The 70,186-nt window shown below is 35.3% G+C and overlaps 7 protein-coding genes across 9 annotated transcripts; 3 read left to right on the forward strand and 4 right to left on the reverse strand.

The window, feature by feature from the left end:
* Positions 1 to 3,123: 3,123 nt before the first annotated feature.
* On the forward strand, positions 3,124 to 15,100 carry LOC145641530 (phosphatidylinositol 3-kinase, root isoform-like). Of its 3 annotated transcripts, none has more exons than XM_081692356.1 (18): positions 3,124 to 3,505; positions 4,003 to 4,108; positions 5,319 to 5,412; positions 6,009 to 6,167; positions 6,279 to 6,488; positions 7,617 to 7,792; positions 8,479 to 8,626; positions 8,749 to 8,844; positions 9,452 to 9,587; positions 9,670 to 9,788; positions 10,602 to 10,796; positions 10,925 to 11,095; positions 11,226 to 11,363; positions 11,932 to 12,086; positions 12,518 to 12,661; positions 12,888 to 13,035; positions 13,120 to 13,302; positions 14,839 to 15,100. In XM_081692356.1, exons 1-17 carry the CDS (start codon positions 3,394 to 3,396, stop codon positions 13,255 to 13,257), a joined length of 2,445 nt encoding a protein of 814 aa, XP_081548482.1. In that variant the 5' UTR covers positions 3,124 to 3,393; the 3' UTR covers positions 13,258 to 13,302; positions 14,839 to 15,100. The 3 variants fall into 3 exon arrangements, with proteins under 3 accessions (XP_081548482.1, XP_081548490.1, XP_081548500.1); XM_081692364.1 differs by having other exon boundaries at positions 13,120 to 13,301; positions 14,813 to 15,100; XM_081692374.1 differs by having other exon boundaries at positions 4,012 to 4,108.
* A 4,416-nt stretch (positions 15,101 to 19,516) lies between these two features.
* On the forward strand, positions 19,517 to 24,421 carry LOC145641546 (ADP-ribosylation factor 2). The gene is made up of 7 exons (XM_081692387.1): positions 19,517 to 19,649; positions 20,473 to 20,649; positions 22,909 to 22,979; positions 23,178 to 23,297; positions 23,532 to 23,650; positions 23,758 to 23,839; positions 24,062 to 24,421. Exons 2-7 carry the CDS (start codon positions 20,502 to 20,504, stop codon positions 24,065 to 24,067), a joined length of 546 nt encoding a protein of 181 aa, XP_081548513.1. The 5' UTR covers positions 19,517 to 19,649; positions 20,473 to 20,501; the 3' UTR covers positions 24,068 to 24,421.
* A 1,085-nt stretch (positions 24,422 to 25,506) lies between these two features.
* LOC145641970 (type 2 DNA topoisomerase 6 subunit B-like) lies at positions 25,507 to 29,700 on the reverse strand. Its single transcript, XM_081693045.1, has 12 exons — positions 29,668 to 29,700; positions 29,404 to 29,512; positions 28,960 to 29,037; positions 28,813 to 28,839; positions 28,155 to 28,263; positions 27,991 to 28,066; positions 27,705 to 27,725; positions 27,392 to 27,585; positions 27,068 to 27,218; positions 26,409 to 26,602; positions 26,156 to 26,285; positions 25,507 to 25,882 (listed from the first exon to the last, which is right to left on the reverse strand). The coding sequence occupies exons 1-12, from the start codon at positions 29,692 to 29,694 to the stop codon at positions 25,571 to 25,573; spliced, it is 1,428 nt and encodes a 475-aa protein (XP_081549171.1). The 5' UTR covers positions 29,695 to 29,700; the 3' UTR covers positions 25,507 to 25,570.
* A 3,830-nt stretch (positions 29,701 to 33,530) lies between these two features.
* On the forward strand, positions 33,531 to 42,237 carry LOC145641552 (pantothenate kinase 1-like). Its single transcript, XM_081692397.1, has 10 exons — positions 33,531 to 33,861; positions 35,799 to 36,005; positions 36,820 to 36,866; positions 37,706 to 37,822; positions 38,796 to 38,915; positions 39,097 to 39,191; positions 39,465 to 39,558; positions 40,342 to 40,473; positions 40,847 to 40,959; positions 41,790 to 42,237. Exons 1-10 carry the CDS (start codon positions 33,756 to 33,758, stop codon positions 41,935 to 41,937), a joined length of 1,179 nt encoding a protein of 392 aa, XP_081548523.1. The 5' UTR covers positions 33,531 to 33,755; the 3' UTR covers positions 41,938 to 42,237.
* A 363-nt stretch (positions 42,238 to 42,600) lies between these two features.
* On the reverse strand, positions 42,601 to 43,038 carry LOC145627613 (uncharacterized). Its single transcript, XM_081679982.1, has one exon. It carries the CDS (start codon positions 43,036 to 43,038, stop codon positions 42,601 to 42,603), a length of 438 nt encoding a protein of 145 aa, XP_081536108.1.
* On the reverse strand, positions 42,897 to 45,077 carry LOC145641560 (uncharacterized). The gene is made up of 6 exons (XM_081692408.1): positions 44,782 to 45,077; positions 44,207 to 44,338; positions 43,813 to 43,983; positions 43,454 to 43,575; positions 43,151 to 43,294; positions 42,897 to 43,038 (listed from the first exon to the last, which is right to left on the reverse strand). The coding sequence occupies exons 2-5, from the start codon at positions 44,330 to 44,332 to the stop codon at positions 43,270 to 43,272; spliced, it is 444 nt and encodes a 147-aa protein (XP_081548534.1). The 5' UTR covers positions 44,333 to 44,338; positions 44,782 to 45,077; the 3' UTR covers positions 42,897 to 43,038; positions 43,151 to 43,269.
* Positions 45,078 to 57,788: 12,711 nt separating this feature from the next.
* Positions 57,789 to 61,440, reverse strand: LOC145641568 (putative nucleoredoxin 1). The gene is made up of 4 exons (XM_081692418.1): positions 61,208 to 61,440; positions 59,825 to 60,304; positions 58,826 to 59,308; positions 57,789 to 58,688 (listed from the first exon to the last, which is right to left on the reverse strand). Exons 1-4 carry the CDS (start codon positions 61,283 to 61,285, stop codon positions 58,029 to 58,031), a joined length of 1,701 nt encoding a protein of 566 aa, XP_081548544.1. The 5' UTR covers positions 61,286 to 61,440; the 3' UTR covers positions 57,789 to 58,028.
* Between the last annotated feature and the right edge of the window lie 8,746 nt (positions 61,441 to 70,186).

Raw genomic sequence — 70,186 nt, forward strand, 5'->3', positions numbered from 1 at the left:
GCATGTATGTTCAAGGAATCAATGCAAATTGCTGACTTTTCTTAGTCTCGTTAAAAATTTTGCCATTTCCACACTAAATTTGAGAGTCTACGAGGATGAAAATCATGTCATTTAATTCTGATGTAATCAATCATTTCACATCGCCGGCAAGTGGTAGAAAGTTGAATTACCATGCAATAGTTTTCTGATTGTTCTCCCTATAATTCAATCAAACTCATGTGATTTTATATTTAATTTTCTGAAGATATCTATTCCTAAGTAATACGAAATACTTCTCTTGGCTGTCCTTTTTTTTTCTCTGGGTTCTTTTGCAGCCTATCATGATTCGGGATCAAAATTGTGACTTAATAATGATTAGTGATTGCCGTGTAATCAACACGAGTTTAGCACTTACAACACAGATAAATGACTGATTCATTAAATTATTCTTCTATTTCAGATAGGGGAGTCTTAACAGTAATACAATGAATCGACCACAGTAATACACTTCAATGGGTGACCATTTCCAATTTTCTATCTCATAACAATCATTACTCCTAATCCTCAGGAAGTCCACATTCGCAACAGCAAAACCACAGCAAATTTCATAATAATCAATCCTCGCTAAGAAATCCCTAATTTACCATAAAATTGGGAAAAAAAATTAACCAATCTTTTCATCAATAGCTCATCACCAAAACAATCCAACAATCACACCAACTCAATTAACAATCAACTCACTAAATACTAATTCACACAATTACCTCAATCAATCACTGGTTTTATAAACCAAAACCAAGCCCTAATTCTTAAACAAGTTCAGTGTTCGTAATTATTAACAAATCAATCAAAAAATTGAACCAAATAAATACTAAGTAACTTACTAAATCATCCAATTATCACAAAAATTCACATCAAACCCTAGACAATCCCGTTATCACGAAACATTGAATTTAGCATGATTCAGAAGCTCTTCAACAACGAAAAATTAGGGGAAAAGATTAAAGAATGAGTACCGACAGAAAATTGACGCCAATTTATCAACCTTAATCCGATTTTCCGATTTCTGAATTCGTCGAAAGTTGCTGTTGATTGATTTTCGCTGTGTTGTTCAACTTTGGAGGGAGAGTTCGATTTTCGCGCGCGTTTTTTTGAAAACATTAACATTTATATACGTTCGTTTATTTCTAAGGTTCTACTTCAACTTATGAATTTATGATTTATGAACTTGTGAGCTTATTGTGAGATCCATTAATGTAATAGGAAATATTTGGCAATCTTACAAGTTATAAATTCAACAAATTTGGGTAACATTATAAGGAATTTCTTTAGCGGACGCAGAAATAAACACACTGAAAGTATGACTTTCTAATAAAAAGAAATTGGTGGATAATATTTTTTTTGTTATTTACATTAAACGCGAATTTGTAGTGATAGGATATGATTTTAGTTGATTTCATATGTTATTTTAGATCCTTCATAGGGGTTGTTCACTTAGCTTAATTTCAATTCAGTTCAGTTCAGTTCAACTCCGAATTTCCTTCTCTAATCATTTCAGCTCTATTCAGTTCAGTTTAATTCAATTCAGTTCAGCTCAATTCAGTAAATGTGAACAGGTCCCTAGTTAACTTGGTATTAACAATCACTTGTATATTTGAACCAAGGTTTGTACCATAATTTACAATATTCTCTGTAATGTGTCGTGTTGTGTCATTCTTGTATTTGTGTTCAAAGTTAAATGGGTTGGAGAATCTCAATTCTAACCTAACTCATTTAATCAACGTGAAATGTCATGTAAACATGTGTTAACTAAACATGTAGGAAACTTTTAACACTAACCCGCTTTTTTCATGCTTAGTTCGTGTTGCGTTGATATGTCATAAGTAAAAGTGTTAGCCCCATTCAAAATATTTACTTCGTATTATAAATTTCATATAGAGTATTTTATTGTTTATTTTTCTGTGAACAGGTTGATTCATGCTAGTTTGTTGGAATTCTTAAAACTAACTTGACTTGTTTACTTAAACGTGTTGTGCTATGTTGACCTATTAAATTAATTGTGTCATAAACCTTATCACTAACCCGACTTTTTCATGTCGTGGCAGCTAGATTTTTCGAGTGTAAGGGAGGGTCGGTTAGGGTTTTCAAGGGTGAGGGGAGGGATCAACAGGGTTTTCGAGGGTGGGGGGATGTGCGGCTGGGGGTTTGAAGGTGGGGGAGGGGTTTCTAGGGATTTTTAGGGGAGGGAGGTGGGAGGCGAGGTAGGGAAGGAGGGAATGGGGCCAATGGGCTTAGTCGTCGTTGGGTGCTAATGTTGGGGGAGGAGGTGTGAGTGTCGGCAAGTAGGGATGGAAGTGGGTCGGGTCAAATGGGAGACCCGCCCCATCTCCGCCCAAGTGAGGCGGGGATGGAGGGAGGTTTGGCGGGTGATGGGGCGGGGATGGGTATAACATATGTACCTGCCATGGGTGATGGGGCGGGTATGTATTTTAGAGTAGACCCGCCACATATCCGCCCCGCCCCGTACCCATCTTATACCCACACCATTTTTCTTTTAAAACATTTTATAATTTATGAATCTTTATACCCTCTAAGACCCAATAAGCTTGAATAATGAAAGTCCCAATTTTCTTAACCTAATTTGATATAATTGTTATTAATGTAATACAATAAAGCATCATGACAATGGGTTTGGGACGATTTTGGGGCGGGTATGAGCTGGGCATGAATATCCAAGTGGGTGATGGGGTGGGGATGAATCCTATCTTGTAAAAATAGCGGATTCGGGGATCAGTTCTGGGTAGTTAGGTTCCAGTCCCCTCATAATTGTTGTTGCGGGGGATCGAACACGGGTCCTCCACTCCTCCCTACCAAATGTAGTTCCAATCACCACTACACCAACAACCAATTGGTATTATCTTTGCAATGTACCAAAGAGAAATATTTAAATTTTGTATTTTATCAGTTTGATGTTACCAAAGAAAATTTTAAAAATAAAGTTAACCTTTGACCATCAAATACCTTAATATTGACAGCATCAAAAAATACCTTAATATTGAGATTAAAATTAACCTTTTGATCTAGTTATCTAACATGGTAGTTTTAGGGTGCTTCTACTTTAGAAACATTCTAATATTGCTGGTACTCCTGACTCCTCTAAATGAACTCAATACTCAAACAAATTTCCCCAATTCTGAATAACACTCAACAAATACTCGCACCATTTTCTAATCTAATAAAATACAAACAACAGATAATCTCAGGTGACGCAATGAATTAGGGTTTCTGATTCGAAAAGATTTCCTTTAATTTAATTTCTGGGATTCAAATTGGGGAAGATCATTATTCAATCGAAGATAATATTTCCAAAATTAATTATATGCGTTGCAAATTCACTGAACAATATAGCAAAGGATGAGCGGAAACGAGTTCAGATTCTTCTTATCTTGCGATATTAATCTTCCTGTTACCTTCCGAATTGATCGTTTGGAAGGTACTTTGCCCCCTCTCAAATCTTCAACTTCAGGTACATAATTCTAAATTTGTTTATTTTTGTTTTTGTAATTTTCTTCAAATTAGATTGTTTATTTGCAGAATTCAATTGCTCAATTTCAGTCAAATTTGTTGAATTTCTATTTTTGTGTGAAATTGGAGTACCCATCTTAATCAAATTGTGTATGCGAACTAGCTTAGTTGGTTAAAGTATTTGGAGCGGAATCGAGTTCTTTGACCAAACATCAAATCCTGTCTAAATTACTGCCTTAATTCATGGAAGAAGCCTGAAAATTTTCATTCCTTTTTGAATTATGATACAATTTTAAAGCTGTGCACTTTCACAAGGCGAATTAATTAGAAACTTCAATGCAAGGCATATTTATTAATTATTATGATACAATTTAGAACTTGTATTTGCTTTTAGATTATGGATATATTTGCGGAAGCAAGTAAAAGTTGTTTGATGAGTGATTTTGGTGGGGTTTATTGTAACAATTTCGAGTATCGTCTGTGTGTTTTTGATTAAAGCTGCTGTAGACACTGGTTATGCAGCTGAGGAGAGGAGGGGAGAGCTTTTTGTCGAATGTGCCTTGTACGTCGATGGTGCTCCTTTTGGACTTCCTATGAGAACCAGGTTTGACTGTCTTAATCTCTGATACAAAATTTAAGTCTTTATAGTCATCTTCATTAGTATTACAATTTTGGTTTATGTTATAAAAATTTGCATAGGGATGTTGAAGCTCCACTTGATGTTGTGTTGAATACTATAGAATGACCTGTAATGTTGCATTGACACCGTAGAGCAACATTTGTTAGTCTATACTATATACACCCATAATTTTAACCTCCAACATTTCTAACCAATTACTACAAAAACTTTCCAGTACTCTTTGAACTAATCTTCCATAGTTACACAGAATTAATTCTGTTTACAATTATTTCTCAAATTATGTTCTTAATCTTCTTAAAGACTGCAAATAAATTATGTCAAAACTCCGCTTTTTTTTTTTTTTTTTTTTTTGGGGGGGGGGGGGAGGGGGGAAGAAGCTAATCATGTGAGACTGCTTCTGTATATGACCATGTCAATAGTCATGGCATACCTTGCTATTCTTGGATAGATGCATCATACTATGCTGGGAGCCTGGAAATTAGCTGTGTAGCTTGGCTCAGCGCACGTGAACTCTTGGGGCATGTATTGCTTTATTGCTTTGCTTCTTTGCCTTGGGATCTTGAACCGTTGATGTCACTACATGTTGAAGTCCACCTACATGTTTGGCCTGCTGTCCTGACTGACATGTCTTGTATGCTTGGTGAGAAAAGATGACGAGCCTTCTGATATGTCATTGATATGAAATTTTTGGTCATTTGGTGGATTATTCTGCAAGTTATTTAGTTGGGAGATTCAGCTAGCAATGATCTTGTTGGCATTTGCCAACTGGTTTGGACAACCTCTGATATAAGTATGATGTGATTTTGTTGCTATACTTTGTCATCGATTAGCCTTCATTTGCTTACTTTTGTGAACTGCCAGTCTCTGTGCCTTTTGTGAATAGCCTTCTCGGGTTTTGTTGATTTATGTAATGATTACTTTCATTTTATTACTACCTCCGATACATATTATGTGCAACGATTAGACATTTTTCCTCTCTACTTTATGTCAAATCGTTGCAAATAATATGTAACGGAGGTAGTATTATTTTCCAAACCTTTTTTTTAATAGCTTATTCCAAATAGATGTGAAGCAATATTGCATTCTGTTTGATGTTTATGCACATTATTCTGTTACCTTTCTCTGTGAGCTAAACTGCAAATCTGAATTACTAAGATTTTAAATGCTCTTGTAGGGTGGAATCTGGACAATCTTTTTGCTGGAGTGAGCTAATTACATTGAGTACTAAATATCGAGACCTCACTGCTCACTCGCAACTTTCTTTCACGGTAATTTAGACCTTCCAATTTGCACACTTGAGTGGTTTTAAGGAAAATTGTTATTGTGGTATGGTTGCTGTCATACTAAGTTTCTCACCTTTCTCCTCTTTAATGCATAAGTGCATGCTTTTATATTCTGTGTATGCATTGGTGTTTGAGGAACCTTAAATGAGAACCGCAGATTTATATTATCTAGTTTGTACCTTTTTGCTTTTAAGTCAAATGTAGCAAGGATTCGTGTCCTTCCAGGCTCTGCCATAGTCTTTTGTTTAGGATCAACCCCAGGCTCCCCAGCATGTTGCTTTGAATATTACACATCATTATTTGTGTAATGATGCCACTAAGTTTTAGCTCTTTTGAAGGTCAATCATTATAGTCATCGCTTGCAAGTTGGTTCATTGTTGAATTTCTAAATGCATTGCTTTCCTTTTCATTAGGTCGAATTTCCTTTGTTGCCCTTAGTCTTTTTGGTTTGGTGGTTAAATGGTTATTCTGTTTTCTCCCTTTGGTTCTTTGGAGAAGTATGCATTTCATTTTAATATGCCGTGGGTGTTCTTATCATTTACCTGAGATCTGTTTGCTGGTTGATTTTTCTCAAAATTTAGGTATGGGATGTTTCCTGTTGCAAAGAGGAAGGGCTTATTGGTGGAGCAACCATTCTTCTTTTTAACAGCAAGAAGCAACTTAGAACTGGGAAGCAAAAACTTAGGCTTTGGCTGGGGAAAGAAGCTGACGGAGCATTTCCTTCTTCCACACCTGGAAAGGTTATCGATTTTATTCTGATTTGTATAAGTTACATGCTGTATTGTTTTTTTCTGTAAGAAGTTGACAATCTACAGAATTTATATTGCTTAGTGGAAAACCTGATCTTATAGGTACCAAGGCATGAGCGGGGAGAGTTGGAGCGCCTGGAGAAACTTATGAATAAATATGAAAGGGGACAAATTCCACGTGTTGATTGGCTAGATCGGCTCACATTTAAAGCAATGGAGAAGATCAAGGATCGTGAAAGTTGCGGAAGCAAGAGTTCCCAGTTATATATTGTTGTTGATTTTTGCAGTTTTGAGCATCAGGTTGTGTTCCAGGTAAAAATCCGTAGTGCTGACTTTTGTTTTCATCCCTTTTGTTATTACTATGTCATATTGTCCGGAGTTTCGTTATTTGCTTGAAGCTCTGTAAGTCTTTTTACTGAATGATACCGTCTTCTATTGACAGAAATCTGCTATGGTGGGCTGGAATGGCAAAATAATTACATGTATATAAGCTTGCCTTTTCCAGTTTAAAACTTGTTTGGGGATATTGCATTCCTTTCTCAGTAACTTAACTAATTTGTTGGAAGATTACAATAATGGTTTGGAAATATTGTCTTGTCTTACACTCTTGTGAATTGATATATTCCTTGTTGTGCCCTAAAACTCGTCTTTCCATGTGACATATACTCCTGCCAGTTTTACATTATATATTAGGCACCCATATTTTTCAAGGTTTAATTTGGCCGGTTGATCTCTCTCAAACTACATTGACATAAATTATTAGATGTTGATATCCCTAAGTGCCAAGTACATTACATATTTTCATTTTTTTTTTTTTAATTTTTTTGTAAAAATTTAACAATATACATTCTCAATATATTATATTAAAAATGAAAAAAAAAAAATGTAAAATTACGAAATATCAGCTCTTTGCTTTTTAATTATGCTTGTTGCTTGTCATTGCTTTGTTGGATTTCTCTCAAGGGATTTTGCTATTATTATTTAAGAGCTTGAAATTTTTGTGATGTTCCTTTTAAAGCTGAATTAGTAGTCTTGTATATTACTGTTTGTTAGTTTTTGGGCTCTGAGGCAACTTAATCTTGATAGTTTCATCTCCATAATGGGCTAAAGAAGCTATTATGTCTTTTGGTTTTTAAAAATCACATTGTGGTTTCCTATAGTAAGAGTGTTGAGTTTATGAGATTTTAATTGTTTTTTTCTCTCGTAACTTTTATTTGTATATTCTTTCTGTTTATCACTTTACTTATTTGTTCCCAACTTTTATTCAATCGATTATTTTCCTATGCTTTTTTTCCTTTTTGGATGGTTCCTTATTACGATTCATGTTAGCCGACCCCAAATCATTTTGGGACAAAGAGTTTGTTATTGTTGTTATTGTACAAGGAATATGACTGTACCCTTAAATAACAGTTGGTATGGTTTCCTTTTCTTCATATGTAGGAATCTGGGCCAAATGTGTTTTTACCATCCCCAATTGGTGCAAATGAATTTGTTACTGTGTGGGATCCCGAAGTGGGAAAGATAAATCCTTCTGAACACAAGCAAATAAAACTTGCTAGGAGCTTAACTCGTGGTATTATTGATCGAGATCTGAAACCAAGCTCTATTGAAAGGAAGTAAGTTTTGATATCTGGATATTATTATCAAGTGTATGAGTCTTTTTGTTATACATGTTGCTCTGAAAAGGAAGATATTGTGATATTTCCAATGCTTCATAGCTTCCTTCCCTCCTCAAGGCAGGAAATTTTGTTTTGCACCCTCACTGCCATAACCATATACCATCTGATTCCGGCTTGCAGCTGAAGAACCTAAAGATATACTACCTCTGTTTCACATTTTTTGCAACTTTGAAGGGTGCATGGACTCCTAGGCAAAATTTGTTTGTGAGTGTAAGATAGAGAGAGAAAGATAGGAATGCATGTAAGTATGTGATGAGGAGAGAGATAGAGACTAGAGAGAAATGACAACCTAAAAAGGAAAGAAAACATTGGTTGCAAATAATGTCTAGCCTCCATTTTTGGCAAAAGTTGCAAAAAATATGAAACGGAGGTAGTGGTTGGCATTGTTGCTTGCAAAATAATTCTTCTGTATTTTCATTCTGATACTTGGCCATAATGTATACTATGCACATTTGATGTGCATTTGATAGTTTGCAGCACTGTGCTTCTATGTCTTTTTTTGTTGACACACATGGTAAAAATGTGCGTTTATATGTATTAATTATACATGTTTTTTCTTCTTATACACCTTCCATTACAAAATAAAAAAGGTTTATAACAATTTTCTGTTTCTTAACATTAAGAGCGATACAAAGGATATTAAAATACCCACCAACAAGGACTCTTAGTGGAGATGAAAAGCAGCTTCTGTGGAAATTTCGTTTCTCACTGATGTCAGAGAAGAAAGCTCTCACAAAGTTTCTTAGGTGTGTTGAATGGAGTGATTTACAGGTCAGGACGCTGGGATCTGTGGCTTGTGTTAATCTGATGTTCTATCTTGAGATTGCCACATTCTACTATAGTATAGTAAGAATTAATCAGTCTCAGTGTTGGTGTGATTGATACATATTCAGGAAGCGAAGCAGACAGTTGAACTGATGGGAAGATGGGAGATGATAGATGTCTGTGATGCACTAGAGCTGCTGTCTCCTGTATTTGAAAGTGAAGAGGTCAGTGATGCCAATAGTTGATTTGTTTAGATATATAGATTTAGTAAATACAATATCTGCCTTTTTTCAGATATACTCTAGTTCTATAGCTCTCTCTTGATGATGCATTCTTGTGGTACTACACACATAGGGTGGTTCCTTTTGTTTTTCTTTTATCATCTTATTACCTTGTCCCTCTTTCATTTGGGATAGGGTAGATTGGGTGTTTGCGGCCCATATATATATATATATATATATATATATATATATATATATATATATATATATATATATATATATATATATATATATATATATATATATATATATATTCTGTTATTATTATTGAGCATCATTAAGCGTAATTGAACGAAGAGTGGAAGAGTGGGACCATAGAGGGGTTAAACGAGGGAGAGAGAGACCGAAATTGACTTGGTTGGAAGGAGTTGGGAATATGAAATATATGGATTTGCATGAGGATGAGGCATTGGATTGTAAGGGATGAGGAGGAAATATTTTGTCGATGACTGCACGGAATAATCACTTTTGGTTCATGTCGCCGATCCCACTTATGGGATTAAGGCTTTGATTGATTGATTGATTAAGCGTAATTGATGTCTCTTAACAGGTTCGTGCTTATGCTGTGAGCGTTCTTGAAAGAGCTGATGATGATGAACTGCAGTGTTACCTTCTTCAGTTAGTCCAGGCCCTTCGTTTTGAGCGCTCAGATAGATCACACCTTTCTCAATTCCTTGTGCAGCGCTGTACTTTCTCGTCCTTCAATTTTGTTCAATGAATTATGTTTCTATTATGGATTGTTGACATGATTTGAAAATCTATTTGCAGCCCTGCGAAATATTGAGTTGGCTAGTTTTCTTCGCTGGTATGTGGCTGTGGAACTACATGATCCTGCATATGCAAAGCGCTTTTATTGTACTCACGAAATGCTGGAAGAGAATATGAAGGTAGACATTTCTTGTTGTGAGAATAGTCAAATGCTTTGTAATCATACAGTTTTTGCACAAATAGCCGTATTATATATGAGCTGTCTTCATATGATTTACTACGGAGTATAAAGTTACAGAAAATTGGTGATTGGAAAGAATACCTTGTTATTATTTATATGAAGTTCCTTTTCTGAAAATCTTTGCATTTATGTAACCATCCTAAATATGTGGCTTTGGTAGAAGCCTATGCTGGCAGTTCTTGAAAAACATGTGTATGGCTGTACCAAAGATATACGTGCTTTTAATTATTTAAGATTTGAAGTATAATCGAAAGAAATGCTTGTTCTGTGACTGATGTAGTATCTGTAAGCTGGTTGTGTTAAGTTTCAGACTTTCAGGAAATGTGCTATGTAATATAAATCCTCTTTTTATTTGTAATTGGACCTTTTGGACTTTTTCACTCACATCCCTCTCTGACCATCTTTTGTGCTTTTGTGCTTTATCAGTAAGAAAAAATATAATTGTGTGAGATCTTATTAGATTTATCTTGTTTTATGCTTTTCTAATATCATTTTTTTAAAAAGTTTTTTTTACTAAATTTGAAGTAAAGATATTAATGTCCGAAGTTTAGCATTTGCAAGCGTGAAACTCCAAATAGTGCAACTAAAAAAAAGAAAGTATTTAGATATTATTGAATGTATGTGTCAGGGGGATTATGTGCTACATTATTTTGTATTTTGTAGACCGTTGTTACAATGTGGTAACTGGTACGCAAGTTTTTGTTTTCTTCTGGCTGGTTGTAATTACCCTTTATCATCTATGTGCTTGCAGCTATCAACTGCTGATACTGGGGGGGAGGATGGATTCAAGTTGTGGCAAAGTTTGGTTCGTGAAACAGAATTGACAGCTCAGCTGGGTTCTATAATGAGGGATGTTCGTAATGTGCGTGGTAGTACACAAAAGAAAATGCAAAAGCTTAGACAGCTTCTTTCAGGTCTTCTTTGTGAGCTTGCCTATTTTGATGAGGTATGAATTTAGTTTCTTGGCAGAGCTTTTAATTTTTAATCTTTGAAGCCTTGCGATTAATGTACCCATGTCAAAGCTAGCAGTTGCCTCTTTTGTTTAATACTGACATGCTTGTGTTGGTGATGAAGCCAATACGATCTCCATTGCATCCCAAAGTGCTCATTACCGGGATTTTGCCAAATGAGTGTGGATTATTTAAAAGTCAGTTGCATCCGTTACGTCTGACTTTCCGAACATCTAGCGGAGAAAGCTGTAAAATTATATTTAAGAAGGGAGATGATATGCGGCAAGACCAATTGGTATACTGCAGTTCTATTTTATTCTAAACCTTAAACTGATATATGAAATTTATAATGTATGTATTATTTTGGAGGAATTATTGTTTTGCTGTTTCATTCTTATTTTTTGATGTTACTTATTATTTTGTAGGTGATTCAAATGGTCTCTCTCATGGATCGATTGCTTAAATTGGAGAATCTCGACCTCCACCTTACTCCATATAGAGTCTTAGCAACTGGGCAAGATGAAGGCATGATGGAATTTATACCATCGCGTTCTTTAGCTCAGGTATTAAATCTTCCCATGTTTTTTTCCCTTATGGCCAAGGAGCATGGCAATATGCTTATTCTGTATGTCTTTGTATTACTTGCGTGTTTGTAAACCATAAAAGTTTACTGCGATATTAAAATAAAAAGGCGCAAAAATATACGCAAACAATATATTTATTGATAATTTGTGGGATTACAACTCTCATAGAAAGGCTAGGGTTTTGATACATAATTATAGTACAGGGCCTTGTCGACTTATTCCATACTATGTGCCTACATGTTTGGTGATAGGGAGGAGATGGGGTCTATGTGACTTGTTGTTCTATTTGAGCCTCCTAAACCCTAGGCAATCCTCTTTATATAGAGAGTTGTAGGTTAGAGGATAATAAAGTTATCACATATTCTCTGGGGTCGTAAAGTTATTATCACATTTTTGTGATATAATCTCCTTATTTTTACATGAATTTGACACCTACAATTGACAAAATTTCAGTGTCTACAGTGTTTTCCTGCATTTCGTAAGGCGCTGGGTTTTGTTACTTGAAATTTGAAACCTATTTAAAAAGTTTGTTCTGTTTGATGTCCAGATTCTTTCGGAACATCGCAGTATCATTGGTTTTCTGCAGAAATTTCATCCTGATGAAGAGGGACCATTTGGAATAACTGCTACCTGTCTTGAAACGTTTATTAAGAGTTGTGCTGGTTATTCTGTTATCACATATATCCTTGGTGTCGGAGATAGGTAATTTATAAGCTTTAAAAAAAAACATTATTACAGCCTGAGCTATTAATTACCAGCTTTTAAAATTTTTTTCATGTACTAGTTTATTCCTTGTGGTTTTGGCTGATATATACCTACTTTCTTGTAAGTGCTGTAACTTCTTTGGCTGTTCAGCTAAGTTTGGTTCGACAAAAAGCTGTGGGAAGCATAAAAGATTAAATCATTCCTTAATGAAGATTTTGTTTGTTCCCTTTTTTACATTGAATATAGAAGTCTTAAACCATAAAACCCTCAGCTTTGGGGCACTGTAATTATTTCAGGCTGTCCTATCCTGTGTTGTAAATTCAGTGACTTGTACTTTTTCTATTGATGTTTCTCTTTCGTTACTTTCTTTTCTTTTTTATTTTTTATTTTTTATGGGTTATAAATTTATTGATATCTTTGCTTTGTAGGCATCTAGATAATCTTCTCTTGAGAGATGATGGACGACTCTTTCACGTAGATTTTGGCTTCATATTAGGTCGAGACCCTAAACCATTTCCACCGCCAATGAAACTTTGTAAAGAAATGGTTGAGGCAATGGGTGGAGCTGAAAGGTATAAATTATATCTTTTTTACAAGTGCAAATTTATTTTAACGCCAGTAAAACCAATCAAATGCAAACACATGCAATAGCTGTCTTGTGTTGGTGGCCTTCTTTTTGGTTCCATTTTCAAATTGGCCTAAATTTAGTTTGCTGCTTAGCTGTATATTTTGTGTCGCTTTAGGTTGAACTTTATGCATCATTGTTAAAAATTTACACTATTTATTTTGTTCTTTCAGTCAATACTACACAAGATTCAAGCAATACTGCTGTGAAGCGTATAATATTCTTCGCAAATCCAGCAACTTAATTTTGAATTTGTTCCATTTGATGGCGGGTTCTAATATTCCTGACATTGCCTCGGATCCTGAAAAGGGTATTCTTAAGGTAACATTTGTCTCTATTTACTGTGTGGATCAACCTGATGGTAATTTCCTTACCAAGTTCTAAAGTTTCCATTGATGTTTTTAGCTGCAAGAGAAGTTCCGGTTGGACCTGGATGATGAAGCCAGCATACACTTTTTCCAAGATCTCATCAATGACAGTGTTAGTGCCTTGTTCCCACAAATGGTTGAGACGATTCATAGATGGGCTCAGTATTGGCGTTGATCTGTGTATTGATTGTGAGGCTAACAACATCAATGCAGATGCTAGGTAAGGTTCCTCAAGTTTTCCTCATCTATATAAATGCTGAACAAGATTCCTTGAGTTGGGCTCCTTAGGAATGAGGACCTAATTTGGTCTAGCAAAATATCCCAATTGAAAGAGAATCAATTTCCCAGACTTAGCTAGTTCTTAGTGAGGCCTTTTTTTTTTTTTTGTTTGTGGGGTTTACCTCTACTGTGTAAGCCACTCACTCTTTTGGTTGAACCTGTCCTAACTCCTGAGCGTATATGAATTAGTCAGCAACAGGACTCTATTAGTTTTATGGGCACTAGCTTGGCAACTCATTGGATCATCTCTGTCATGTCTTTGGAGAACGATCCTATGCAGTTAGATATTTGGTGATGTGACTAGTGTTCAAAGCACACTCCTGAGTTAAGACCATAATCAATTCCTGAACTTTGCCAAAAGTCAAGAGCTAGGTTCTTTTAATTAAGAGTTATATATTAAGTCCCTTTTGGATGAAAGTCAACGTTCGTTGCTGGGTTCATCCTTCATCCAAGTAGCTGTTTGTATACTTCATTGCCTCATTGGTACTTGTTCTTTCTAAGAAATTTTAGATTTTCCTAGTTTTTACTATGTTCAGTAAACTTATGTAAAAACAACAATATTTAACTCAGTTGCCTAAAATTTAATTTCCCTGTCCAAGGATCATTGTCATCGAACTCAACAAATATTAACTTTGAATTCTTATTCAACTTTAGTTCTTCTTTCTTTCTTTCTTTCTTTACGAAACAGTCTTCTCTGTGATATGGAAATCTCAGGTTTCATATAAACAGATCTACAAAGAAATCATTTCCAACCTGATGCCATTGAAACAAATCTAAATATTAAATTTCTTTAGCTCTAAGAAGCTATTTGGATACTTCAATGGGATATGAATTTCTTTCTTTTTCCTAGTTTTGCCCCTAGACTTGGTAAATTCCCTACTTTGGTGTCTTTAGAGGTGTGGTTGGTGGCTTTTGGTGTTTGATAAACGACTTTTAACCCAAAATGAAAAAGCTTCTTGAAGTAGCCAAATCAAGTATTTTACTACATATATTGTAGGTTCAATTGATTCACTTTTTTCATTTTAAATTTGCAGCAAACGAATGGACTCGTAAAACTCTTGACAAATGCCATGATCAGATATCAATTCCATTTCATCATTTAATGACGCATAGTGCCCATAGTACAGTATCAGTATTGGTTTTCATACTTGCAGTGCAGGATTCTAGATGATAATAACGGGGTATAATATTGTCCTAAGTTTGAGATAACTCTTATTTCTAAAATGTTATGATTTCCATCCAAACGTAAGACCTTACTCTATCTTTTTAAAGTCAAAGAATCCAACCCTAACCCGGGCAAAGTACTTGTATCATCTTAACTCCTCACCTAGTACACCTCATCTCCCATCCTCTTTGGTGATATTTTCATCTTACTTTCTTGTATCTGTCAAATGTCTATGCATTTCTTGCAGATTAGATTGAATCTGTTTTAATATCTGTGTTTAATGGCTGGCTTGGGCTTTTCATGCTTCTCTAGATATCGGATTCATGCAAGAATTTCCGTCCTCTTCATATGGTAGATGGGATGCCAAGACAAGGAATGGAGGCAAATTTGTTCATAATTTGTGCATTTACAACAGGTGTTTTTATTCTTTTTTCCCACCTTTTTTTTCCCTCTCTTCATCTGCTTGTTCATCATTTGTACAGTTTAGCGTAGCTGAATAGTTTGCTAATATTATTAGAATGTAAAGAAAATCTTTGGTTCCATGTAAAGCTAATGAAAAAAACATTTTAATCTTTGTCATGTGTGTATAAGATCTTTTGGTGCTGTGAAGGTTATGAAATTTTTTACTCCTTACTCTTCATAGATTGAAGATTGATGTATATAAACGAGTAGAGACTCAACTATTTGAGACTAACCATTTGTAACATTATTGAAGTTTTGGCATCTACTCCAATTTAACTTTTGCAGAGGACTAATCTAACATCAAGTTCTGATTATGGAAGTGATTAAGCTTCATTTTTTTTAACGTTATATTTGATAAATTTTACAATATCGGATGTTATTTGTAAAACTTGAGATTATGAAAGTGCAGGTAGTTTAAGTGGTTAGAGCTTCTCTTCTGATATTGTGAGATCTTAGGATTAATTTCCATCTCCACCCTTGTGGCTCTCTAAACACAAACAAATTTAAGATTATATCTCGAGTTATAATACAAGATTTAATCAAGTAGAAATTTTGATTCCTCGTCTAGAACTTTGTAAGTTTTCAACATAATCAACGTTGACCATTAAGGGCTTGTTTCGATTTACTGAAAACATCTAAAATGAACTGATTGGGGCTGAAATGAATTGAATTGAATAGAGTTGAAATGAATTGTTTATGAGGGAAGGAAATTAATTAGGAACTGAGTTGAACTGAACTGATTGGAGTTGAACTGAATTGAACTGAAATTAAGCTCAACAGATTAGACCCTAATACTTATTTTGATGAGATTTTTTTATTTTTATTTTTAATGGAGATAAGTATTTGCAAAAATAAGAAATTATACTCCATAAACAATAAGAATCTATCACCAAGTTGCCCCTTCCATTTAAAAATTGTCACCATATATGCTTTGGTCCAAAGTAATAAAGATACTAGATTAAGGGTCTGTTCTGATTTACTGAGCTGAACTCAAGCGAACTTAATATTTTATGAGAGAAAGAAATTAGGTTCTGAACAGAAAATAAACTGAAGAGATCAGGCCCTAAGCCCCGTGCAATGCACAGTTTTGCAAAATTTTATAATGAATTATAATGTTTATTCAAAATCTACCAAAATATGATCCACATATTTTCAAATAAAATTAAATAAAGTTTGAATCTTAATTTATATCTGTTACTAAGCTCCGAATCGAATTAGCCCAAAGGGTGAACAAGGGGGAACAACGAAAAAAAATATAAAAACAATATTTTATACAATAAAAGATACAGAAAATATGTGAATATTTTTTTAGGAAGTATATTACAATTATATGAATTGGTGAATATTTTTTTAAGGAAGTGAATCACAGTTGTATAAAGAAATGATTTTTTTTTTTTTTTTTAAGGAAGTGAATAAATAAAATGAAAAAATAAAAGTTTGGAGGGAAAAACAACAACACTAGAAAGTAACACGTGTCAATCTTGGTGTCTGTTTTAATATTATGTAATTGATTGATTGATTTGGTGCTCGTTTTCCTCCAAGGGATTAGAATGAAATCGTACATTTAGAGAAAATACAAGTTTATCAACATGATAACAAAAAGGTGTTTATCAAGTGACAAAATTATAAATAAATCGACAATTTTTTTTTATACAAATGGGTCTTACAAATGTTTAATTACATAAGTGTTATGTTGACTAAATTTTTGTTGATTTATTTACCATTTTGCTACTTGATAAACAAATTTTTATCAAGGTGATAAATTGGGGTTTCCTCATGTATGAAATACTAATTAAATGTTTCTCTATATGGGGTCTGATTAGTCTATGCTAGTTTTACTTTTTCCAAAGAGATTGCTCTTGATGGAAAAATTAGACTACTGTATCAAGAAAATTAAGACTAATATATACTTCCTCTGTTCTATTAATATTGCAACAATGGACTTTTTGCATTATTCATCACTCTTGTTTGACCATATAATATGAGTTATACATTAAGCAAAATATAGTCAAGTGGGATCTTGTTAGATTCGTCTCATATAATACTTTCACAATATCAAATTTTTATAATTTTAACTCTTACACAATTATAGATATTTAGCATATAAAATGTGTTTTGGGATGCGTAATTTCCTCCTTGATGCAATATTAACAGAACGGAGGAAGTACAAGACAAGAAATATCCCTGTTTTTTTCTTAGACTATGTTATTTCATATTACATCATGTATTTTATTTTTATACTTTTCACCAAAAAATCAAATTAAAGTACATAATGCAAACTATTCGAAATCAAACAATGAATTGTTTTTTTTTAATTTTATTATTAATTTTTTAAAATCTTGATATAAACTTAGAGTGTATTTGTATAAGTCTTTTCCCCCAAAAAGTTTTTAAGTTTTTGCAAAGCTTGATTTAATTTAATAAATTTTATATTGTTTTTAAAAAAATAAAAGAAATGTTTTTGATCTTTTTTTAAGTGAAAATTTAAGAAGTGGGTTGACATAATTAGCCACATCTATCATTTCATGGCCAAGGCAACTAAATGCAATTGATTGCTCAGCTCATACAAGAATAAACAAACTAGGTAATCTAGAGCACAACCTAGTGCCATGAAATGGCACATAACATCTAGATCTATAAGATATTAAATTAATTGTAGCTAGAATGGGGCTAAGTGTTAGAATCCAACTCCGGTTGATGTTTTAGATGTCATTTAGGTGCTTTCCTAGAGTTCAATTTTTTATATTTATTTTTTATTTTTTCTTCTTCTTCTAAGCCTTAGGTCCCATTATTGTATTATTGTCAGTTTAGTGTTCACTAGGGATTCTATGCATGTATTACATTAAGGGGCCGTTTGGTTCGCAAAGGGTAAACGGAATGGAATGAACAAAGGGATTCAAAGAGAATGCATGGAATGAAACCCATTCCATATAGCATGTTGTTTGGTTTACAAAAACCAAAGGGAATCACCACCACCATAGCACCACCACCAACACCACCCCACAACCCCCTTTTCCTTCACTTTCCAAGTTCTCCAGCTACCCCACCGCCCAACTACCATCTTTTCGGCATCCCCCGGAGCCCGTCGCACATCCACCACCCCTCCCCTCCCCGGAAAACCTCCAACCGCTCATTAACCCTAAATTCTTTCTACTCAACCCTAAATTCAACAAATACAACAACGATCTATAGATTAACTCCAAAATAACTCAAAAAAAATTAAAATTAATGATATTAAAACGAATAAAAAATCATATATAAAAGAAAATCCATCATCTCAAACCCTTATTTTCGAATTGGCTCATTGGTTTTCCGGGAAAGGAGATGCGAACAGGGGTGGTGCGATGAGGGGTGAGGGAGGTGTGAACAAGGGCGGTGTGGCTATGAACAAGGGTGGTGCGACGAGGGAGGTGCGACGAGGGGTGAGGAAGGTGCGAACGAGGGCGGTGCGACGAGGGAGGTGCGAAGAAGGGCGGTGCGAGCAGATCGGCGGCCGACGAGTGGCGGGGTAGGGACGGCAAGGTGGCTAGGTGGTGGCTGTGCGGTGGGGGTAGGGTAGAAGGGTGGTGGCTGTTGTTGGCGAGGTGGTGTAATGGTGGTTAGGGAAAGGGAATGGCAAAGTCTAGGGGGGGGGGGGGTGGGGAATCAATGTAGAGGGATTTTGGGTGAAGTCAAAAATAAAAATGGGTAAAGGGAATGATTAAATGTGACAAACAAACAACAACAAAGGGAATGGGGCCTATTCATTCCCTTTCCCTTTGATTATTAACCCCAATCAAACGGCCCCTAAGCTCTTTAAAGTCTTTAGAGGGCGAATGATTAATGAAATCTTAAAGCCTTCTACTACGTGTTGCTTTGTTTTTATGTTTATTTGTTGTTAGACCTTTATAGATATTGTGTCTTACTTGTATAATAGCTTCCCTCCACACCAACTTGATGTACTAAGAGCCCCGACCACCCGCACTCCGTCGCCCAAATAGACAAGAGTACTCTTGAGATTCAATTACCCGCTTGTGTTGCTTCGTGCTCACAAGCCCCTCTTCCGCACAAAGTTAGCATTCTAGCCACATTACATCATACCAATCCAGTTTTCATATAGAATACGTCTAAATTTCAAACTTGAATCATCTTTGTGTTATGAAAAACCTCAATATTAGCTAATCAATTTGCGACCCTATTACCTTCCCCGACATGGAACACATAGGAGAAAGTAGGCAAGTAGTAGTTATAACGTTCAAAGGTCAAAGAAAACAATAAAAAAAAAAAAGTTCCAAACTTCCAATACAAATCAAAGTTCAAATTGCATTGACCAATTGAGCAACTATCTAAGGCAGAGCTGACCTGAAATTGTCTTTCCATAACACAATTCCAACGTGACAACCATGTGAATATAATGACTATATTCTTAAATATAACCCAAGATCCCCCATTTATTTACCACCCTTCATTATTCCATCACATCTCTACAAATAATAAAAAACAAAATACAAAAATAAAATCACATATCAAGGGGTAATTCAGTAATTTCACACCTAATAATTCGGTACCCCTCTTCTTCTTATAATATCCCACCTCCCTCTCTTCTTCTTCTCCTCCTCTCTCACTCATATTCTACGCTATCTTTCTCTCTCTACACCATTTTCTCTCTCCTCGCTTCACAGGTTCGTTTCGATTTCCTTCTCTTTTGCATTCTTTTCGTTCTTCGATTTGTTGTGCTCTTTGTTTTGATCTTCGCATTGAATTTTATAGGATTTGTAATTGGTTATTGTTCGAGAATTATTTAGGTTTTTGAGTGATTTCATAGATTTTTAATGTGATTATTGATTAGGCATTTGATCTGATTTTCAGTATGTGTTGTTAGTGAATTTGTGAAATCATGCATTCTCATTGTTGGTTTAGATTTGAGAATTTCTCGTCTAGATGTTTGATTCTTAGTGTTGATTCTGGGATTTGTGATTTAGGATTGTTTATTTTAATGATCTGAGGATTTTGTGGTGTAAATCTTGTAGATCTGTAAATTTTTTGAATTTTGAAAATGACAATTTAGTTTTGTTGTTTGCGAATTTGAATTTAGCTTGAAAATGAGATGCGATTTGGTAGTTATGGCTTTAAATTGGTGAAAAACTTTCTGATTTCTGAGATCTTTAAGTAATGCGCAAATGTTCGTAGTTCCGAAGCTTAATTATGCTTGAATTATGTAATTTTATGGTGAAATCAGCTTATTTTCTTTGATTTTTAGTACTTGCAAGCATTTTTGTTATGGCGATCTGACTTATATGTTGCCTGAATCATATGGATCCGGGAACTTACAGCTAGATTTTTAATTTCGAACTCGTGATCAGAATTCCGGGTGATCTGTAGTGCCTGATACATTTTCACTTGCATTGTTTTGTTAAATTATGCATCTGATTTTGTAAATGAGCCTGGTTTGTTTATTACATATTGGTGCCGGAATATTGATGCATCGATTTTTACTGAATGTAGAAGTTAGTGACTAATTCAAGGGGAGAAATATGGGGCTTACATTCACTAAGCTGTTTAGCCGTCTCTTCGCAAAGAAGGAAATGAGAATTCTTATGGTGGGTCTCGATGCAGCTGGTAAGACCACCATTCTTTACAAGCTCAAGCTCGGTGAGATTGTCACTACTATCCCCACTATTGGTGAGTCCTCTCTCTTTCATCACATTTCTTATTGATCTATGTTAAATTTAACTGTCATTTATGGTGTTAGTTGGCCGTGGTTGAGTTAACTAGGTGTATCATTTTTTCGTATCAATTCTGGTAGTATCGAATTGTGGATCTTGTGCAATCTGCATCCATCAATCATGAGTGGCTTTATTTGGGGGTGTTGGAAGCATATGATTGGGCTGGTGTACAATGATTTAACTATGTTGCTTTGACCTCTGAGATGCAAGTTGACTTTTATATCATGTGGGGCAGTCACTTAATAGCATTGGGTTTAATCGTAGCAAATGTCTATTTCCATGCAGCTTTTGTGATGTGTGTGGTGAAGTTTGCATGGAACTTATTATACACTATGTCTGTTGCTGTTGGTCCGAGGGTCTCTATATTGGTCACAATATTGCTAGAAATGGCCATTTTTATGCCCTGTAATACAAACCTGCTAGCTTCAATTGTACCTTTTAAACAACGTTTGTGATGAAGTCTTTTCAGTCTCGACAATGTAATTTGTAACACAATTTTATGATAAATGAGTTTGAATGACGGAATATTTGAAGGTGGGAGACCATATTTGCCAAAGTACTTAATGATACGTAGGAGTTTTGCACAGTTCCGAGCCCCTTCGGGAAGAATAATAGTGTTTTAGACAGGCTGTGTTCCATGGTCAAAGGCCTCACAGCTCCTTTAGGTAAAATATTTAGAGGACATGTCATGACATTCTCTGCTGCATGTGTATGATAGATCCATATTTCATAATGTTTATACTGCAGTGTAATTGAAATGACCTGTTCCTGAGCAATCAATCAATCAATCAATCAATCAAAGCCTTAATCCCAAAAGTGGGGTCGGCTAACATGAACCAAATTTGATTATTCCGTGTAGTCATCAACATAAATCTTTCTCCTCCATCCCTTACGATCCAAAACTTCATCCTCACGTAAATCCATGCACTTCATATCCTTCCTCACTCCTTCCAACCAAGTCATCTTTGGTCTCCCTCTTCCTCGTTTAATCCCTCCATGGTCCCACTCTTCCACTCTTCGCACCGGTGCACCCTCGGGTCTCCGTCTTACATGTCCAAACCAACGCAGACGATTTTCCCTTAATTTATCTACAATGCCCGCCACACCTACTTTCTTGCGAATAACCTCATTTCTGATTCTATCTCTTAAAGTGTTTCCACACATCCACCTTAACATGCGCATTTCCGTAACCTCCATCTTTTTAATATGCTCTTTCTTAGAAGCCCAACATTCTGTACCATAGAGCAACACTGGTCTTATGGCAGTCCTGTAGAATTTTCCCTTCAACTTTAAGGGAATGCTGCGGTCGCATAGCACTCCCGTGGCCGCTCTCCATTTAAGCCACCCTGACTTAATCCTGTGGGTCACGTCTTGATCAATGTCACCATTCTTCTGGATGATCGACCCTAGGTACTTAAAACATTCACTCATGGTCAAATCCTTTCCATCCAAACTCACCACTTCATTGCTTGTCCCCCTCTGAGTGCCAAAACGACATACCAAATATTCAGTCTTACTCCGACTTAGCTTAAACCCTCTAGATTCCAACCTTTGCCTCCATTGCTCCAACTTGACATTAACCCCATCCTTAGTCTCATCCACCAAAACGATATCATCTGCGAACAGCATACACCATGGAACCTCATCTTGAATTGGTCTAGTTAATTCGTCTAGAACCGTTGCAAAAAGAAAAGGGCTTAATGCAGACCCTTGATGCAATCCGATTGTAATAGGGAAATCTTTTGTCAACCCTCCGCATGTCCTCACATTTGTTGACACATCCCGATACATATCCTTAACTAGGTCTACATACCTTCGTGGGATACCTTTCTTCAACATTGCCCACCAAAGTATCTCTCTTGGCACCTTGTCATATGCCTTCTCTAAATCAATAAAGACCATATGAAGATCTTTCTTCTTTACCCTATAGATTCCAACCCTCTAGATTCCATACCTGTTCCTGAGCCTTACTAAAAAAACTTGTGCCCTTAATCCCAAATTCCCAATACACTATAAGTTGTTTACATGGGATAATAGAGTCATCAGTTGCTTCAATTATTGGTGCTTTCTAGTGTGATATATTATGAAATTGGTATACTAGGGTATGTGCTAGTTTGCAAACTTTATTGATGTATCTGGTATTTTCACAGCATTTACTACATTTATAAAACCTTTTTGCTGCTTGTATGTTGAAGGAGGGTGTCTATTTTTTCAGGATTTAACGTGGAAACTGTTGAATACAAAAACATCAGCTTCACTGTCTGGGATGTTGGGGGTCAAGACAAGGTTTGCATACTGCCTTACACATGCAGATTTTTGTTGATCAATTGTGCATTTAGTATCTATATATATGGATTGTATCGGCTGGCTAATTTACTAAAGAATAAGATTATCCCCCCTCCCCTCTTTTATCATCCTCCTCTCATTCCCTTCTTCTAGTTAAAGACCTCTTATGAGCTGTTTCTGACTAAACCAATGTTGCAGATCCGTCCATTGTGGAGGCATTACTTCCAAAACACTCAGGGGCTCATCTTCGTGGTTGACAGTAATGATAGAGACCGTGTTGTTGAGGCAAGAGATGAGTTGCACAGGATGTTGAATGAGGTATGTAGCTTTCTTGTGACTGATTCAATAGTAGTATCATAGATACATAGTATGTTATGGTAGGTGGAAGAGATTCTTTCACGCCAGTTTTGAAGAATATTATAATATAGATGCTCTCAAACATGTTGAGCAACTACCACATTATTTTAATTTTGAAACTTATTCTGCCCATTTAAAAATAAATGAATCTATGAAACTTGGATTGGACCTGAGTTGTGACATTTTTTGGCTCAGGATGAGTTGCGTGAAGCAGTGTTGCTTGTGTTTGCTAACAAGCAAGATCTTCCTAATGCAATGAATGCTGCTGAAATTACTGATAAGCTTGGCCTGCACTCTCTCCGACAGCGTCACTGGTAAAACTCTTTGAAGGATCTGCTGCTTTACTGAATGCTATGTATGTGTACTTTATTTAAAGATTCATATCAAATGATTAAGCTGTTTTTTTTTTTTCTGTTCTCAGGTATATCCAGAGCACTTGTGCCACCTCTGGTGAGGGACTTTATGAAGGATTGGATTGGCTTTCCAACAACATTGCAAACAAGGTAGATATGCCACTTTATTTATCTGATTGTTTTGGCTATTTTCAACGCTCTTTAACCACTTTGCGATTTGCAACGGATCATTTATTTTGGTTGTTTTAGCTGTCTTTGAAAAAGTGACCATGATTCTAAAAGAAATAACTTTATTATCATTTTTTACTGTATTATTTTCTTAAATACTACCATGCTGTTTGGTTATTAATCTGTTTGTTCTATTGATTTCAGGCTTAAGGAATTGAGATTTTGTCATGGACTGTTGGTCCTGGATGCAGGGGTGAACATTATCTAAGTCGCTTCGTTTTTAACCATTTTTACCTTAGAGAACTCAGTTTGTGGTTGTAATTTTGTGGACGGCAGCTATAAGCCTTTTGCTTAGAGCTTTGCAATATGGATATATGTTACTAAAAGTGTCAAATAGCGTTGAGCGTTGTTTGTACTTCAAGATTCTTTGGGTTCCCATTTGTGAATTGCAATAGTTGTAACTGAAGTTAAATATTAGGTGTCTTTTCGTGACTCCTTATAGTAGTGATCCAGTTTAGTGATTTTGTATTACTATCCATAAATCAGTCCACATTATTCGTTTAATCTTTTGCCAAGTAGTTTATTGGCTTTGTGCATCTGGATAATGCAATCTGTATTATCTGGAAAGTACAAGGCCAGTTAGCGATTGGTTAAGAATTTGCAATATTTTTTTTAGTGTTAATTTTGTTTCACTACATTGATTGTGTTAGCGACTGAATTGTATGGTGGATCTTTTACTGATGTATGACATTTCTATGCATTTCAAAAGTTCTCTGTAATGATTTGTTAATGAAAGTTTGTCCGACTTCATCGCTCAGGAAGTCTGTTGGCTGTTGCCATAGATTGATGCTCAAGTAGTGAAACAAATGAAATAAAATCTTGTTTCTCTTGGTCTTCCATGGAACAAAACACAATATACCTGTTACATATAGCAATAGAATTGCGCAACTATTGCCTTTCATGGGCTCATATGGCTTATGCAATTTTACCATGTTAGCAATGGGAGCACTGACAATTATTTGAAGACTCCATTACCCAATTGTCTTCTGATGCCCAAATGTCTTCACTTGCCCGCCCTCTCACTAGGATCACTTTATACCCTTAGCGTGGATTTGTGCTGTCTCCCAGTCCCACATTTCACTGCTTCTTATAGCCCGTGGAAACAATACTTGGCTACCTTGCTAAAGCTTACAGTCCCCCATCATAATGTCTCACATGTATCAAGGCAACACGGCAACACCCCTGTAGGGTGTAGCGGCCGCATCTCTGATCTCTCCTTTGCACAAGTACACAACATAACATGTCGTAGGTTGGTTGTGCTTGCTCTCCTTAACTCCTCAAAAGTCATCGCCCAAGGAAGTCTACTGAATTATTGCTCGAGTTTTTGTGTTTCTATGATAACATTATTTTCACATTTCTCTGTTTCAACAAAATTCTATTTACTGTTCTACATAGGTTTTAAGCTCTATCGTCTATACATAGATATAAACATCTTAGTTGGTTTATTCTACCCAAGTACCTATACAAGTGCCCCTTTTGGAGCAAACAATGCCACCCTTGTGTGTGTGTGTGTGTGGGGGGGGGGGGGGGGGTATCTTTTCAGATTGAAATCCCTTGCCATTAGTCCAAAAGTTCTGAATACACAGATATCATATTACTGAGAATTCTAGACAATGATAGATTTAAAAGGTTATAAAATACTATCATAGACGATTAGAAACCCATCAAATTGCAGCCATCTTCCTCACCATCATCATATTCATCCATGTATTCTGGTTCTTGAAGATGATCATCTCCGAAAAGAAATGGTGCAGCTGCTCTGCATCTCAAGTTTGGTGGCTTCCTGTCATTCATGTCAATGGCAGACATAATCTTGTCTTTTATGCACTTCTCTATGGCTTCTTCTTCAATGTTGTCCATCTGCATGCCAAGGAGACCGAAACATTCACTTTGAAAGTTGGAGTCATCTGAGGAAAGAATCAAGCCAGCAATGCTTCTTGCAAGATCAGGGGCATGATTGTGGATCTGAGAAACATAATATAGAAGACTAAAAGTGAGATTGTGTTCATTCAGTATGCTACTAGTAATTGAAATTTTTAGCTTTGCTTGTGTTCCAGAGATATGTGATGTTATTTATGGTAAGCAACTGCTCTCATTAGGTAAAATTGAGTAAATCCACTTTATTTCAGTAATACTGGATCAAAATTTAGTCATACAAACATGTTTTTGGCTGCTATTAGAAAGAAAAAATAAAATAAAAAGAGTAGATCCAACAGTTGGGAGTGTTTGTAAAGGTACCTTGAGAGCATGGTCACTAAGAAGAGCTCCAGTATACCTTTCCTTCAAATCATCAAGCGCAAGACTAATGGCTTCCTTCACAAGCTTTGTCTCGAGTTGAGTTCCTTGCCTTAATGGTGGTACTTTTACCTTGGAAACAAGTCAAGGAACAACTGTATAGAGAATGATACAGAACAAGTGATGCATGTAGCTTCTGATTACTATTGCCTAACATAACAGCAAAAGTGCAACATATATTGCTTGTAATGGATATTGCTTATTATAACAATGAAGGGCAATGTCGATATGAGTATATGGTGGCAAGTTCTCCCATTCAAATATTAGAGAGTTCTCTTCATCTGCAATACTTCTAGGAGTCAGTCCATAGTTATTCCACTTGATGCTTCTTAATGCTTTGGAAGCTGACTGATGGATTGAACATGGCGAGAAGTCTCTGAAATATAAAACCTGTCAAAGAGTTCGTGTTACACAAATGTTGTAAACCCGTCCTGCATTCAGCTCATAAGCCTAGACATACATACTTCTTTGTATCCACTACAAAATTACTAAAATCTTCTATGACGGGAATTATAATAAGGCAATAGTGGATTTTGAATCGATATGTGAAACAGAATTTTCAGAGCATGTTTTCCATGATGTTTCGAAGTACATGTATCAGAAAATGCTAATATTGGATATATTTAACATTTGTTATGCAGCTGGACATCCATGAAATGTAATTGAGGGATTATTTACTCATAAAAGTACAGTGCTTTTTAGGAAACAACAGCCAAACTTCAACAATAAGCACGACAAAGTGAAAAACCAGATCAAAACTTCGCTTAGGATCTCCAAGAGACTTCATCAGGTCATTGCATGCACAGTAAGCATCTCTAATACAACGTAGAATTTTATCCAACACCGACAACTGACCTCTGTTTTTGGCTCAAAAGCCTTCAAACATGATGGATCTGATGAATCCAATAGCTCATTTTCACTGATTAAAATTACAACTTCCACAGAAAATACATCATTACCATGCTTCTGTTGGCATGCTTGTCCATTACCCACCTTCAGGTTGTCCCTGAGAAAAAAAGAGCACAACTTACCATTACAGACATAAAGAACACACACAAAAGTCTTGTCATATCCTAATTTCCACTTGTGTTGTTTCTTTTCCCCTTTTGTTGAAAAGATGGAGAGCCCCTATTTCATCATAATGGAGGTACAAAAGCATGCACAGAAATATTTGTTCACCTGCTTGAAAAGCAAGACAGACACTTTTCACTTAATTTTCTATGTTTACAAACATAGTCCTCAAGCCCAGATGCTAGCTGTAGTACATTTGATGATTCTGAATTAGGTGATGTCAACTCAGTAGCCAGAACAGCATTTTCGTGTTGTAATCCATGTCCATCATGTGATTCAGCCACCAGCTCAATTGCTATGTTCTGGGGGGCAAGACAGAAATGAGTATTTAGTTTTCCTGTTAAATTATTACAAACAGCAGAACTTTCTATTGTAATGTCTTAAGCTGGTTTGAATACACAGAAAATGGAGTCGAACTTACATTTATCTTCAAAATAACCATCTGCAGAAAACAAGTTAAATATAAATCTTTATGTGAACAATAAAAACGGCAAGCAGATAAAACATGCTCCCATATTCAATTTGAGTGTTAGATGAAGCCAGTTGCTTAAGAATTTCTAAATCTCCAGGAAAATTATCCTATAAATTATGGCAAATATGTATTAAAGAGCCAAATCATATCAGTCATGATAACAATGATACAGGAAATTGTTAATCATTTGGAGATAACTAAAAACAGATGAAGACTTCACGGAAGTGCAGTGTACCTTTCTGAGAAAGCAAGTCATATCTTCCAATATTACTTCCATCTCCTCAGCAGAAGTCACAGACACTTCAGTTCCACTGAAGAAGAGATGAATCAATAGAATTATGAAGTCACCAAACAATGTATACAAATAGGAAAATTAGAGTTTTTGGCAGATAAACAGACCTGAAAATGGCATTTTTCTTTGGGCTTGAAGGGAGCTTAATTATCTTTCTGTTAGAAGCGCGTTCTTTTAGGTTTACCTTGTAACGGTAAAGCTCAAAATCACCAAGGCCTGCACATATGGCCATTAATTACTTCATGCTGCTGGCTGAGAAACAGCAATTTATTTGGCATAAAATAATAATCCTAATAGTTAGGCTACATCTCAGAATTATATGAAAATTATCGCCATTTTAAAACAATAGCATACATTCTAAACAGCCAACTAAAGTTTTAACCCTTTTCTTCCAGTTATCCTGTTTTTTTCTTATTGTGTCTACACTATCTACAACTATTCAGCAAACAGCATTGTGATGATTGGTGCGGAAAAAGAGGCAAAGAGCCCAAGAGTTCCTTTCGCTATAAGTTATGAAACCTTTAGAAAAAATGCCACAATCACTTTATGGAGTACTTTGTAATGGAAATACACATATTACATACAAGTACAAAGTTCATCTTTACAGAAGTAGGAAACACATAAGAAAACACTTTCAGTTGGTTATTTCCACAAAACTCAAGCAGGAAATCATCAATACACAATATCCAGAAAAATGTTTAGCCACACTAGTAATCCACAATAAGGCCGGAAATGAAAAGAAGTGATTAAATGAGTTAAACTTACTCGTGGTTGTGACTGAAAGTATACCATCTGCATCATAACACAAACGGAACCAAACAAGCAACCATAAGTAGACATGAACATCAAATATCAATATCAGTAAGGCACGTGCCTCGGAAAAAATTCAGTAAGGCAGCTCATGATACTCACCCCACTGGGAAAATCCATTATAGCCTAATTTCAAGTCCTGAAATTCCTTCAAGCAACTTCCAGCTCCAGTATCAGAAACTGTCAACAAACAAATAATACAGTACAAAGAAATTTAACTTCCCATCAAATTAGGCTCATCATAATCTTTTTACAACCATTAGAGGATAAAAATTACGTAGTACAAAAACATAAAATAAATTGCATAAAAAAAAAACTCTCAAAAGCAAGTTTATTATGGTTTTTTGTTCTATTATTACAACCTATATCATACAACTTTGAGATCATAAAATTGGCCGCAACACACGGAAAGAGCTTGTAGTTGAACAAATACTTTCACATCCATTTAATTATTTCACATAGCTATAAAATGAGCACAAAAACAAACAATTGGAGAGCATAACAATTACAATATTATAAACAATTACACAAATGGAGAAATTATACTTGAGATTTGAGTGAGTAGCGAATCGGAAATCGTGATTTGTCTGACGAACACAGATAATCGGCATGGATCTCCGGATAATCGACATCTTTGGATTGCAAGTGAAATCAACTGCAGAAATTTGAAAATCAAACCAAAATTATGATTAATTTTTGAAGAATTATGATTAATTTTTGAAGAATTTGATTTGGAGAAACAAAAATGAAGTTTAGAGCTAAATTAACAAGTGAGATGGAGGAATTGCTTCGCCATTAACAAAATTTTACCTGTTTGCAGAGGTTCGTCATCTCCATTAGAGCAGCTACCAAAATAATGGGTTTCGCGCCCTAAATTTTACACTGTGTACGTGTACTGGTATAAAATTATACGTATACTCCCATAGTGTTATTACCGTGGCAGCGTGGCTTGGTCTATAGTAAGGGTTTGATATCGTGACTCGTAAGTCATGAGACTCGTGAGTCGTGACTAATAAGGTTATAGAATCAAATTTCACTAGCATTTTATGGGGGTAATTTTTGATAGATGAGGAGTTAGTATTTTCACAAACTTTTTATTAAATCGGGTGTTCACTATTTTAGTGAAAATCGAAAGGAAGCGTGAGTTTGGTGGCCCAATTTTGGCAAGGAAAAAATAAAATCTTATTTTCTCTCTCCTCTTTATTCTACAGATTCTCTTTCTTCTTCAATCTTCTTTTTCTCTGTTTTTTCTGTCTCCTTTAGTTCTCATCTTCTTTTGTTTTTTCTCTCTCCTCTACTTCTCATCTTCTTTTGTTTTTCTCTCTCCTCTAGTTTCTAGTGATAATCGATCATGTTGATGTTTCTGCTCTAGGTTAGTATTTGTACTTTTTTTTTTGTAAAATTTTCGTCGCTTTGCTTGGTGAGATGGTCGGAAATGGTAGAATCAACAATGGTTTCAACGCGATCAGTGTCGCTAATGGTGGTTCTGGTGGTGACTTTTGATTTGTTTGAGTGATTGTATAGTTTTTTCATGACTATTGTTAATTTTTGTGTTTGTTTCGTTAATTTTGATTCTCTGTTTTGCATATGTAGTTTAATTACTTTTGTGAAAAAAAATCACTTTTATGAAGAAAAAAAAGGGTAACTTTTGTGAAAAAAAAGGGTCACTTTTGTGAAAAAACAAAATCACTTTTGTGAAAAAAGGGTTATTTTTATGTAAAAAAAGGGTCACTTTTATGGAAAAAAAAGGGTCACTGTTGTGAAAAAAAAAGGGTCACTTTTGTGAAGAAAAAGGGTCACTTTTGTACAAAAAAAATGGTCACTTTTCGCAAAATGTTCGATGTACAATAAAATTATTGTAAACTAGAGGCATGCAAAAGTTTTTGTAGTATTTTATACTCTTGGATCATGTACTCCATAATTCATACATAATATGTTTGACTTATTTTGCCTAAGATTTATATTTTTTTGCTTAAAAATTTGTATTATTTTGCTAAAATAATAAGTTATTTACTTATTTACTTTAACAATAGGTATAAAAATACAACATGACATGTATAAAATAACATGTAATTTGTAATATGTTTGGCAGATTGTTTGGAAGTACACTTCTTTGTCATGATTGAGGCCCTGTTCTCTTACGTTGAAATTCAGTTCAGTTCAGTTCAGCTCAGTTTAGTTCAGTTCAGTTCAGTTTAGTTCAATTCAGTTCAGTTCAGCTCAGCTCCTAATTTCCTTCTCTTATAAAATATTCATTTCAGTTCAGCTAAATTCAGTTCAGTTCATTTCAGTTGAGTTTAGTCAATAAGAACAGGCCCTGACACTCACGAATATACATCGTTGCATTACAAATTTAATAATGTTAGTATGGCCTAGTTATGTGGATATCAACTTCCTTATATTTGATTAAAGTCTTGCAGGTGGTATCAAAAACTTGCAATATAAATCTCATTTACAACATTGCTCTTATTACTCTTGTTACGCCACTAGGTTAGAGCCCGTGCGATGTACGGTTTATATAAAATCTATTTTTAATTTGTACATTTTAAAAATAAATCACTATTGTACATAAGTATAAATAAGAATTACGTACATTTTGTAATTTTAAATTTTTTTATTTTCATCAAAATTATGATATAGTGATTAACGTTGTCTAATTCATAGTTCAATGTAGGAGGTCATATATTAGTGTGCTATTCAAAATTGTTTAATTTTCCAATGATAAACTGATAGGTTTTATTGTAATGTAGAAGCTTTTAATATTTAAATTTCAAAAATGTAAAGTATGATTGCAAATAAAAAAAAAATGACATCATCATTGCATTTAGGCTGGAAATTTTTTATTGAGAAAGTGACACGTGTGTAATGATAACGTCAGCACCTTCTGTTTTAGTAATAGTTAATAGATTTTGAAGAGGAGTAGAGTATTGCCATAGTTCAATAGAAGTATAGACTTTATAATGCAAGATATTAAAGATAACCAAATGTAAGCTTAAAACGAGATATTTCATAGCGTGCAAATTTATACATTCAAATTAAAAATCTCATTTTTAATCATCATGGCATGAAAGTGGAGAAAACCATTTCATTAGCTATGTAATACTATGAGTAGAACCAAAGGGGGTGCATTATCAATTAAGGGTTATGGTTTTGGAGTATTTCCTTTCATTTTAAGGGTAGGATAAATAATCTTTGCATTGAATTATTCATTGACAAAGATTCAAATGATGACGACTTGATGATACATCACATTTTGACAATGAAGAAGACGGATGATGTCCTAACAACCCATTCACTATATAATAACTTGTGCATTAGTTATCATTGACCTTTGTAAGATGCTGGTATAAGTTGCTTATGGCTACATCAAAATTTTAACCAATTAAACTCGTTGCATTCACATTAATGTAAATATACAATTGCGTTGGAATACATTAGCATTGAAAACTTATGTACTTGGGATACACAATCATTATATTGGTGGATATTACTTGAGTCCTTTCCCTAAATAATGTTGGGAAATTATCTAATTCTCAAATTACAGCTACTCTTTTTTTAATTCCCATTATACCGTCCACGTCAGCTAAGGAAAACAAACCGATTTTTTTTCTCGGTCCAGCAACAAACCGCTACTTCAAGTAGCGGTTTTAATTTTGTAAACCGCTACTTCAAGTAGCGGTTTTAAGGGTTTGTTTTGTAAGTTTTCTTTAAAAACAAAATATCTGTAAATCAGTAATTAGTAAATACAAACCGCTACTTGAAGTAGCGGTTTTCAGTAGCACACCGCTACTTGAACCGGTGACGTGGACGGTATGGTGGGAATTAAAAAAAGACTAGCTGTAATTTGAGAATTAAATAATTTCCCAACATTATTTAGGGAAAGGGCTCATATTACTTGTACCCTTTTATTATTTGGCAAACCTTTTTTTTTTTTTTTTTTTTTTGGCAAACCTTTTTAGTTTTTCTTTTTTGTTTTTCTTTAAAAAAAATAAAAAAAATCATAATCTTTGCACTATTTCACTAGCCCTCCTTTTCTCTCTAATTTGTACGGAAAAGGGTAATCCATCTGCTTATTTCAAAACAAATCTAGTACGTATATTATTTTGATGCATACAAATCTCCAATAAATACAAACTAATAACGTAGACGATATTATAATTAGTTACTATATTATAGTGAACATTTTTAATCTTTAAAGAAGTGTCAAAACCACACCCGATCCGATCCAACTCGATCCAAAACCGACCTTAAAAATACCTGATTAAGATTTCAACTCGCATGGACACTAGACACAAAAATTTTAAATGACTCAGTTTTAAAACTTGACTCGACCACCAATTGGTTATTGGTGCAGTGTTGATTGGGACTGCACTTGGTAGAGAAGACCCATGTTCGATCCCCACAACAACAATTGAGAGGGGATTGAAACATAACCACTCAAAACTGAACCCCAAATCCGAATTACCCCAAAAGATGAACTGGGATGGAACAAAAAAAAAAATGGCTCGACCCGATCCGGACATTCGAATCCAAAATGACACTTCTAACCCGAATAAAAGTCGTTGAAGAAATGGGAGAAATGGCAGCCCATAAAAAACATAATTCCACGTGGGCCACGAGTCATACAACTATCGTCAATTTTTCCAACAAATATATATATTCCTTCTCAATATTATCACTCTCCTAATTCTACACATTTTCTACTCAAATTTATCCCACCAAATCTAATTTCTATCTAACATTTAATTTGGAATTTATTTCTTAATTTCACTTTTGATAAGTTAGGGATTAGTTGGATTGAAGTTGGGGGATAGAAGTTGGAAGATCGCAAAATTAAATCAAATTTATTCTTCAAATTCATCATCAAATTTGATTGAGGATAAAAGTTGACACTTTTAATGGAGGATCAAAGTTGCAGAAGCGTTGAAATTGATGGAAATTCAACTTCTTATTCTGAGTTCGATTCTTATGATCATAATTCTCCTTGGGCTCTTGATATTGGAGGTTTCTCTCTTTTCTCTTACTATGATTTTTTTTTTTTTTTTTTTTTTTTTTTTTTTTTTTTTTTTTTTATAATCAAATTTCGAATATGTTGTAACATTGAAAACTAAGATTATTAAGTTTTGATGCTTTAATGGTTGCTAATTATTAAATTATTATTCTGTGATTAGTATGATATTTTGTATTTTTGTAAAGTATAAGAATGTTGTGATGAACTGGTAAATGGGTTTCTTTGGATTATGTTGATGTGATTTGATTAATCTGAGCTATCCCACGTGAGCTGTTGATCATAAGTTTAAGTTTAGAAATATAATAAGTTAATTAGAGCATAATTTAGTTTCTAATATCAAAAATAGCTGAAGTTAAATCATAATAAAATAAATTAAGTTCAACAAAAATGAGTTAAATTTAGTAAAAATAGTTCAAATTTTGCAAGATTGGGATTAAGCTAACAAAAATTAATTGAGGACATCATGCCTAAGTTGGCTAGCATCGTAGATTATTACTTAGGCCGATAAGGTTATTATTAAGCTATGATAGGATAAAATCAGGAAATACAAGTTCACATGTGGAATCGAGTTCAAGTAAGTGTAATTTAGTTTCATGTGATAAAACAAATACTTAGGGCCTGTTCACTTCAGTTCACCTCCATTTAGTTCAGTTCCAATCAGTCAGTATAGTTCAGCTCCTAATTTCTTTTTCTAATAAAATATTCTTTTTTGCTCTATTTAGTTCAATCAGCTCCAATCAGTTCAGTTCAATTCACATCAGTAAATGTAAATATGCCCTTAATAGTTAATAATATGGATTATGTTATGTTATGTTATAAAGTTGAAAGTGACAATATTTAGTTAGACCTTTTTAAAGGAAAAAGATTTGGATCTGTAGCTCCTTAATGACAAATAAATGATGCATTTGGTTTATCTATTGGAATGGTATTGGTATTGGTTACTTCTTAATCATTTGCTTCATATATGGAATGGGATCACTTGTACTTTTTTTTTTTTTTTTTTGTTGTAATCGTATTGACATTTTTTCACTGGCCAAATACTTTTTTTTTTGTTGTAATCGTATTGACATTTTTTCACTGGCCAAATATTGAAATTATAGTATAATTTTAGATTACTGTAATATTCTTTAAGATGTTGTAATCACTGTAAAGCACAATTACATATCAAAGGCAAAACGATCATAAAGGGAAATACTATGGAAGCAAATATGACAACAAGAAATGGACTTCTTTGGTTCAATGCTTTTCAAAACTCTGGATGGCCAAATACTTGAATTTTATTACTTTAGGCAAAAATTCCAAATTTCCACCTTGAATGTACAATTATCGAAATTCAAATAAAAATATAGACTTGGAAAACAAATTGGGAAGATGATCCGTGAACAGAGGAGAGAGGAAGGGTGACTAGAGTGTGAATGATACAGGCTGCAGCTTTTCATTTTGTACTACTGACTTCTGAGGGTAAAGGTAATTGATACCACTTAGTTTGGAAGGGTAACAAATCGAGGGTATTGCTTACCTTCTTGAAACAGAATAAATTGGCACATTTACCCAACCAATTATTGTTTTCTAGTGATTATCAAACATACCCTAAGTAGGTTATGACCAAAGTGAGACATTTGATTGGGCCTAGGCATAATCCAACTATTGTTTACTTATGATTATGGATTCACAACTTCGTTGATTAGTAGTTCTTGTCATAGTTTAGGGTGTTTATATCCTTTATTTATCATTTTGAAACAAAATTGATTGACGGTCTAAATTGTAATCTTCTGACTGACTTAATTAATATTCCTTGGAGCTGTCTTTGCATCTTTTCTCTAGATATATTTACTTTATTTGGAAATCAATCTATCGCTGCCTATCGTTCATCAATGGAATGTGTGTGGCTTTAACGTAATCACTTCTGATTCCCTACCTGTTTTTGTAGGTACCCTTATCAAGTTGGTTTATTTTTCAAGAAAAGATAGTAGTTTGGAGAGTGTTGGAAACGGTGTCCAAGTGGAGGAGGTTGGACTTGTAACTAGTTCCAAGAAATATCCTATCCTTGACGGCAAGCTCCATTTTGCAAAGTTTCAGACCAGCAAAATAAATGAGTGCCTGGACTTCATCGAATCGAAGCTCCTTCATGGCAGCTGTATGATACTGTTTTCTTTACCAAACCTTGTCTATCTATCACTTTTCTTTGCCCTTCAATTTGTTGTTTGTGTATACTTGTAGCTTGATAAACTTTCTTTCAAAGCTGGTTTCTAGTTTTAAATCTTCTGTGCATTGATTGAATTAGATGTCTGAAGATGTCCCTAAAGGCAGACCTGGCAAGGAGCCAAGCTAAACTTAGATTATGCTCAGCTAAACTTGAAGTCTAAATTTCATTCTCTTGGGTTTTATTCTAAGTCTTTCCCATGGAAAATTGGCTAGGGTAATTGTTTGGGGGTTAGTGGGGTATTTATGCTTTGTATTTTCATGCATGGTGGTGCATTACTAAGTTTGTTGATGTACAAATATTAAAGTGCTTATGTAACTTTTGGACCTCATAAAAGTGCTTTAAATTCACTTCATGGGGTGGCCAGTACTAGTAATATCAAGCCAAACCCACCTATTCCTGATTTCTATCTGTTCTCATACTATCCTGAATGACAAACTTGTGAGTAGATTCTGAAGGACCCTACTAACTATTTATGCCTAGAGTACAGACTTTAGTAAATGATATTGTTCTTATCCCTGAAAAAGCTGTAGTCCATCATATATGATTCACAAATTAATTTTATTAATCTGATTTAGAGCTACCCATTTGTGGTGTCTTTTCTAAGCTACTTATATGATCACAAACTGATTTCCAGCTTATAGAGCAACTTCTTTTCTAGGTTCTTCTTTATGTGCTCTTAACATTATGCTAGCCTGAGCAAATTGTTATATTTGACCTAATTTCTAACATATCGAGGTGAATCTAGGTTGCAGTCATCAAGAGATTTCAGACAAAAAACAATTGTTAATCAAGGTAAGGATATTTTTCTTCATCTCTCTTTCTATGTTTAATATTTCCCTTGTTTTTGCTGAAATTTTTATGTTTGTGGATGGTTAAGATATTCTCTTCCTGAAATGCAGTTCAATGCTTTATTTTCCGCTAGGTTATATACGTATAGACTTGAGGGCTATATGACAAAATTCTTTTATGAAAAACATAATAAGTAGCAATCTAGCATTATTGTGGTATCTCGTGCTTTATGCAGTTCATACTTTAGAGGACCTTAGGGGCGTGGCTTTACTGCGTCTAGTCCCTCCGTAGTTTAGATTTATTTGTTTTTGTTTGGCTTTTCTGTTTCTTGCGTGAACTCGGTTTGTTTTTGCTCTGTTTTCTTGGTTTTTAACCTCAATCAATCAATCAAAGCCTTAATCCCATAAGTGGGGTCGGCTTGGTTTTTAACCTCAAGTGAATTAAAAAAAAAAATCACTTAATAAATGGCTTTATGGACTTTAAGGCTATGTTTACTTTTTCTATAAATCCCTTATCTCAACCAATTTTTAGTTCAATTATAAATTAGGTAGCCTTTGTCTGAATTTATTTGAACTTTAACCCATTAATAAGTTAAGAATCTTTTTCTGCAACCTTCATTTCTAATCTAATGAAATTAAAGACCATATTTCAACAGGCATGCTTAAGGGTATAAACCAAAACAACATGTAGCATCTGTATGAGTTTGTCAATACATTAATACTTTTTTTAAAAAATATTCTATTAATTGACAATGAGACATGTTTCCCATTTGTATTTTCTACTAAATAGCTTTTTCTCAGTTATGCTGTGAAATTATGCTAACTGTTTATTGTTGTTTGCAGGCCACTGGTGGCGGTGCCTATAAATATGCTGATCTTTTTAGAGAGAAGTTTGGAATCAGGCTTGACAAAGAGGATGAGATGGACTCTCTTGTGGCTGGTGCTAATTTTTTGCTAAAGGTGAGGATTTGTGTATGTGATACGCTGAGAACATTAATGATATGCACTGTTACAACAACTGCTTTGTGTGGCATTTCCATTTTTCTTTTCTTTTCTGCTTATCTATAGTGACAGGGGCTAAGCCTGAAGTTAGGTTTTACGGCTTCTACTACTCTATTTAGATGAGCTAAGGCCTCAATGTTTTTCTCAATGAGAGAAATCAAGGGGTGGAAGTAGTGTTTGTCCCTGGGTAATATGAGCACCTGAATATGGGCTGATTAGTTTTAACTGGATAGAATTGAGCAAATTTGTTTTGATCAAGTTGTAACGCTAATTGGTTGTCCCAATCAGCCAATATGGGGTTGTTACTAAGTTTACAGGTGATTTGCTGCTGCAGGCAGATACAACCAATATAGGCTCTTAAAAAAGCATGACAGGACAAACTTGTCATTTGGCAATGAGAAATTACATTTGCATGATCGACAACTGTTTGCATGACCACAACTGTGCTTTTAAGTTGGTTCCTTCTTCTTGTGCCATATAGATTATGGCTAGATTTCATATTTCCTGCTGTCATGATGCACATTGTGCTCTCTACGTGTTCCGATTCCCTGCATTTTTGCTTAGATTCTTTTGCAAAAACAAGCCTTCTTAAATGCTCACTTGTCTGTAGTCTTCAAAATTATGTATCTTTAGTTCTTTATTGAATAATTTTTATATTGTTTTTTTTTTTTAATGAAACAAGTATAGAATATGATATATGTGGACTAAGAGGCTAACAATGGAGAAAATGTTCGTAAAGTATGAATATGATAATACGTTAAGTAGCTTGTATTTTTGTCCACCTTGTAATGTATTTTACTTCACACTTATAGTGGACATCATCTAAATCATCTGGCATGAGCCATAGGTCTGTTTTAAGCTAAGCATTAGTTGTTTCCTGCACTCTTAACTTGTACCACTGTCTTAAGGTATTGTAACTGTACTTTGATAGGCAGTCCCTCGTGAAGCTTTCACGTACATGGAGGGTCAGAAAGATTTTGTGCAGATTGATGCCAGTGATTTATTTCCCTATCTCCTTGTCAGCATAGGCTCTGGAGTTAGTATGATTAAGGTAATAATCATACTGGTTAAATTTCTTTGCTGATATACTCTGAATTTAATTTTTATAAGTGGGGAACAGCCGAACAATTTTCAGTTTGTCATCTGTTTCTTCTCGCTTTTCTGTTTGTAACTTGTTAACAATCAGCTGCAGCTTCCTGCTTCTAAATATAAGTATCATTTCTCTTCTTTAGGTTGATGGGGATGGAAAATTTGAGCGAGTTAGTGGGACAAGTTTAGGTGGTGGCACTCTTTTGGGTATGGGAATGCTTTTAACAAATTGCCAAAGGTAATAATGCGGTCAATGTTGTCGCACATTTTTTTTTATAAAATATTTTGGCTGTTTTGCCTATCATGTATACCGGGCTTATTATTAGAGGAATAGAGGATTCTTCTGTACACTGGTAAATGTGCTGAGTGATTTGTAAATATTCATGGGATCATGGTGAGATATTGAGATGTTTGAAAATTTGCTTGATATATAATTAAGTGCTTTGGTTTTGGTTCTATAATCTATGTTTTGGTTACTTGATTAGCTGAATACAATTTATACAATTTCCAGCTTTGACGAGTTCCTGGAGTTGAGCCACAAGGGAGACAATAGAAATATTGACATGCTTGTCAGAGACATATATGGAGTAACTGGCTATTCTAAGGTCTGTTATTTTAATACTTGATATACATGTGATTTCATTTTCCGGTAAGGGTGTTCCAATTACTTGGTATGCTCATAATCATATTTGGAATTATCCTTTCAAATTTGGCTAGAATATTTGGGTTTTCATGGCTGGCTGAAAACGAATGATTTACATTATCCATGATTAGGATTTCAATGGAAAATATGTAATCACTTTTATCCTGGACAAGTTGATACGTTTCTTTTCGTGAATATGCTATGATTTTGATCTATATATTAAGCATTATTGTAGATTGCCTGAGCTATTGCTAGATCTCTTTTGGCACTTAATGTTGCTGAGTGTTTGGAATGAGACTTAAGAGTGTTAGTAGTTCCTCTGCAGACCAACTGATTGAATGAATGCATATGTTTGGACTTATACCCTTATCAAGTATGGAAAGGGGTAATATAGTAGATCCTTCCTAAATAGTCTAAATATCAATTTACTTCATATGTTCATACTTTTTTGACATATTAATTAAATTGGAAATTTTCTGGTTTAGTGTGGAGGATGAATTTTTAACTGCAAAAATAAATTTAACCTGGGAGGATGGGTTGTAACTGCAAAAATAAATTAATACGGTGTATGGTCTATATGTCACTGAAAAAACTTTCTCAATTTTAGTCGTGGGAGTGTTGTTGTAGTTGCCTCATATGTAATTTGAATGGATATAATAAGTTAAACATGCAAAGGGCTTGACTTGAGTTTCTTACTGCTTTTTCTCTTTTGATGGTTGAATATCTATTCATCTAACCATGACAGCTTGGATTGTCAGCAACAACAATAGCGTCTAGTTTTGGCAAGGTTAGTTTTGATAGTAAAGAGTTGAAGGACTATAAAAAGGAGGACCTTGCCCGATCTCTGTTACGGATGATTTCAAACAACGTTGCACAGGTGAATTTGTCTAAGATGCGATTTCCTTACACCAGTATGAAGTTATGATTGTTCAATCTGAATTCTTTTGAATAGCTTTTATAATGTTAGAATTATTATTTACTAAGGAGTAGCTTTTCATTTATTATGGCCTTGGGATGTTTGACATTCTTTATACTTATTTTTTATTTTTTTCATTCATAATTCATAGATTAAAAAATTCAATATAGATGTGAGCTTGTAGCTTTTTTTATTAATATCTCAAAAATAGAAATTTCATTAATATACAAGCTTTGGCTACTTGTTTCTTTGGTACTTTAATGATAGATAGAAATTTACTCCCAGTATACATTTATTACTTTTTTATTTATTTTTGTTTTATTTTGCCTTATAGATTGCCTATTTGAATGCGGGGCACGGGCAACTAAAACGGATAATCTTTGGAGGATTTTTCACTCGTGGTCATGAATATATTATGGAAACAATATCCGATGGAGTTCAATACTGGTTAGTGACGAAATGCCTTTCACTCAATCTACATTTTGCTTGTTTGATGGTGTCTTTTGTGTTGATTTCTCTTTTCATCAAATTATTGTGTGTTGATGGCTTCAAAACATTTGGGATTACATCTATTCTTTGGGCAGTCGTTTTAGATTTTTGATATCTGTTGGACAATCGCTACTTCCTTGCCCTTATCTAAACTTATTTTCTCTTGAAATAAATTGCTTCAAGGTGAAGAGAACATACCCTTTATAGGTGTCCTTATTTACAAGCCTCTCTTTATTTGCTGAATCTAAGCACGATCAGGCCTATTTCTGGAAGTCAATTGGTTCATCTCCACAAGTAGCTAGAACCTGTTAGCACATTATGGACATTCATGACTTCCATGTCCAATTCTTTCATGGCCTATATCATCGATCAAATTTGTACAGATTTACTCCATTTTTGGCTTCTCGATCCTCAGTTTGGGCTTACTATATGAGGGGATTATTATCCTTGAGATCCATTCTGGCTTCTCCTTGAGACCAATTAAATGTTGCCCTTTTAAATCAACTCAAATTGCATGAAAGCAGTCGTGGGATATAGATAATAATTTGAAATTTTGTTTTCTTTGCTGTGGAACTTCTGTTGTCACAATTTCAGGCCACATTTAGTCATTCAGATAATATTTCCATGTTAAAAAGCTGTAGTTTAATGTTACAGTAAAGTGTGTACCTGTAGATGAGTTGATATTGATTGTGCAGAATCCTAATATTAGTAATATAGGTTGATGGCTTGATTTGAATTTCAATTGCTGCTTTTTTGCTGTGATTTCTATTTATGAATCCTCTGTACAGGTCGAAAGGTAAAGCAAAGGCCATGTTTCTGAGGCATGAAGGGTTTTTGGGAGCATTGGGTGCATTCAAGAGCTATGAGAAGCATGGCCTTGGTAGCTTAATGGGGCACCATCTAACTGAACAATCGCCTGTAGCATCACCTCGCTGAGATTAAACCAAAGTTGATTGGTCCTTTGCTTGTTGGATAGACAGACTGGAAGCATCACTTTGGGCATATTGATTAGGGTACAAAGAAAATAACCAGAAATTAGTTTCGGGGTTACATGTGGCAAATTTTCGCTTGCCTTGTTATTAAATTATAGCAGTCTTGGTCGTGTAAGTTGTAACATGTCATTTAGCTGTAATATTCATATCAACATTCTCATTTGTACATAAAAATTAAAAACTTGATGTTATGGCCTATATAACTCAACAAGGTAATATATTGGCTTTTGAAATTCTTGGGAAATCATCTATTCATCTGTTATATATGTTGCCCAAACGAAGCTTAGAGGATGCTGCTAAACTATACAATCATATTCTGGCAACTCAGAAGTGTATATAACACATCGGAAACTACTGCCAAATCTATATACAGGAAATGACTTTAAATCACAGATCTTGGCTCATCTAAATTCTTAGTTAAACTTAACTTTGCATCTCTCCAAGTCAATCAAGAGTATATAATCTCTTCCGCTGATTCACAGTATCAAATGGTAAGCTCTTCTGCTGATCTACAGTATCCAATCCAATGCTGTTGAATAATGTATCTTATCTACTTTCAACAATACAAATAAGATTGTTTCTAAATATTGTGCTAAGAAGCATACTCCTACTTCTTTCTGTAAAGCATAGCATTTCTTCTCCGTAAGGCCCATCTTTTCTTAATATCGTGTACTTCATCTATCTTCACTTCATTAGTGATTTCTTGAACTAGCTTCTCATCACAATTTGAACTTACTGTTGGAGAAATGCCTTTAACCCGTGCAACCTCTTCAAGCAAATAATTCATCAGCGTCTCTGAGGTCTTTGAGGTGATTCCCCTAAGATACCACGAAATGGGAGGGGGAGGAACAATAGCTGGTTGAAGAAGTTGCTCTAGGCTAACCCTCGATCCAATCCTTCCTTTCCCTCCTGTACATGAGCGATACTCTGACAAAGTTTTGGGTTTAAAGGGGGAGCAGATTTTCTCATCAACAAATACCGGTTCTACTCTCCAGCAACCTTCAAACTTCTTCATGAATCCCGTGTTAATCTGCTTGAACCTCATCTAAGAAATCCAAAAGGAAAAAAAAAGAGAGAAATTAAGATTATGTTCCGAGACTGATGACAGTAAGAAACATTCTAAGACAACAGAGGGTAAAATACAAGTAAACACTTACAGAGTGATCCTTCCTATTTTGATCTACCAAGACATGGACTGATATTGTTCCCGACAACCAAAGGAACTTCCATATAGCTGCTTGCTCCACCTCAACCACTTGTCTAGAGCCTTCATCAATCAACACTTTCCTAGATACGACCTCCTGAAAAGCCCAATTAACTTTCATCAATGGAAGCAACTATTGCTGGGCAAATCATAGTTCATTTCATAACTTATTAAGCGAGCTCATATTCCTAAATTATCTTCCGCCTATAGAAATTGAACAGTTGTACTTATCACTGGCATCTCCATTACCACTCACCTTGATATTCCTAAGACTCTCTTGCTGTCAGGGTCAGTGACTATGTTGTACACAGCATCTGGTGGCAACCCGACATCGAATTCCACATGCAGGTTGCAAAGTGATCCTTCAGGAACAGTAACCTGTAAGAAAATAAATCATTAGTTGTGACTCAATTGCATATCAACTCACAACACTGAAGTCTGAAGAACTGTAAAGACAATCATCTTGTACTGTCGGTTCAAATACAGAAATCTGAGGTAAATTGTTCAGACTACTTGTTTGTTAATTACACACATAAGGCTTGCAATTTGCATATATAGAATGTTCTATCATTGTAAAACATCTAAACTTATGACCTCTTCTTTATCAATTCTCACATTTATTTCAGGTGGTGGACTACCCCAATGAGGATTTGCTCGCCAAAGTTGCAGCTGCTTCTGCAGATCAGCCTCCCAATCAGTCGACGATTTCTCTTCCTTTCTGACAACCTGCTGCGGTTCAAATACACCGTTTCCCTCCTCTACTTTCCCCTTTTGTCTGAGATGTGACTGTCAAAAAACATTCAGCGTTACACATGAACCATAATGAAAAAAAAACAGCAAAATCCATTAAACTACATGATAATGTACTTGCAGCAGTTTTATTAACACCGAATAACACGTGATTTTGTCACAAACTGACTACCATTTTCAGAAATATATTTAATGCTTTGATCAACTAAACAGACAATACAATAACAAACCGAGTACGAATTCGAGCAGAACAACCAACCTTAAAAAAATTCTGCATTCTTTGAGGGGCTTGTGTGAAAAACTTAGGAAATGCAGGATCAATCAGCATAGAATTCTGATTCCTATCAGTAGTTTGGCTTGTTGCACTCATCTTTGTCTCACCCATTATTACCTGAATTTCATCATACACACATACATACTTTATATTATACAATATACTTTTTATGAATACAATTTTTCACATGGGAATCACTTATTTAGCAAGCAAACGGTTTCCCATTTCATTTCAATGGAATCTCAATTATATCAATAAATTCACTAATTCCACCAAAATCATCATTTGGGTATCAATAATATCCCTCAAAAATCATATAAAATCACATAAATATACAAATTTCAATCAAATTCCACCAGTACTTAGAAAACCCAGGTGCCATGTATACAAAACAAAACCAAACTAATCATACCCAGAAACTAAAATTTGATTAAACAGCTGTAAATGCTTCAATTATATTGGTTGTCACTAATAAATTATTACTAAAAAACAAACAGAAAATATAAAAATAGATAGGATAGAGAAAATTAAAGATAAGGAAGATAATAGAAGTGACTTACTGAATGGATCTTTGTTGATGGCAGAATATACACTTGGGATTATATAATTGAGATTGAGAGAGCAAAATTAAGCACGAATTTCTCAAGAAAAAAAATTCGTACTTTGTTGCAATTTATGCGGAGTATGATTTTTAGTGACCAATTAGACAAAAAAAATGATTTATTGGAAGATAAATTGGCACGTGTTGTGTATTTTGATTAGTTACATTTGCCGGCAATTTCTCGGAAATTTAGCCTCCCTAATTGGAAATTGGACGGTTTGTAGATTTTGTGCTAGAGTTGACCAACAAATTGCTAGATTGTTATAAAGTTGGAATCTGTGAATTCTGATGACTCATACCGGCCATCCATACACTATTACTCCCTCATTCGATATAAAATTATAATATGCCCTCTTTTAAAAAAAAAAAAAATTAAATTATAATATAAGGGGAAAATGAGAAGATTAGAGAGAGATATGTAGATGGTAATTGTATTGTCTATATTCATTCATTTCATGAGTCACCTATATATATACATGATAGAACATTGTAACCTATATGGACAATGAAGAGTCCATTCATGAGAGGGTTAATGTGAACTAATGACAAAGGAGGGTTACAAGGATGCTATTAAGACCATACTTAAGGTGGTCATAAAAGAGATAATTACAAGCTATAATGGGCATACATTATTATTTTGTAACACTCCCCCTTGGATGCCCATTATCTAAGAGAGATTTAATGCGCTTATATGCTGCCTAATTAAAAACCTTTCCAGGAAAAACCCAGTGGGAAAAAACCATGGATAAGGGAAAAAGAGTGCAGCGCGCAATTACTCCCCCTCATTATTATATCACTGAACATCTTTGAGACGGCGCAATCCAATACGATAAACTAACTTTTTAAATGTTGCGGTCGGAAGAACCTTACTGAATAAGTCTGCTAAATTCTCACTTGAACGAATCTGCAATACTTTTATATCTCCATTCTTCTGAAGATCATGAGTGAAGAAAAATTTGGGTAAGATGTGCTTTGTTCTGTCACCTTTGATATATCCTTCCTTAAGTTGAGCAATACAAGCTGCATTATCCTCATATAGAGTTGTCGGTGCCTCTTTCCCAGATGATAAACCACAAACTTTTTTTATGTGTTGAATTACCGACCTTAACCATACACATTCACGACTAGCCTCGTGAATTGCTAAAATCTCAGAATGATTGGAAGAAATAGCTGCAATGGTTTGTTTCATGGAACGCCAAGAAATGGCAGTACCACCATATGTGAACACATATCCAGTTTGTGATCGACCATTATGAGGATCAGATAAATAACCTGCATCTGCAAAACCAATCAAATTTTCTTTGGACAACTTTGGGAAAAATAAACCCATATCCTTCGTACCTTGAAGATAACCAAGTAAATGTTTAATTCCATTCCAATGCCTCCGGGTTGGACATGAACTAAACCTTGCTAATAAATTAACCGAAAATGATATGTCGGGTCGTGTATGACTTGCAAGGTACATTAGTGCTCCAATTTCACTAAGATATGGTACTTCAGGACCAAGAATTTTTTCATTAGTTTCCCGAGGTCGGAATGGATCTTTCTCTACTTCAAGTAATCTTGCAACCATAGGGCTGCTCAATGGATGTGCTGTATCCATAGAAAATCTTTTAAGAACCTTTTCTATGTATGTTGATTGATCCACAAGGATTCCATTCTCTAGGTGCTCTATTTGTAACCCCAAGCAGAATTTTGTCTTTCCAATATCTTTCATTTCGAACTCCTTCTTTAAATAATTGACAGACACTAAAATCTCTTCAGGAGTTCCAATGATATTCAAATCATCAACATACACTGCAATTATAACAAATCCCGATCCAAATTTCTTTATAAAAATACATGGGCTGATAGGATCATTCTTATAACCTTCTTTTAACAAATACTCACTTAGACGGTTATACCACATACGCCCAGATTGTTTCAATCCATAAAGAGATTTGTTCAATTTAATACAGAAATGTTCTCGAGAACTAAATTTTGCTGCTTCTGGCAGCTTGAATCCTTCTGGGAGCTTCATGTAAATGTCATTATCCAGTGGGCCATATAAATAAGCTGTGACTACATCCATCAAACGTAAGTCAAGTCCTTCTCTTATTGCCAGACTAATAAAAAATCTAAAAGTAGTTGCATCCACCACAGGAGAATATGTCTCCTCATAATCAATACCAGGTCTTTGTGAGAATCCTTGCGCAACTAAGCGTGCCTTATATCTTACAACTTCACCCTTTTCATTTCTCTTTCGCACAAAGACCCATTTATATCCCAATGGCTTTACACCTTCAGGTGTACGGACTACAGGTCCGAATACTTCTCTTTTTCCAAGAGATTTTAATTCTGCTTCAATTGCTTCTTTCCATTTTGGCCAATCATTTCTTTGTCTACATTCTTCAATGGATTTTGGTTCATGATCCTCATTATTATCCATAACATCTAATGCTACATTGCATGCAAAAACATCATCGACGTCGATTTGATTTCGGTTCCATGTAATTCCATACATGATATAATTTATTGAAATTTCTTCATTATCAGGTACCTGAATTTCTTCTTGTATCATGTCTAAATTCTCTTCTGGAGATCCTTCGGAAATTGTTTCTTCAATTTGACCATCATCAATCAATGCTCCTTTTCTTTTCCGAGGATTCTTATCTTTGGAACCTATTGGTCTTCCACGTTTCTGACGTGGTTTACACTCATTAGCAAATTTATTTTGTCCTTCCGGGACATCTATTTTAAATGGAGCATTTACAGCTGGAATATGTGACTTGGTCACTCTTTTTGGGTCAGCAAACGAGTCTGGCAATTGATTCGCTAAACTTTGTAAATGAATTATCTTTTGAACTTCCAGTTCACATTGTTTAGTTCGAGGATCAAGATGAGATAATGATAATTCATTCCATTTAATTTCCTTTTCCAGCTCTCTCTTTTCTCCCCCTAATGTTGGGAAAAGTGACTCGTTAAAATGACAATCTGCAAAACGAGCTGTAAATAAATCCCCTGTTGTAGGTTCAAGATATTTAATTATTGACGGGGATTCAAACCCAACATATATCCCCAACTTCCTTTGAGGACCCATCTTAAAGCGTTGTGGTGGAGCTATTGGAACATAAACCGCACATCCAAAAATTCTTAGATGGGAAATATTTGGTTCCTGACCATAAACCAATTGTAATGGGGAGAACTTATGATAACTTGTTGGCCTAATGCGAATTAGTGTTGCTACATGTAATATAGCATGTCCCCAAGCAGAAATTGGGAGATTGGATTTCATAAGCAATGGTCTAGCAATTAACTGAAGACGTTTAATTAATGACTCAGCCAGACCATTTTGTGTATGAACATGTGCTACAGGATGTTCAACATTTATCCCAATGGACATGCAATAATCATTGAAAGCTTGAGATATAAATTCACCAGCATTATCAAGCCGAATAGTCTTAATAGGAGTATCTGGAAAATGTGTCCGTAACTTAATCAATTGGGCAAGTAATCTCGCAAACGCCAGGTTACGAGTTGATAACAAGGACACATGTGACCATCTAGTTGATGCATCAATTAAAACCATAAAAATCTAAATGGTCCACATGGGGATGTATGGGCCCACAAATATCTCCTTGTATACGTTCCAGAAAACTAATTGATTCAAAATTAATTTTAGCTGGTGATGGACGAATTATCAACTTGCCTTCTGAGCAAGCAGCACATGAAAAATTATTATGAAGAATCTGCTGGCTCTTCAAAGAATGTCCACATGAATTCGTAATTATTTTTCGCATCATTATTGAACCGGGATGGCCTAACCGGTCATGCCAAACAACAAAATTATCAGTAAACTTCTGGTTTACTATAGCATGAGTTTCAATAGTATTGATTTTTGTGTAGTACAAACCATTGAAGAATGTAGGGAGTTTCTCCAAAACATGTTTTGTGCCTTGAGTTATATTTGTGATTTGAAGGAATTCACTATTTTCTTCATTGATTGTCTCAATATGATAACCATTGTTGCGAATATCCTTAAAACTTAATAAATTTCTTTGAGACAATGGGGAGTATAAAGCATCAATTATTTTAATTTCAGTTCCCCAAGGCAATTTTATAGTGGCTCTTCCGGAGCCCTCAATAATATTTGTACTACCCGATATGGTACTCACATTAATCCTTTTCATCATTAATGTAGAGAAGTATTTTTTATTTCTAAGTATTGTATGAGTAGTTGCACTGTCAGCAAGACATAGTTCTTCACCATTCATAGCAAACTGAACTTGAGTAATATCCATGTTCTTCATGAAATAAAATATATGTCAAAATAGTAAGCATAAAAATAAAGATGATAAAATAAATAATTCAATAAAAACACCCAAATAGTTCATAAATTCATTAAGCATATAAAGTCCTTATTACAACCATAGAAAATAACATAAGTAAATAACTAGATAAAGTTTAATACTTAAAGTTGACATAAAATAATATAAATTTAATTATTCCCTTCCGGGGTATTGAATAAATCACCAACTTCTAAATGAGTTGTACTATAATATAAGGGGAAAATGAGAAGATTAGAGAGAGATATGTAGATGGTAATTGTATTGTCTATATTCATCCATTTCATGAGTCACCTATATATATACATGATAGAACATTGTAACCTATATGGACAATATAATGAAAAGTCCATTCATGAGAGGGTTAATGTGAACTAATGACAAAGGAGGGTTACAAGGATGCTATTAAGACCATACTTAAGGTGGTCATAAAAGAGATAATTACAAGCTATAATGAGCATACATTATTATTTTGTAACAAAAAAATCATTTTGAGTTGATTTTGCGGGTATAAAGAAAGTAAAAAAAGATAGTAGTAAAAGTATATTGAAAAATGAAAGGGGTTTGTAGAAAAATATAGAGAGAAAGTGATAAAAGTATATGAAAAAATAAAATTTACATGGAGAAACTAACTTTGCACAAGTATTATTGCAAATTGAAGAATATTTTAATGCATATGGGTCGATCATTTTGAGACTAAAATTAGGCCAAAAGGGTCAGAAATTTTGGGGATGGAAGGTGTATTGATTAATCTGTCTCGCTTTTATCATTACATATAAGGATTTAATTAAAACCTAGAGTACATACTAGTGAGATCATCCCATAAAATGAGATGTAAATCATGTACTTAATAATAATAAGGAATAGATGTAAATAAAAAGTGTAACAAATTTTTTTTTTTTTTTTTTTTTTTTTTTTTTTTTTTTTTAAACAAGTGTAACAATTAAATTAGTACAGTTAAAAGATGTAAATTGACATGCCAACTAACCATTTCATTTATACCGGTAATGTAACTATTGAGTGTTTATGGGTGTATTAATTCATTTCTCTTTCCCTCTACTGGTTTAGTTAAGTGGGTTTTGTTGTTTTTAGTTTCTTGTTTTAGATCTGTTAGGTTGTAATTTGCCTTTATTTATGAAGTTCTCATTGTCCAAAAAAAAAAAAAAAAAAAAAAAAAAAAAAAAAAAAACTATTGAGTGTTCAGAACAATGCCCTAGTTGCTACTTCTATTCATAAATTTTGTCTTGGGATGGAAAATATAGTTCGTGCCTTCGTGGCCTAGTGAATGTAACTCCTTAAATATTAAAAGTGAAAATATTTTAATTTCTATAAGGAATTAAAGTAAGAAAAATAATTTTTATATTATTCGGATAAAAATAAAAATTATAAAAGTACACTCCTGCCCTAAACTCTGTATATATATATTTTTAACTGTGATTTTGTTTTCAAAGTTTTTTTTAAGGACACTAAGGGTCTGTTCTCATTGACTGAACTCAGCTGAACTGAACTGAACTGAACTAAACTGAATTGAACTGAAATGAATATTTTATAAGAGAAGGAAATTAGGAGCTGAACTGAACTGAAATAAACAGAGCTGAAGTGAACTGAACTGAACTGAATTTCAACGTAAGAGAACAGACTCTAATTCTTAGTAATTAAAGTCATGCAATATCTACAATTAAAAAGTAACGGTAATGAAAATAGTTTTAACAAACACAAACAAAAATTAATTAAACGACTAAGAATGGAAGAAAATAAATATAACAATCGATGTTGATGGCTCAACTCAGGTTACATAATTGTTTTTATTAATGTATGTGTGTTTTTTTATTAGTAATTGCACATTACTAATAGGTTCAAATATGTATAAGCGAGTTAATATTGTTGGAAATAGGTAATGCAAACAAATTCTCGCGCCCGATCGGGCGGTGGTTCGCCCGACCGGGCGGAGGTGGCTAAGGAAAATAGGAGAACTCTCGCGCCCGATCGGCCGGCCCTCGCCCGACCGGGCGACGGACTCGAGTTTTTGACGAGCCCGATCGGGCGTCTTCGCCCGATGGCTAGCCCGGGATCGGTTTTCTAGATCGCCCGACCGGGCGCGACACCATGTCTGGAAAAACTCCATCTCGCGCCCGATCGGGCGGCTTCTTGCCCGATCGGGCCCGCCTTTTTCCTAGGTCGGTTTGCTTTACGTGTCTCCTTTTTCCGGGACTCATATAAATACGAGACTTGTCTCTTCATAAGAATTCATTCACTTTTCAAGCCGAAAACACAAAACCTACCCTTTGAGATCTGAACAGTTCTTGAGCAATTCCACTCTTCGAGTTCGGGTGCACGGATTACGGAGAGAGTTGCGTTAAACTTGGGGGGCGTGCGTCACTAGAAAACTTGTACCGGTGGTGGCGTATTTCGCTTCTAAGGCAGTGGATTTTGTTCCACTGCGCGACTTGAGTTTGGGATCTTCAATTCAGGAAAGTTCTAATCTTTTTGTTTGTTATTGATTTCAACAGTTATTTTACCAACAATTTAGAAGCGAAATATTTTTATTTATTCTGTTGATATCATGACTAGCAATTCTCAAACTCGTCTATACCTAGATCTGTCTAAGGTTGAGTCTCTTGATGGAATTAATTATAAGAGATGGTCACAAAGGATGTTGATTGCTTTTGAACAAGTAGAAATTGATTATGTCTTGTTTAAGGATGCCCCAAAACCTATTGAGCAAACCAATGCCATGATTGAAATTCCTAGTACTCCTGTTCCTGGGAATAAAGAATCTAGCACTAGTCAAAGGACCACTACTGTCGTTGTTAATGAATCTGAAATCAAGAAATTTGATCGTGAAAATAAGTTTGTTAGAGGTCATCTTTTGAACAGCATGAAAAACAACATATTTGATTTGTATGTTAATATGAAATCTGCTAAGGAGATGTGGGAGTCTTTAGAGAAGAAATATGGTGCTGATGATGCTGGGAAAAAGAAGTATGTGACTGGAAATTGGTTGAATTTTAAATTGGTTGATACAAATCCTATTATGGACCAAGTCCATGTGTATGAAAATTATGTTGTTGAAATTCTTGCTCAAGGTATGAAGATGTGTGAAATCCTTCAGGCCAATGTTTTGATTGAAAAATTACCTGATTCCTGGTCTGATTATCGAAATCACCTCAAGCATAAAAAGAGGGATTTAACCCTAGAAGTACTTGTGAGCCACATGAAGATTGAGGAAGCCAACAGGCTTAAGGATGTTTCCTCTAAGCCAAAGAATGTGTTAGCAATCAAAACTAACCCTGTTGAATCTGGTGCTGACTCTGACAAGAAAGCAGGTGACAATCGTTCCAAGAAGGGGAACTCTGAGAAGAAGGGAAATCTCCAAGCTAAGGGCAAGATTGGGAAGAAGATCACTGTCAAGTGTTGGTCATGTGGTGAAGTGGGGCACTTTGCTTCACAATGCAAAAACAAGAAGAAGAAAAATCTGAAATCAAGTGGAGGGAACAAAGGTCAGGCTCATCTGGTTGAGAATGAGGATGAGGATGTCATCGCTGCAGTTGTCCTGAAGTCAACCTGGTTGAGAACAGCAGTGAATGGATCGTGGACACTGGTGCATCTAAACACTTCTGTGCTAACAAGGACCTGTTTGTCAGTATGGAAGAGGCAAAGGAAGGTGAACAAGTCTACATGGGAAATTCAAGCAGCTCTGAGGTACTTGGAAAGGGCAAAGTGGTTCTGAAGCTGACTTCAGGGAAGACCTTGGCCCTTTACAATGTACTGTATGTTCCTTCTCTTTGTAGAAATTTAATTTCTGGTGCTTTGTTAAACAAAGTAGGAGTTAAGTTAGTCTTTGATGCTAATAAACTTGTGTTAACCCGTAATGGGGAGTATGTTGGAAAGGGCTACCTTAGTGGGGGCCTATTTGTTCTAGAGATTGTAATTGTTTCTTCAATGAATAAGATTTCTACTTCTGCTTATATTGTTGAGTCCTTTGAATTATGGCATAGTAGATTGGGTCATGTTGGTGCAACAAAATTGAAACAAATGAAAAGTTTAAATTTGCTCCCAAACATGTCATTAGATGGATTTGAAAAATGTGAAGTGTGTGCGGAGTCTAAATTCGTGAAGAAACCCTACAAATCTGTCACGAAGAGAGAGACCACACCACTTGAGCTAATTCATTCAGATTTAGCAGACTTTAAGAACTTGGAAAGTAGAGGCGGGAAACGCTACTACATCACCTTCGTTGATGATTGTTCGAGATATAGCAAGGTGTATCTTTTGAGGACAAAGGATGAAGCTGAGTCCAAGTTTCTTGTGTATAAGGAAGAAGTAGAAAATCAGTTGGAGCGGAAAATAAAGAGAGTTCGCTCAGATAGGGGTGGAGAGTATGGCTCCGATTTCCTCAAGGATTTATGTGAAAGTGAGGGAATCATTCATGAAGTATCTGCCCCGTATACTCTGCAGCAAAATGGTGTGGCAGAAAGGAAAAATAGGACCTTGAAGGAAATGATGAATGCCATGCTCCTGAGTTCCGGGTTGCCAGAAAATTTGTGGGATGAAGCGGTTCTATCAGCTAATTATGTATAGAATAGAGTAACTCACAAGAAGTTAGATAAGACTCCATATGAAATATGGAAGGGTTATGCTCCAAACTTGAATCACATGAAAGTGTGGGGGTGTCTAGCTAAGGTGGGTTATCCATCGTTCAAGTGCTCAACTATAGGTTCTAGGACCTATGATACAGTATTCATTGGCTATGCTGAGAATAGTGCCGCATACAGGTTTATGAGTCTAGAAGATCGCTCTATATCTGAATCTCGTGATGCAGAGTTCTTTGAACAGGTATTTCCATTGAAGAAAAACTTAGTTACTAACGATGTTTCTTCAGTTTCTTCATTTGCAGAGCCAGAAGATGCTTCCCCTAGGATTGAAAGTGAGATTCAACCTAGTAGAAGTAAAAGGCAAAGAGTGGAGACAAGCTTTGGACCTGATTTCCTAACAACCTTTATAGCAGAGTGTGGAAATCTGGGTGAATTCGAAGATGATCTAGATGAGATCATGTTGTGTCTACAGGTTGTGGATGAAGATCCAAAATCGTTTGAAGAAGCTACGAGTTCAGTAGATGCAACCTTCTGGAAGGAAACTGTGAACAGTGAGCTTGACTCAATCATGTCTAATGGGACCTGGGAGCTTGTAGACCTGCCAAAAGGGAGCAGCGCTATTGGGTGCAAGTGGATTTTCAAGAGAAAAATGAGATCCGACGGCACCGTGGAAAGGTTCAAAGCTAGATTGGGGATAAGAGGATTCACTCAAAAATTTGGCCTTGATTATTTTTATATTTATTCTCCTGTGACTAAAATTGCCACTATTCGTGTTTTATTTGCCTTAGCTTCATCTTACAACTTGATTGTGCATCAGATGGATGTTAAGACAGGCTTTCTGAATGACGATTTGGAGGAGGAGATCTACATGGAGCAACCTCCGAGTTTTGTAGTTCCTGGCATGGAGAATAAGGTGTGCAGACTAAAGAAATCCTTGTATGGCTTGAAACAAGCTCCGAAGCAATGGTATGAAAAATTTCATAAAACTGTTCTTAGTTTTGGTTTTGTCGTCAATGGTAGTGATGCATGTGTGTACTCTAAGATGTTTGGTGCGCAATGTGTGATATTATGCATGTACGTTGACGACATGATCCTGTTTGGTATAAATATGTATGTCATAAATAAAACTAAGAGGTATTTGAATTCAAAGTTCGAGATGAAGGATTTGGGAGAGGTAGATGTGATCCTTGGTGTTAAAGTTACTAAAACCAAGAAAGGGTATTTTCTGTCACAGTCTCATTATGTGGAGAAAATTCTGAAGAACTTTAATTGTTTTGATTTGCCTCCATTCAGAACGCCCTTTGACCCTTCTGGAACTTTGGTGAAAAATGTGGGAGACGGTGTGTCTCAAACTGAATATGCTAAGGTGCTTGGTAGTCTGATGTTTTTGATGAACTGCACTCGCCCTGATATTGCTTTCGCAGTTAGTAGACTTAGTCGCTATACTCATTGTCCTAGTGAGCAACATTGGGTTGCTTTGAGGCGTGTGCTCAGATATCTGTGTGGAACCGTGTCTTGGGGATTGAATTTTGTTGGTCATCCTTTGGTTCTTGAAGGGTATTGTGATGCAAATTGGGTAACAGACAGCGATGAAACAAGTTCTACAAGTGGCTATGTGTTTACCCTTAGTGGGGGTGCAGTTTCATGGAAGTCTGGAAAGCAGACGTGTATAGCTCGATCGACAATGGAAGCTGAGTTCATCGCATTGGATCTTGCTACACAAGAGGCAGATTGGTTAAGAAATTTGCTTATTGATATTCCTTTGTGGGGGAAGCCGTCACCGTCTGTGTCTATGCATTGTGATTCACAAGCTGCTATATGTGTTGCTAAAAACAGCATTTACAATGGTAAGAAAAGGCACATAAGAGTTAGACACGAGTCTGTGAGGCAGTTTATTGTGAATGGGGTTATTTCGTTGGACTATGTTCGAACAGAGAAAAACCTGGCAGATCCTTTTACTAAGGGATTAAGTCGTAGACTAGTGGTGGAGTCATCAACTGGTATGGGTTTAGGACCTATGTTGTAATGACCTGAAGTGGTAGCTATTCAAGCTATTTGACATGATACTTTGGTTTTAATAAATCTGGAACTTGTTTTGGTTTAATTTGTTTCATTGGCATGAGTCATGTGGATTTGTTATTTATGTATCATCATGTGTTTGAATCTATTACTCTATAAGAGTGGTAAGTTTTACCAGTTAGATTCTGCTAGGATGAGTTTGTCTCTTAATGTCATTAGTCCAGTTGTTTTCTGAGCAGGGATAGATGGAGGTTCTTAAGAGAGTTAAGACCTTTATCCCAGTGGCTCTTGAAACAGGATAGATAATGACACCGAAAGTTGAAGGGTTGAACTCATGTTCTTAATGTTCTAGTTCCATTGCATGTAATTCTCTGGTTTGCAAGGTGCTTAACCGTGTTTAAGCCTGCAGGGAAAGACCTTTGAATTTGCTGGGAACGTGTGTGAATAACACATAGGTTGAACACCTACGTGAGTACGAGAGGTGGCCTCTCTCAAGGGAAGACTGGAATATTGTTTTCCTGAAGTACTCATGAGAGCTCAAGTGTTGGCCAAGATTGGCGGAGTTGCTTAAGCTCTAAAGTCAAGGTATGTGTATTCAAGGTCCCTTCCTCGCTCCTAGGAGTTCAAATCTTAGGATACTCACTAGGGAAGTGTTGAAAACCTTGTGCACTAATGTGTTAGTTCAAACCTTTGGATACTAGCATTTAAGTACTAAGACTTTCATTTACTGTTCAGATTTCATGTTGAAGATCCGCTCGCATTAGTGGGGGATTGTTGGAAATAGGTAATGCAAACGGATTCTCGCGCCCGATCGGGCGGTGGTTCGCCCGACCGGGCGGAGGTGGCTAAGGAAAATAGGAGAACTCTCGCGCCCGATCGGGCGGCCCTCACCCGACCGGGCGACGGACTCGCGTTTTTGATGAGCCCGATCGGGCGTCTTCGCCCGATGGCTCGCCCGAGATGGGTTTTCTAGATCGCCCGACCGGGCGCGACACCAGATCTGGAAAAACTCCATCTCGCGCCCGATCGGGCGGCTTCTTGCCTGATCGGGCCCGCCTTTTTCCTAGGTCGGTTTGCTTTACGTGTCTCCTTTTTCCGGGACTCATATAAATACGAGACTTGTCTCTTCATAAGAATTCATTCACTTTTCAAGCCGAAAACACAAAACCTACCCTTTGAGATCTGAACAGTTCTTGAGCAATTCCACTCTTCGAGTTCGGGTGCACGGATTACGGAGAGAGTTGCGTTAAACTTGGGGGGCGTGCGTCACTAGGAAACTTGTACCGGTGGTGGCGTATTTCGCTTCTAAGGCAGTGGATTTTGTTCCACGACGCGACTTGAGTTCGGGATCTTCAATTCAGGAAAGTTCTAATCTTTTTGTTTGTTATTGATTTCAACAGTTATTTTACCAACAAGTACCTGTATAAATTTTTTTTTTAAAATAAAAAAATAAAAAAATAAAAAAAATTACTTCGTAATTACTAATCTTATCATCAATTACGTAAAACTTAGTTGCAGAAAAGAATAGATTCGAACACTAGTCAGGGGGAAGGGCCAAGCTCACACGTCAGGGATAGTGAGTCTTGTGCTCAAATAAACCATGCCTATAGTAGGCTTGTGCTGTTCATACTCTATGAGTAAAGCCGGCTCGCATCATGCTAGGGAACCTCATATGCCCTAGCCCTCTAGGATCTAAGGTAACTTGGTGAGCTAATGGTGATTTTAAATAATTCAACTTAGGTATCATCATTTACTTCGTTTTTTGAAACAAAATGTATCATTTACTTTAAATTAAGAGTCTTTTCTCTTTAGCTTATTTTCAGTTTAATTTATTTCAGTTCAGCTCCAATCAATTCAGTTCAGTTCTTAATTTTCTTCTCTCATTAAATATTCAGTTCAGTTCAATTCAACTCCAATCAATTCAATTCAACTCAGTAAATCAGAAGAGGCCCTAAGCAATGACATAATATTGGGTAACTCAATATCCACTATCTTAGAATTGCAGGTAAGAAATGAAAATGTCACAGTTTGTTAAAATACTGGGATCCATCTCATTCATAATAGTCAATCATAACTCACATTGACTACTTTCAATGAAAGTATGTTGAAAGTACAATTTACAGATCAAGAAGGAAATCTCAACACAACCAGCTAATGCACTCCTTGCAAATAACCTTATTCATAAAGCATCATTAGTTACAAATCACACACAAGAAAACAGCCTTAAATCCAAAGACCCTCATTAGGTTCGCCAAAGAGGTGCATATCTAGATTTTACGACAAACATCACCTTCACAGACATATCCTTCCTTGGTCTCTAACTTGCCCTCGTCACCCTCTTCTGCAGTTTTCTCGTTCTTCAAGGCACATTTGGGATCGAGATCAAAGTCACACTCCTTGCAGTTGAAAGACCAACTATGCCCTTGATCATTACATCCATCACAATAATAACCATCTCGACGAGTCTTCACCAGCATGTGTTCATGAAGCTCGTGTTTCAGTGTCTCAGGCCACCCCTTTGCCATCTCCTCAATTTTCTCTTTTAAATTCTTTATGTGATCCTCAGTGAATGGGAATGCATCTGCCCCATGAGCTCCTACAAGCTGTCTGGCTTCAGTAGTAATTGTCCTACCTTCTGGTCCAATTGCCACAAGACATGGGATACCTCGCACTTTGAACTTACGTGATAGGGAAGTCTTCCTCTCATCACCAAATGGGAGGGCCAACCAAGGCATGTCTGCATAGTACTCGTCAAATGAGGACTGGTCACGATCACTGGAGGCAAATATGATCTCAAATGCATTCTCCTTTGCCTTTATTTCATGATATATTTCGATAAGCTTTGGTGTAAAAGCTCGGCATGGAGGGCACCAGTGTGCGGAGAAATAAATAAGAACATATTTCCCAACAAGCTGAGATACAGGCACCTGAGCAACAATAAGAAAAACAAAACTTTAACTACGGAAGTGAATAGCAGAAACTTGAAGTACATTTGCAACCTTCCAATTATGATCCCTTTATGCAAAAAAAATAAATAAATAAATAATAATAAGGGAATCCTTACCTTAGAACCACTTTTGTCAATGACATAGTCCTTTTCTCCTGAAACCAGAATTGATTCAAGTGTCTGCGACAAAAGTTTGGCTTTCTCAATCTCAGCAAGCTCAGCCAGCTTCTCTGGAGTAAAAGGGTAGGCTGCAGCACCATGCTCATCTATCAGTTCTGAAACATTTGGATTTAGAGTTTTTCCATCTGGCCCAATTATGACCATTCTGGGAATGGATGCCAGTTCAAAGTAACGAGCAAGCTTTTCAATCTTCTTATCCTTGAAGGGCAAGGCAAAACATGGCAGTTGTGCCAGCGCTTCCTTAAAACCGTCTTCATCATCATCATCCAAATAGATTAATACAATGTCAAAGTTCTCGCCTTTCTCCTTGAGTTCCTTGTGAACCTCCGCCAACTTCTTGGTGAAGTCAGTGCAGGGCTTATAGGAGCCTACACAGAAATAGAGGCCAACCATTTTCCCTTCAAGCTCACTCACAGAGACCTGATGGGAAATCAAAATTAATTTAAGCAAAGCAAATGAATATCTAGGAAAGGTAACAAACAGAGTATATATACCAAAATTTACAGTAAGTTAAGATAATGTGAAACAAATCTGAACATTTTCTGACTTCCAGAAACAAAAGTATGTGACTCGCACTCTCATGTAACAAAAGGATTTCAATCATATCTTTTCCTAAACTTCCAAATTCACTTGGTATGTAAGCATGTACATCAACTTCAGTACAAAGCATCAAACATCTTAGTTTATCTAAAACCCTTTGAAAATCCAATTCAAAGGACATTTTTACCATAGTTTATGAATTATATTGCCATAGCCCATAGGAGATTTGATATATGGAGTAGATTTGAGAACTAAATTCCTTCTATTCGTTCTATACTTTCCAAGTTCCAAAACCTAGACTCTAAAACAAATACTCCTAACATTGTCAAAGGTCTTCAACAACATAAGAAACCAAGAAACTAAATTCAATAACCAGGTGGATAAAATGAATCATACCTTCTTTTCATCACTTGAAATCACATAATCTCGGGATCCATTTTCCAAAAGTGTTTTCAAGTTTTGGTTTCTCTTTGCAGCCTCTTCCTCCTCTTTCAACTGATTGATTCTTTCCGGCGTAAACGGGTATGCTTGGGCACCATTTTCCATGACCAATTCCACCCCTTCACTAGTTGAGACTTTCCCATCTTTATCAAGGATCACAAGATGAGGGATTCCCATCACACTGAACTTTTCCCCCAAGCTCTTTTTTGTGTCTTTATCAGAAATAGGAACAGCAAGCCATGGCATCTTAGAGAAGTAACCCTGAAAGGATTCCTCATCTCTATCCGATGAAACGAAGACGATTTCAAAGTCCCTCTTGTCAGAGAGTTCTTTGTATGTTTCAATCAAAGTAGGGGTGAAACCACGGCAAGGTGGGCACCATGATGCAGAGAAATACAGACCCACAGTCTTTCCACTCAGATCATTGATTTTGACCTACAATGACCACCAAATATCACATCAAAATTCGATTGTCGGAACTTCAAATCCAACAATAGAACACATGCCCACTTAAGCATAAACTTAACAAATCAAAATCATATCATATTATCCATAAACAATTAAATTGACATCCATAAACATTTTAACTGACCAACTTTAGCAATCCAACAAAAGAGGACATAATCATCAAAACTTTAAAACACAATACCAAAAATACTTGCTTCAATTCAAAGTCAACCATCCCAAAATCATAACAACATCAATAATCAATCAAACTAATCACCTTCAGGCAATCGTATCATGAAATACAAACATAACATTATGCTCTATACATTGACTAACATTGAAATTAAATTGACCTTATTTACATAAACCCCAAAAAGTCGACCATCCCAAAGCATAACAACATCCATAAACAATCAAATCAACCCCCTTCAGGCAATCAAACATGAAAAACATAAACATAACATTTTTATCAGAAACATTTAGATTTGCTAACATTGAAAATAAATTGATCTAATGTACATAAACCCCAGAACAGGGTTGATGAAAAACCCTACTGATCATCAAAAGATACAAATACCCCAAAAAATTTATGTATTACTTAAATTGAACCCCTGAAATAGGATGATAATTAATCTTCCTACCAATAAAAAATTAATAAAATGAAGATGCAAAATTAATTTTAACAAAAAGATCAATAAATTACAAAAATTTGGAATAAATGAACCTTCCCCTTACAAAAGCAACTAAAAAGTTTAAAGCTAATAGAATGGCGAAATTTCATAATACCCATATCATAAAGTAAGCTAAAGTTAATAACTTTACAAATTATAATCGTTAAAAGTATCAAAAATAAAAAAAATAAAAAAAAAGGTAAGAGAGAAAGGAGATAACCTGGTCACCATTGTTGCGAATGAGAAAATCTCTCTCCTCTGTAGAAAGAAGAGCGCTCAAATCATAAGAATCAGCCATTTCAGACTTAAATTTTGCAGATTTTGTGAAATTGTAATAATTAATTGGGATTAATTGGTAGAATGAATGGTGATGACAACGGTGTTTAATGAGTTTATATAGAGTGATAAAAATAGGGAAATATTACAGAAATATAGCGTGGGTAAGAATAAAAAAAGACGACTCGAAGTCAATCCTCATCATTTCCTTACTAATGAAGATGAAACTATGAAAGTGACACGATAGAAACTTCTTGGACGGTTCAATATATTTTAATCAAGATCAAAGTCCGTATTTGTTAGAGGACCACCTCAACCTTTTGTTTTATACTCTATCAGTACTATATAATACTCCCTCTATTTTTAAATACTTGCTCTATTTCTTTATGTGCGGAGTTTTAAGAAAAACTAGAGAAAGTGATAAAATATGAAGGTAGTGGGTTTGGTGGAAGAATAAAAAAAATTATAAAAAACAAAACTGCAAAAGTAGTGGAGTGAATTGGAGGAGAGAGAATATATATTGGGACCACTTCATGCGAAAAATTGATTAAATATTGTTAAAGGTTTCCAAATAAGTAAATGGAGCAAGTATTTAAAAACGGCCGTAAATGAAAAGTTGAGCAAATATTTAAAAACAGAGAGAGTACGTAATACGGAGTACTCCGTAGTTAGGTTCTACATGTGTGTTTTTATTTATTTATTTATTACTCCGTATTTATTTATTTTTTTAAATCTTTATTTTTTTATTTAAAAAAATTATTGAACTTATTTTACTACTCCCTCCGTCCTTTTTTTATATTCATGCTTTCCTTTTTTGGTTATTCCAAAATTACATTCCTCCTTTCCTTTTTTAGTAAGTATTTTTTTTTTCAAATATCCTAATTATCCCTCTTTTCTGTTATGTAATTAATGCTCACTCTTATTTTCTCACTCTTACTTTCATATTCTCACTCCTAAATTTAAATGAATATGATTGGTTCTTAATTTTCCAATGGGAGCATCTTATTGGTCCTTCTTTAGGTGTTTTTTTTTTTTTGGCAAAGGATTGATGACATGACATCATTAAATATTAATCTATCTTTGTTTTACTTAATGACATCATTTAATGTTTTGTACTTCCATTGTGTTTTGTTTTATTATTATTTGTTTTATTCTTAGTTCCTTAATTCCCGTGTAATTTTACAAACAGGAATATTAAAAAGGGACAAAGGGAGTAATTAAAATAGAAAAATTGGGTTTATTGTGTGAAAAGCTTGTGCACAATAGTTGGTCCAGTTTGCTTTTTATTTGTTACGGAAACATTAATTTGGTGAATAATGTTTTTTTTTTTTTTTTTTTTTTTAATAATGTTTTTAAAGGTTTAGAAGATAATATATAATTATTCATTCATATTGATAATCCTTTGCTATGTTATGAAAGCTTGAGAGTTGAGGCTACATATCACATACAACTATACAAGATACAAGTATATGGCGACAAGTACTATTGAGGCAAAACTTAAGAAAGAAAGTGAAAAGCCTGAACAATTGGAGAAAACGGCTTGGCCTTGTATTGATATTTATGACAATATATACAATACAAAGGAGACCTAATTTGCCTAAAACTTCTAAAAGGATAAACTTGACAAATATACAACATTAACATAAAACAATAGCCGGTTAAAATTTGTTGTTAGTCGTACTTTAAAAAACCTTAAGTTGAATACAAATTACCCAAAATAATCCTATTTATCAAATTCATATCATCATATTCCTCCTCAATTCGTTCATCAATCATCTTGGGTACGTGGCCGAGGCGGTTTTTTGTAAGGGATCATGTTGGTCCTAATGTTGATCCGCCCATAGTGCATTAGTCTGTCCTTGGCCTTAGCCTTAGTTGTCGAGCATTTAACTTGGAGGTTGCGAAAGATACCGGCGGGCCGTCATTAACAGGGATAGCCTGAACCTCAAAGCAGGTGCTACCAATAAGGCGGTTTATGATCATCAACCCTACTGCAATAGAATTTTTTTAAAAAAAAAAAAAACAAATCAATTCATTCATAAAAATCCATCCGGCATCTATAAATGAAATCTACATTAATTAACAAATACATAAGATTAAGGTCCTGTTCTCTTACGTTGAAATTCAGTTCAGTTTAGTTCAGTTCAGCTCCTAATTTCCTTCTCTTATAAAAAGTTCAGTTCAGTTCAGCTCAATTCAGTTCAGTTAAATCCAGTTCAGTTCAGCTGAGTTCAGTTAATGAGAATAGGCCCTAATCAAACAAGGATTTCCTTAATCAAAGCTACGACCGTTGAAAAGATCTTGCACTCTGGTACATCTCTCGCACACATTGCTGGAATATACAACATTTTTGGAAAGACGATCTAACGATTTGTTGTAGCCGTAAGGATGATTTTCATCTGATTCGCTGGAAAACTTGACAATCGTTGCGATCCCGAACAAATCTTTACCAATAAACTGACAATAGGGCAAAAAATGATTACCTTTTTTACAAATCCTAACACAAACAAACCCTAAACATAAACAAACAACTAAACTAACAACTCCGCCACAGAGAGACACTCCACCATAGGGAGACGGACGAATATCTACAGTACTAGTGTAGATTTATTGAAGCCTAAATTGCAAAACTAAAGAAAATTAAGGGAAAAGGGTCGAAAAATAGTCTAATTTCCTCAAAATTTGACTATTTTTGGCCTAAATGGCCAAGATTTTAGAGAAACCCTTGAAGAGAGGAGGAGGGAAGAGGAGATGCGAGAGAATATATAAGTAAACTTTTTGTTTTGGTTTTTCACAATAAATTCGAACTTGCAGTTCTAATTTGGGTTTGAACCACCATGCTTGTCAATACGGGTGAAGTAGTAATGAGCCGGGTTAACCCACACCATGGCGTAGGTCTTCATTCGGTGATCAAGGCTTAGTCTTCGTGTCCAACTAACGTGGAGGTTCTAGAGCTTTGCCTTACTCCAAGGTTAGCTCTAACCCATCTTTCGCTCTTTGTATTTTTCTTTTGACAAACGCTCTTTATTTTTGTTGATGACTGTGTCATGTTGTTGTAACTTTTTTTCCCTTATAGCAAACATAAAAAAACAATATAAGAAGTATATATAACGCTTAATTTGTGTATTGTGTGTATATATGTAACTAAATGAAATCCGAGCAATGTATGGTTTGTTTGAATTTTAATTTTTTTTTATTTATGTGCTAAAATTTGCTTGTTATATACTTAGATAAAATTCCTAATATCAAAAGATAGTTGTTTTTTATTTAATTAATTTAAACTTAAAAATCTCATTCGCCAAATTTGCTTACGTGGTATTTGAAAAATTTTAATTCTAAACAAAAAATTAATAATCTATTATTTAACTGGCTACTAGTAAAATTTATATTCCTACATTGCGCCTAAGAAAATTAAATCCATTGTGGCTCTCTAAAAACTCGGGAAAAAACTTTCCTTTATATATATGCTAGTTTTGTGCCCGGTCGATTCCCGGATTGTCCTAAACCTTTTATCTTAAATGTTAAATACAATCCAATAACCACTTTTGATGATGTAAAATATTAAGATATACGATATCATATCGCATATTTATATTATATTGTACTTTTATACTTTAATTTGTAAATAGATATTTATGTTATTATTAATTAATTTGATATTTTTTTATTGCACTTAAATTGTTTCTAATGAATTGAAAGTATTTTTAACAAACTAAAATTATATATTCTGATTAAAACTTATTTAAACTGATTTTCTATTTTTTTTTTTATTAAAGCATATTATAAATGAGTCTCATTTTAAAGAACTTTTTAAAATGAATTTTATGATGAAAATAGTACTGAGTTATAAGATATTTATTAAAAGTTGCAATTAATTTTGTATATATAAAATATTAGAAGTATATCGATAATAAAACAATACACAACATTTTTATCTTAAAAAAAACTATCTAAAATTCACTTACTTAACATCCTATGTGTTACAATAATACCTATTTTGTCATCTACGTGGCCCCGGGTGATGCCCAGGTTGTTTATTTAATTTTAGGAAAATTTGAATTTTGGTACCTCAAAAATGGGGGTAATTGAATTTTGGTACCCATCTAAAATTTTATTTTAAATTAGTACCTCAAAAATGACTAAAATATAGGTATCAGTACCTCCGTTAGCATTCTGTCAACTTTGCCGTTAGTGTGTCCCAGTATAACAGCTAGTTTGTTAACTCCCTCCTTTTAAAGAACGATTTTGTTCATTATTTTCCCATTTTGCTGCAGGTTAAATTGAAAAATCAAAACACTAAAATTCTGGGAGACAAATTGAATTGAAAAATCAAAACACTTAGGGTTGTTGTGAATTGCTGAATTGCGAAGGTTGTGCGAAGATTGTAGAAGAATTTTGTGAAGGTCTGGTTGGCGGAAAAAAGAGGTCAGTTTAGACAAATTTTGTATATAATTGCTATATTTGTAGTTGATTTGAGTAGAATTTTGATGTATTTGTGGTTCATATGTTATTGACATTGTAGTTTGTACTACCAATTGTGTGATTAATTTAATAATGTTCTTGTAATTTGTTTTTTGATGCTGTAGAAAAGTTAGGGTTCTTAAATTGGATTAATTTTGGGAACTGTTGTTTTATTGAAATTAATGTTGCATGTTTGTAAATATTTCTGAAATTGGGGTTTTTTGTTGCATATTTTTTTCAATTTTATTTGTAGAATGGCCGAGAATAGGGTGGTCTTCAGATATAAGTTCTTGAGTGTAGTTATTGACATTGAAGTAGAAATAGGTAAAGACAACTTGATGGATAAATGCCTAGAGTGGGAAGACCGTTTGCGTGAAATGGATGATCCAGTAGAAGGATCTATAGATATCTTGTTTCCCAAATTCCAGTACATTTATAAAGGGAAATATAGGGATTTAGAAGATGATGGTGATGTGTTCAAAATGATTAGGAGGCTACCTAATAAGGACATCTACACCATTCATGTGGGCACCACTGATGATCCTGGGTTCTTGGCAGATTGTATGTGGGAGTTTAGGCAGAAACAAAATGTGAATTGGCCACCCCCTGGCTATCCTTATAATGGTGGTCAGCCACCAGTTTGACAAGGTTTGTGTGAGCTTGGTGTGGCTAAGTGGTATTGTTGTTGTAGTTTATTTTGTCTAATGCCTCTTTATTTGGTTTGACATCTACACCATTTATTTGGTTTGCTATTTGCAGGAGTAAAAATGTCCTGGAATACTGAATCTCCCTCTAAACTGAAGAAGTGTAACTGTGGATTGTCACTAGAAAGTCTGACATCTTGGACAAGGGACAATCCTGGGCGCAAGTTCAAGGCTTGCAAATTTTGGGATCCAAACACTGAGACAAGGGGATGCAAATGTTTTGAATGGGTTGCTTCATATCAAACTGATTGGCAAAGGGAGGTGATCAGCCAGCTGCTGCTTGACAAGAAGTTGATGAAGTCTGAGATGAATTCTTTACAAAGGGAGGTTGATGATCTTGTTGGGCAAAGGAGGTGTTTTCTTAATGAAGTTGACACATTGAAGACTAAATGCAAGGCCTTGTCTGGTGATAGGAAGAAGATGACAGGCAGCAATGGGAATGGTGACAGGGTTCAATTGACTGTAGTGGTTGCACTTTGTGTATTTCTTATGGCTTTAGGAGTTAGGGTAGTCATTAAACTTGTTTAGGGGAGTTTGAGGAATTCCAGGATATTATGTCTAAGTAATGTACTTAATTTTAGTTGTTGTTGGTTTGTAGTGAACTTGCTAACAATTATTTAGATTTATGTATGAATACCATTTCAAAAATTATTTCCCTTGAAATATATGTGCTTCATTTGTCTACTAAAATAGAGTGATATGATATATACATATACATGTCTAAGTACATGTGACTTAGTACAAAAACTGACTACTAAATATATAAGTTCATCAAATTGAATACAGAAATTGTCAGAGGAACAGGTTCAACAAAGTTCAAACTTAGCACTAATTTTTTTTCTTGCTTTGCCTGGTTGCTGTTGTTTTTTTTTGCTGTTGTTGTGGTTGATGCTTGGCTACAGAGGTATGGTTCATCTCCTGCAGATTGCCTTGACCTTGTATTAGGTCCTTGAGAAGATGCTGCTGCTCCTTGAGATGTTGTTCCTCTTCCTGCAGCTCCCCTTTTGGATGCTTCTGCTCCTTGAGATGTTGGTGCTGCAACAGCTTTTGAGGATGCTTTTGCTGCAGCAGCTGCAACTTTCTTCTTATCCTCCTCTTGTGGGAACTTCTTATTTGCAATGCTGTTAGGTCCTGCTGAAGCTTCAGGAGTTGTCTGCAAATATGGAGGGATGGACACCAATTAAAACATAGCAAAAAAGGCAAACTCACATGAAAATGGGAAAAAAATTCAGAAATGACCTTGTGTAAAGCCCTTGTTGCTTTGATTCTCCTCTGTTCTACCACCCATGGTGTGTTTACAGCAGTTTTTCCCTTTGTGTTAGGAAGGGAAGAAGACTGTTTCACTTCTGCAGGCATATTGGAGCAAGTTTTGGCATAATGTCCAAATTGAGCACATTTTTGGCACCTCTTCTGCCTTTTTTGTGAACTACCCTCTGCTGCATCTGGTACACCCTCTCCCCTTTCCTTCTTTCTCTTTTTGGACTTAGGTCTGCCAGGCATGACTCTCACAGGTGGTGGCAGTGGCTCCCTTAGCTGAATCCTTTCCCAGTGCTTGGGACCTGGCATAGGCTGTACAGGCAAGTCATATGCCTCTAAATATCTCTCCCTTGTGTAATAGTGGTCCACATACTCTTCTGGATCACTTCTCTTGTCTAATATACAAGCAAACCCATGCACAAAAGGGAGGCCAGTTAATTGCCAGTGGTATCATGTGCATGTTCTACTTTGAAGGTCAACTGTGGCTTGGTCTGCATTTAGGCTGACCTCATAAGTGTCATCCCTTGAAACCTGCACTATGCAGTGCCTAGCCACCCTCTCAATTCTCTCAAACAGCTTACTCACATAAGGCATCACTTTTCCTTCAATTTTTTTCACACCCTCCCACTTGTCATTGTGCCTTTTCATTGTATACCTCCTTAACCATTCCATTTGGGTTAGGATAGGTTTATCCCTAGCTTCTCTAATGCAAGCATTGAAGGTTTCACACATATTGTTCAAAATCATATTAGATTTGCAATTAGTTGAAAAGGCATGCCTAGACCAATGTTGGGCAGGGATGTTGTCTAGATATTCATAGGCATCCTCACTAAGGAACCTTATGGATTCCATTGCAATTTCAAAATCAGCCTACAATAAGTGAAGAGCAATACACATAAGGGTCCTAAAATACCACTCTAAATTGAGCACATAAACTCAGCAAAAAATGAGCCAAAAAATGAGCACATTATGACCATAACTGAGCACTGCCAGAACATAGCCTAGAGTAGCTCACACTGACAGAAGCTTGACAAAAAGGCCCTAAAATACCACTCTAAATTGAGCACATAAACTAAGCAAAAAAATGAGAAAAAATGAGCACATACACTGAGCATTAACTGAGCATAATACAAAATGAGCACATGACCACATAAACAGACCATATAAACTGAGCATTCAAATTGAGCTAACAAACTAAGCATAATACAAAAAAATGAGCTAACAAACTGAGCATACACAAACAAGGAAGAGCACATACACTGACCATATAAACTGAATTCAAAATGAGCACATACACTGAGCATATTAACTTAGCATACAAAATGAGCATAATACAACATTCTAATATAAAGGAAATGACCAGAATACAAACTTAGACCACAAAGTTACCATTCATAATACAAATTGAGCACATAAATGCTTACATACTGTCACTTGGTAATAATTCACAACTTTGTACATAAGTGCATGCTAATAAACAAACAAGGAAGAGTATCATAAGTGCAGTTCATACCCAAGTTGTGGCTCTAGCAGCATTCCAAAACAACTCTTTGAATGTGGACCCTGTGAACTGCAATTTGAAATTGGCCCATATATGCCTCACACAAAACCTCTTTTCAGCAAAGGGCACCATCTCCTCAAATGCTTCAAGGAGCCCCTTAACACACAAAATTGACAAGTAATTGTCAGTTACAAATAAAACATATTCAAATCAAAATCAATTGCACAAAATAAAACTGAAATGGTAGATGCTGTTCTAACCTTCTGCCTATCTGACATGTAAGTGAAGCCACCTCCCATTGCCAAATCATCTAGACTTTGCTTCAAGCACTCCAAGAACCAGCACCAAATTTCTTTGTTCTCAACCTCTACAGTAGCCCATGCAAAGGGATAGATGATGTTGTTCCCATCCTTTCCCACTGCTACCAAAATCTGACCTGGGTAAGAGCCCTTCAAATGGCATCCATCCACCCCTATTAAAGGCCTACAGCCTTTCAAGAAGCCCCTTACCAATGGGGAAAGGCACACAAACATCCTCAAGAATAGTGGTGGCTCTGGCCTATCCAATTGATCAACCACCACATTCACTACAGTCCCTGGGCTATATTTCTGCACTGCCTTCCCATAATCCCATACTCTGGCATACTGTTCAGAAGCAGACCCATAAATCATGAATTTTTCCCTAGCTAACCATGCCTTGTAGTATCCAATCTTAATGCCCAAGTCACTTAAAACCCTATCCCTAAAGTTGTTTATCTTCCAACTAGGGTTGCTTCTCCACTTTTCAACATATTTCTCAGCTAAGTACTCTGCAGTAACATTTGCATTCATGTTGCTCCTCATACAATTATGTTCCAACTTTAGATCCTGAACTTGCCAAGCACTACTCTTGAACAAAGGCCTTGCAATAACCTTATACTTGCATCTCCTCACTTCCTCACTGCACTGACAAATAGGCAGCTTACTCCTCTTTGAATCCCATTGACAACCACATCTCTTCC

This window comes from Chenopodium album, chromosome 1 (genome assembly GCF_948465745.1).
Source record: "Chenopodium album chromosome 1, dcCheAlbu1.1, whole genome shotgun sequence".
Lineage (NCBI taxonomy): Eukaryota > Viridiplantae > Streptophyta > Magnoliopsida > Caryophyllales > Amaranthaceae > Chenopodium > Chenopodium album.

What these genes read in the sequence shown, in the direction of transcription:
- LOC145641530 (XM_081692356.1), top strand. Translation starts at nt 3,394, where the DNA reads ATGAGCGGAAACGAGTTCAGATTCTTCTTATCTTGCGATATTAATCTT. An exon ending in CCAAGCTCTATTGAAAGGAA is followed by an intron (nt 7,793 to 8,478) that starts GTAAGTTTTGAT and finishes CTTAACATTAAG; the next exon opens with AGCGATACAAAGGATATTAA. An exon ending in AGCTTGCCTATTTTGATGAG is followed by an intron (nt 10,797 to 10,924) that starts GTATGAATTTAG and finishes TTGGTGATGAAG; the next exon opens with CCAATACGATCTCCATTGCA.
- LOC145641546 (XM_081692387.1), top strand. Translation starts at nt 20,502, where the DNA reads ATGGGGCTTACATTCACTAAGCTGTTTAGCCGTCTCTTCGCAAAGAAG. An exon ending in CACTACTATCCCCACTATTG is followed by an intron (nt 20,650 to 22,908) that starts GTGAGTCCTCTC and finishes CTATTTTTTCAG; the next exon opens with GATTTAACGTGGAAACTGTT. An exon ending in ATGTTGGGGGTCAAGACAAG is followed by an intron (nt 22,980 to 23,177) that starts GTTTGCATACTG and finishes CCAATGTTGCAG; the next exon opens with ATCCGTCCATTGTGGAGGCA.
- LOC145641970 (XM_081693045.1), bottom strand. Translation starts at nt 29,694, where the DNA reads ATGGAGATGACGAACCTCTGCAAACAG. An exon ending in TAATGGATTTTCCCAGTGGG is followed by an intron (nt 28,840 to 28,959) that starts GTGAGTATCATG and finishes GTTATGATGCAG; the next exon opens with ATGGTATACTTTCAGTCACA. An exon ending in CTTCATTGTTATAATAAGCA is followed by an intron (nt 26,286 to 26,408) that starts ATATCCATTACA and finishes ACTTGTTTCCAA; the next exon opens with GGTAAAAGTACCACCATTAA.
- LOC145641552 (XM_081692397.1), top strand. Translation starts at nt 33,756, where the DNA reads ATGGAGGATCAAAGTTGCAGAAGCGTTGAAATTGATGGAAATTCAACT. An exon ending in AAAAACAATTGTTAATCAAG is followed by an intron (nt 36,867 to 37,705) that starts GTAAGGATATTT and finishes TGTTGTTTGCAG; the next exon opens with GCCACTGGTGGCGGTGCCTA. An exon ending in TTTCAAACAACGTTGCACAG is followed by an intron (nt 40,474 to 40,846) that starts GTGAATTTGTCT and finishes TTTGCCTTATAG; the next exon opens with ATTGCCTATTTGAATGCGGG.
- LOC145627613 (XM_081679982.1), bottom strand. Translation starts at nt 43,038, where the DNA reads ATGAGGTTCAAGCAGATTAACACGGGATTCATGAAGAAGTTTGAAGGT.
- LOC145641560 (XM_081692408.1), bottom strand. Translation starts at nt 44,332, where the DNA reads ATGGGTGAGACAAAGATGAGTGCAACAAGCCAAACTACTGATAGGAAT. An exon ending in GAATGCAGAATTTTTTTAAG is followed by an intron (nt 43,984 to 44,206) that starts GTTGGTTGTTCT and finishes GTTTTTTGACAG; the next exon opens with TCACATCTCAGACAAAAGGG. An exon ending in GTCCACCACCTGAAATAAAT is followed by an intron (nt 43,576 to 43,812) that starts GTGAGAATTGAT and finishes ATTTTCTTACAG; the next exon opens with GTTACTGTTCCTGAAGGATC.
- LOC145641568 (XM_081692418.1), bottom strand. Translation starts at nt 61,285, where the DNA reads ATGGCTGATTCTTATGATTTGAGCGCTCTTCTTTCTACAGAGGAGAGA. An exon ending in TTTCAAGTGATGAAAAGAAG is followed by an intron (nt 59,309 to 59,824) that starts GTATGATTCATT and finishes ATTTCCCATCAG; the next exon opens with GTCTCTGTGAGTGAGCTTGA. An exon ending in TTGACAAAAGTGGTTCTAAG is followed by an intron (nt 58,689 to 58,825) that starts GTAAGGATTCCC and finishes ATTGTTGCTCAG; the next exon opens with GTGCCTGTATCTCAGCTTGT.